At 49.0% G+C, this 54512-nt stretch overlaps 4 protein-coding genes and 1 long non-coding RNA gene across 15 annotated transcripts; 4 read left to right on the forward strand and 1 right to left on the reverse strand.

Annotated features, from left to right (window-relative positions):
* The first annotated feature begins 2694 nt into the window (after positions 1-2694).
* TREM1 (triggering receptor expressed on myeloid cells 1) lies at positions 2695-9225 on the forward strand. Its single transcript, XM_006202178.4, has 4 exons — positions 2695-2824; positions 4737-5093; positions 6359-6557; positions 8845-9225. The coding sequence occupies exons 1-4, from the start codon at positions 2776-2778 to the stop codon at positions 8948-8950; spliced, it is 711 nt and encodes a 236-aa protein (XP_006202240.1). The 5' UTR covers positions 2695-2775; the 3' UTR covers positions 8951-9225.
* A 7573-nt stretch (positions 9226-16798) lies between these two features.
* Positions 16799-34753, reverse strand: LOC116284738 (uncharacterized). Of its 4 annotated transcripts, none has more exons than XR_012062153.1 (6): positions 34603-34753; positions 32991-33111; positions 31977-32085; positions 30223-30335; positions 25917-26032; positions 16799-17077 (listed from the first exon to the last, which is right to left on the reverse strand). It is a non-coding gene; the product is annotated as an uncharacterized lncRNA (long non-coding RNA). The 4 variants fall into 4 exon arrangements; XR_012062155.1 differs by lacking the exon at positions 34603-34753 and adding an exon at positions 33594-33712; XR_012062152.1 differs by lacking the exon at positions 34603-34753 and having other exon boundaries at positions 32991-33712.
* TREML2 (triggering receptor expressed on myeloid cells like 2) lies at positions 25059-30761 on the forward strand. Its single transcript, XM_006202179.4, has 5 exons — positions 25059-25125; positions 27083-27403; positions 28778-29180; positions 30252-30358; positions 30661-30761. Exons 1-5 carry the CDS (start codon positions 25074-25076, stop codon positions 30753-30755), a joined length of 978 nt encoding a protein of 325 aa, XP_006202241.1. The 5' UTR covers positions 25059-25073; the 3' UTR covers positions 30756-30761.
* TREM2 (triggering receptor expressed on myeloid cells 2) lies at positions 34014-43471 on the forward strand. 7 transcript variants are annotated; one of them, XM_072945045.1, is made up of 10 exons: positions 34015-34320; positions 35299-35395; positions 35645-35969; positions 36212-36354; positions 38232-38881; positions 39839-39903; positions 40384-40734; positions 42108-42198; positions 42905-43101; positions 43184-43471. In XM_072945045.1, the coding sequence occupies exons 7-10, from the start codon at positions 40422-40424 to the stop codon at positions 43198-43200; spliced, it is 618 nt and encodes a 205-aa protein (XP_072801146.1). In that variant the 5' UTR covers positions 34015-34320; positions 35299-35395; positions 35645-35969; positions 36212-36354; positions 38232-38881; positions 39839-39903; positions 40384-40421; the 3' UTR covers positions 43201-43471. The 7 variants fall into 7 exon arrangements, with proteins under 7 accessions (XP_015092943.2, XP_072801146.1, XP_006202084.2 ...); XM_006202022.4 differs by lacking the exon at positions 39839-39903 and having other exon boundaries at positions 34018-34320; positions 38232-38293; positions 38730-38881; XM_015237457.3 differs by lacking the exon at positions 39839-39903 and having other exon boundaries at positions 34014-34320; positions 42908-43101.
* Positions 43472-45374: 1903 nt separating this feature from the next.
* On the forward strand, positions 45375-51002 carry TREML1 (triggering receptor expressed on myeloid cells like 1). 2 transcript variants are annotated; one of them, XM_006202023.4, is made up of 6 exons: positions 45375-46510; positions 46704-47036; positions 49013-49130; positions 49510-49598; positions 50110-50153; positions 50513-51002. In XM_006202023.4, exons 1-6 carry the CDS (start codon positions 46468-46470, stop codon positions 50807-50809), a joined length of 924 nt encoding a protein of 307 aa, XP_006202085.1. In that variant the 5' UTR covers positions 45375-46467; the 3' UTR covers positions 50810-51002. The 2 variants fall into 2 exon arrangements, with proteins under 2 accessions (XP_006202085.1, XP_072800791.1); XM_072944690.1 differs by lacking the exon at positions 45375-46510 and having other exon boundaries at positions 46578-47036.
* Positions 51003-54512: the final 3510 nt, after the last annotated feature.

The following is a 54512-nucleotide window of genomic DNA, read 5'->3' on the forward strand; positions in this document are numbered from 1 at the left end:
CGCAGGCGCCTTCCTGTGATGTTCAAGTCTAGCTAGAAAGCCTTCTCCGGCTATTTAATTAAAAGCTCCCCAAAGAGAAACAGAGGACTGAGAACCAGAGGAAAGAAACAGAAAACCAGGAGTGGGATGGCAGATCGAAATGCTAAACTATCAATAATCACCTTAGATATAAATCATCTCAACACCGCTGCCCAAAAGACAGAGACAGAGTGAAGAAAACACCACAGTCCAAGTAAATGCTGCTCACGAAACTCACTTCATAGCTCGGAATTAGGGAAGTGGAAAGAAAAGGGGTGGGGAAAGTTACCTCATAGAAACATGAATTTTTTTAAAAGCAGGAGTGGCCATATTAATTTTTGATTCAAGTAGACTTCAGAGCAAACACAATAGAGAGACAAAGAGTGACATTATAATAATGACAAAAGCATCAGTCCACCCAGAAGACTTAGTGCTCCTATATAAACACGCAACAAACAACAGAGCCTCAAAGGACGCGGAGCAAAAACTAATGAAAAAAAAAGTTCCTCTTATGAAAGAAAAATACCATATGAGATCGCTCCTATGTGGAATCTAAAATAAAAAAAAAAACACAAGCAAACAAAACATAAATACAAAAAGAAACAGGCTCATAGACATAGAATACAAACTTGTGGTTGCCAAGGGGGCGGTGGGGGGGAAGGGACAGATTGGGATTTCAAAATGTAGAATAGGTAAACAAGATTATACTGTAATAGGGAAAGAGCTTACGGTAGCTCACAGAGAAAAAAAGTGACAATGAATATATATATGTTCATGTATAACTGAAAAATTGTGCTCTACACTGGAATTTGACACAACATTGTAAAATGATTATAAATCAATAAAAAAAGTTTAAAAAATTCCTCTTAAGTCTTCCAGGAATTTGACCCTTAACACAAAGGAGGCAAAGACACAAAAGATTAGCATGTGCTGCACTAATCATTTAGGTGTGGAAGACAGACGTGATAAGAAGAGGGCTTTGTTGAGTGATTTGTGCTAATCTGACTCATCCTTCTAAAAATCATGTAGGTTCCTCTCTGAGTCAGAAAATTTCAAAACCTCTCTGTCTGCTTTTCCTCCCTGTGGGCCAAACGAATAAAACAAACAGTGGGCCTGGCAGATTTCAGTCCAAGCACGGTTGGAAGCCTGGTTTCGGATATTATTTGTAGAACAAAGGATAGAAGAAACTTTAGTAAAATCTTAACTACATGTTCTCTGCAGGGTGTAAGAGTGGGATTTAAATTTCTTCATTATTAACTATATTTTATAAATTGCTGCATTCAACAGTTTTAAGTTAAAACTGTAGGTTAACTTTAGAAGTTTTTTGGTTTTGTTTTTATTTTTTTTCTTAATTTGTAGGCACGATAACACCTTCCCCTCTTTCCCTAAGGGAGACACTGGGGATTGAACCTAGGACCTTGTACACGCCAAGCATGGTCTGCCCCTGAGCTATACCTCAACTCCCATGATAGCACCTTGAACAGTAATCAGCTTGGGTATAAAATTCCAGAGTCAGAAGTTTTTCCCACACGTCATCCCACTGTCTCTCACTGTTTGTTACTCAGAGAAGAAATCTGAGTTTTGTCCAATTCAACTCTTTTGAAGGAATCAAGTTTTTTCTTTTCTTTTTCTTTTTTTTTCCCTGTTTGTTTAGCAGCAGGAATTTTTATTTAAAGTAAAATTTTTTCACTGGGAAATTCCAACTCTTGGTTTCACTGCATGAATTTTTCCTTGCCCATGTTGAATTCTCTCCACCTCCAATTTCAGATTTCTTTTCAGGTCTGGAAAGTGCTATTTTTTAAATATACATTTTTACCCATGTTTATGACCCACCGTTCCACGCTACACTTCAGCATCCCTCAGCCGTAGATTAGTTGTAGGTAGGTTTCTATTACTTGCCCTCCAGTAGACTTCTAAGCGCTTTAAAATGCCCTTGTTCATTTCACATTTGGGAGTATCTCTGAAGTGAACCTTCTGTTACTGACTTGACTTTTCACACTCATATGTGCTTTTTAATTGCTTCTAGCATGGAACCTGTTAGATTTGTCTCTTCCCCCCTTACTGTCTTGTTCTACATCATCCTGTGTCCTTTCTTTCATAGTCTGTTCTTGTTCAGTGGTGACAATGTCCTCTCAAATCATTTCCGGGGCTTCCTGCCCTTCTGTGAGCTCCCGGCCATGTCTGTGACAGGACACAGGGTGTGGGCCGTGCTGGTGGTGAAGAGGGGCTGGGTCTCGGGTCAGAAGAAGCCCAGGGAAGCAGGCTGGGGTGAGGAGGGACAGAGAGGTGGGGCAGAGAGACGTGCGTGTTGGGTAATTCCCATAGGGACCACACCGAGCTCTCACAAGAACCCTAGGAGCATGGTATTTTTATCCCAACCTGGCCCTCTGTCATCGCCTCTGGAGAGCCAGGCGGGCTTCTCCTCCCTGGATCATATTAACACCTTATTTTGTTTACACAAAAGTATCTCACTAAAATGTTGTGAGGTTGGTTGAAAAGCTAACTGTCATTGTCTCCAGAGAGCAGGAAGCTGGGGTTTGGAGCAGCTGCGTGGAGACGTGAGCCCTGTCTTGGTTTCCTGTGTCGTCTCTGACGTCCAGAGCCAAGACAACCAGTGATGAAACACAGCATCAGGCTCGGCACCTCCCAGCAATGGCCCAACATCCTGTTGTGCAACTTTCTGGAGCCTCTAGGTTAGAGTGTCCCCTGTAGCAGTCCCAGGAGCCCCAGGGTGGTTGGCGTGAGTGCCCATGAAGGATGAGGAAGACCAGGCTCCGGGGGCTCCTCTGGGTGCTCTTCGTCGCAGGTAAGACAGTGAGGCCTCTGCCCAGGACCTGGAGCTGGAGTGGGGTCCCATCCCAAGGGAGGTTTCCATTTTCTTCTGAAGCTCTGGGGGATGTGGTCACCCAAGACAGAGCCACCCAGAAGAGATGCCAGACTGGGCAGAATTAAGAGAACTCCCAGGGCTTGAGAACAGAACTAAAAAGGGGGAAGGGAAGGAAACAAGATGTCTGTGCCTTTGATGTTGTCAGGGACTTGCAGAACCTGGGGCTGGGGGGTGGGAATAAGGAGAGAGTAAATCTCAACTTGACATAACCTAAGAGGATTTTATGAGTTTGAAGGATTTTTTCCCTCTCATATTCCATCATGGTGCTTTGGACGCTGACAGTCTATTAAACCCCAAAGACATAGCTCATTCAACAAATATTTCCCAGGGGCCAACCTTGGGCCAGGAAATATGCTGTTGCCGAGGACACAGAAGTGAACAGAAGAAAAGTGCCCATTTTCATGGAGGCCGTGACCCAAGGCTCCCCTGTCTGCTGCCCTTGAGGGCCTGTTGCTCAGGCTCTGCGGAACTGCCCCGGCTCCAAGCCATGACTTCTCCTACTGCGCAGCTCACACCTTCCCCCAAAATGGATGCTGCTGGTGCTTTACTTGCTCCTGCTCCCAATCCTTAGGGATACATTGGGAAAATAAGCAGAGAAAGGGAAAATGTCAACAGTGAGTTAAGAGAAAGGTTTGCCTTGGAAAAACATGGAAAGGTCCAGGGAGAGGGTGTTTTCTGGGAACCTACTGCTTTGAGCAAGGTCACGGACAATCGCCTGGCATAGCCCACACACCAATGTCACTCTGGGTTTTCTTGGACTTGGGGTGATGATCCAGATGGGCACATGGGGGTTTGGCTCTCATGGACCCATGCACTTCCTTGTGTCCTATTCATGTTTTTCCAAAGGAGAACTGGGAGAAGGTGGAAGGTTGAAGACTGAGAGAAAACGAGCGGTTTGGGGTTGTTTTTCACTATGTCTTCTGGAGGTAAACTAGAGGGTAACCTGTGCCACCGGGAACAGATTGTTAGGCACTTCCTCACACTTGGGCTGTCCCACCAGACAGCTGCCTTGGACAAGCTAGCTCAGAGGCTCAGAGCTGACCCTAGGGTCAGACTACCCAGGTTTGAGTCTTGACTCCCACTTTCTACTGTGGGACCTTGGGCAGATCACTGGATAACCTCTGGGTTATTAAATAACCTTTCTGTGCCCCAATTTCCTTATCTCTACACTAGGAATAATAACAGTATCAACCTTCTAAGTTGTAATGATTAAATGAGATAGGATTTTTAAACACTTAGCAATAAAAGGTATTTGTTGCTCTTTTTTTATTAGCATATGATAAGGAATCCCTTCCTTGCAATGGTGCAAAATATGATGCATAGAAGGCACTTCTGCCTTCATCTCTCACTGTCTCCTTTCATAAGAGACAGGCAGGTTTGTAAGCAATCGCAGTCTCCTTCAACTCCTACTGTCTTATGCATCCGCGCAGCTGTAACAAAACTCCGCAGACTGGGTGGCTTATGAATGACAGAAATTTACTTCTTCCAGTTTTGGAGGCTGCATGTTCAAGGTCAGGGTACCCTTATCTCAAAAACAATCATTTATAAAAGTTGATATGCACAAACCATATGCTGTCTAGCTGTTGTGGTTAAAAAAAAATAACAACCCCAAACCAAAAAACAAACAAACAAAAAACTACCCACAGTGCAAGGATCTGGGGTCCAGTGCTGGCTTGCAGGGAAAGTTGCATCTTCTCTGGAGACCTTGAGGATCTTGTCTGAAAAATGGGTGATTGAACAAGAAGAAGAGGTAGCTCTCTCTTCTCTCTTTTTTTCCAAAGAGAGGAAAGCTATTCCTCATAGAGCAATAACTCTGATTCTCTGCATACAGAAATCCAAGCTGCAACCGTACCAGACGAGGAAGAGTTTACCCTGGCAGAGGGCCAGACCCTGGAAGTGAGCTGTCCTGTCACCTTGCACACATATTCCAACAGCCGGAAGGCCTGGCAAAGGGTGAAAGATAAAGGGGAGGTCCAGATGCTGGCACTCACACAGAGGGTCTCGGGGGAATTCAGTGAAGTCCAGAATGGGCGTTACTTCCTAAAAGACATCCCCTCTGAGGGCATACTGCATGTCCGAATGACCGACCTTCGAGTGGAGGACTCAGGACTGTATCGATGTGTGATCTACCTAAATTCCGAGAACTCCATCATGTTATTCCACCCTATCCGCCTGGTGGTGACCAAGAGTGAGTGACCTGGGGGCTTGGGGGTAGAGGGTAGGGAGAACCAGGCCAGGTAGGGGTGGAGCAGTGGTGGTGATACCGACAGGGCTGTGGCTCAGGACTTCTAGAAGCCTGTGCTCTTCCAGAAGCTCCTTGTCCCTCATTGGAGGTCCTTGAGAGTCATTTGGTCCAACAGTAAGAAGTGGCTTCTTTGTATGGGATTCCTCTTGGGGAGCAGAGCCTACTGTGTTGTGCTGTTGTAGGAAGTGGGGTACAGTGAAAGGTGAGAGGTAGACTTGGGACAATTTAGTGTCCCAAGTCATTTCCTTGGGAAGCCTCTGGGATTCACTCTCCCTGCCCCCAAGGAGGCATTTGCTGGCCTCCTGTGTGCATCCAAAGCAGTGCCCCTCAGACCCCGCTGTGGGCAAGAACAACCTGGGATCTTACTTCAAATGCAGACTCCGATGGAGCAGGTCTAGCGTGGGACCTAGATTCTGTGTTTCTGATCTGTTCACAGGTGATGCAGATGCTGTGGGTCCATGGCTCCGTTTTGGGTAGCAGAGCTCCAGAGCTCACTTTGTATCCCTTTCATGGACAACACTAACTCCCTGGGTTAAGTAGTGGCCAGTTTTCTTATCTGTCTCCCCCTGCTCATCCCTGAGAATCTTGAGGGAAAGGCCTGTGCCTTGCTCGGCTCTGTATCCCTAGCAATTAATGAGGTGCCTGGCACATAGTAGGGCCTCCCTAGATGTTGACTGGATGAATTAAGGAAGGCAGAGTAGAGGCAGGCAGGTTCAGGTTCCTAGCACCTGTGGAATTCAATGCCTAAGGAAGACAAGATACTTATGCAGTATATTAATAAAAGGTAACCTGTAAAGCAATATGCCACAGGTACCGGTGACTGCAAGGCAGAGAGAAAGCAGTAAGGTACAGTAATCAGGGAATTATTCTGGAAGGAGGAGGGGCATATGGGTTAGAGTAGATAAAGAATAGCAGGCAAGTGCATTTCCAGTGACACAAAAAGCCTGGAAATTCTTGTCTGCTTCCCTCTTTCCCTCCCTCTCTCCCTCCTTCCCACCCTTCTTCCTTTCTTCCCTCTCTCCTCTCTCTCCCTTCCTTGTTTCCTTTTTCCTGTCTTTGGCCCAGGTGGACACCACATTATTTCTTTCAAATTGGCGAAAGAAAACCTTGCTTCATGAATGGCCATGTTCATTTCCCTCCTCAGTCCCATTTACCCTACTGCTCAACCTCCATCCTTCCATCACTCCATCCAGTGTGCCTTCTTACAGATCCCTCTGGCACTCCTGCCTCAGATGACAGAACTACCCAGATCGTGACTCCGACTCCCACCCGTCCTCCTTTCATCACCAAGGCCTGGAGTAAGCTCCCCACCAGCCCCACGGCCGTGACCCGTCTCCCCTCGTCAACTGCCAGCCTCTCCTCTCCTGGCCTCGGAGTCACCCCCACAAATGTGACAGATGTCCCCAGGTACGGTTTCAGGTCTCCGGGCCCCTGGTTTGGACACCCAAAAGGATAAAGAATATGGGGAGTGAGGGAGGGGGGAGGGCAGGGGTGAACTGGAGTCACCTCCATCTGGTGGACCTTCCCAGGGGAGGAAGGAGGTAGTGCTGGAGTGAGGAGGACACTCTTGGAGGCCCTGATGAGGCTGTGACTCTCCCCAGTTCCCCTCTGTGTTTGCTCTTGCCGGCCGGTGGAGGCGGGAGAGGAAGATGGCATCTTGGTTGAATTCCAAGGGCCCTCGGCCGACCCCTAACGGTTTTCTGGAAAAAGGGATCCTGGATTTTAATGCCAGCCAGACTGAAAGTGGAATTTGGGGCGAGTTAGAAACCCTTTCAGGCTGCAGTTTCCTTGTCTGTGCAGTAGGAGGGGCTAGAAAAACCAGAGCTGGGAATGATAATGTAGCCCAACAGCTCTCAGCAGCTGCTGCACGTTAGGGTTCCCTGGTGTGTCAGCTTCTGCTTTGTTTGGTTTGTTCTTAATACTGATACACGTGCCCTACTACCGGCCAACAGAATGAGAGTTTCGGGAGGCGGGGCCGGTCTCAGTATGTTTTATTACTTTATAAGATCTTCGGATTTCTTAATGTGCAAGCAAAGCTAAGAACCACTAACTCTGCATGCATACTCCTCTATATAGCTCATTATTAAATGTTGATTTATCTTAGAATGTGTTTATCATTAAATACTGAATTAACAGAAAAAGAAATATTCTTCCATATCCTTGCGAATCTAACAAGTCTTTTTCTTCTGTCCTCTCTTTTAGTCTTTCTGTATGTTTATACATATTTTAACATGGCAGTAATTCTAAGTGTACACATTTGCATTGTTTTTCTATGCTAAAACTATTCTTCAGTGTTACCACCTAGTCTTTGTAATTCTGACTTCAACAAATGCATACTTTTCTATCGCATAATCATTTGTCTGTTTTTAGACATTGAGATTATGTTCATTTTTGGACAGTACTGATAAATCTGAGATGGACATATTTTTTCAGATGTCTTTTTTTTCTTTTAAATGGTTCATTTTGATGGGGGGTAGGTAGCTAACGTTTGTTTGTTTGTTGAATGGAATTACTGGGGATCGAACCCAGGATCTTGTGCATGCTAAGCACACGCCCTACCACTGAGCTACACCCTCTCCGCCGAACAGTTTATTCAAAAGAAATTCCCTGAAGAGAATTTGAACACTTACATTGCTCTGTGTACATACTGCCACATGGTCTCTCAAAGATGGGAAACCGTTTGCAGTGGGATTTGTAATACTTAAGGAGGGGACAGTGTCACTGTGGGCCTGCCTACCAGGATTTACTACTTTAAAAATATTCCTGCTGAAACAGATGTGAGCTGGGAACTGCTTTACTCTCTCTATTACAGTGGACTCAGAGCTCTGTAAGGGTAGAGGCAGTGCCCTTGCCCCCTTATGCTGTGCCTAAGTGCCTGGCACACAGTAGGTGCTCCTTAAATCTTTATGGACTAACTAAATAAAACAAACGATCTGGTGAAAGTCAGCTTGTTTCTTTTTCCCACTACTTTTATTTTTCCGCATGTAAACCAAGAGTCCATCATCTTTGCCCACATTCCTAGTAAAGGCTGCACTCCCTTCACCTGGCTGCTTCATCTGTTAACTAACATGAACTAGTCTATGAGTCAGAGACCCATTGGGAAAGCAAAGCAGAAGCCACTGAGCTGTCTGGAAAAGAGGTAATTGAGTGGAGGGCGCAGTTCATCCGAGCGACAGAAGAGCTGAGATGCCAATTTGGGGATGGAGGACGAGGCATCTCCAAGGAAGCCACTGTCACCCTGTCTTACTGTGGTGTCTTCTGACACAGGCTGTGGGTAAAATCTTGTGCAGATGTTTTAGGACGTGATCGCAGGCAAAACCGTTGGGGAAGTGGGACCGGGGAGGGAAGGAAACCCAGCAAAGGATGTGGTAACCAAAGCGAGTCCCCCAGGGAGCAGTCCGACTCAGTCCTGTGGGGGGTTCTGGGGACCACAGGCGTCTTCTGTATCAGGGGCTGGGGAGCTGGAGTACTTCTTTCTCCCCGATGCCTCTTCTAGACCTGCACCCCATGCTCTTTATGGAGAAGATTTCTAATCAGTATTTTTAGGCGATGGGACAAACTAAGTGCACAGGGCCAGTTAGTACAGGGAAATGAAGGACGAGAGCAGAGGAGTTAAGGGGCGTGAAGGACTTTTGCAAACAGGTGTGTGGAGCACCCAAGCTGGCAGCAGCACTGAGTCTCCTCTCTCTCCCAGGGTCTCCAGGATCAGCATTGTCATTCCCGTGGTGTGTGGACTCCTGAGTAAGAGCCTGGTCTTCATTGTTCTGTTTGCTGTCACGCAGAGGTCATTTGCGCCCTAGGCCCAGGACTCCACGAGAATGACCTGGGACCTGATCCACATCCATCTAGCAGTTGTGCCCGAAGAGGAGTATGTGTGTGGGGTGAGGGGGCGGTGCACCATGTCATGCGTTGAATCTGTAACACAGGTGATTTCTAAGGCTTGGGATCCTACCTTCTTGGCACTGCTAACTCCCCTCATTTCACCGATAACCTTGAGTGTGTGCTTGGCCCCCTCCGAGGAGAAGAGATAGCCACAAATATGTCCACTCCTCCAGCGGCTCAGGGTTTGCATTCAATAAAGACACTTCCGGATGCTATGCACTGTCGCTGTCTTGTGCGGGGTCGTGAGGCACAGAGGGCGCAGCTGCTAACTCTGCCCAGGTCCTCGCTCTAGACCACAACATTTTGGCCCGAGTTCCCACCACAGAAGCATCCTGTTCTCCTGGCTGCCAGGACCGTCCTCTTCTCTAGAATCAGACGTTCAGGTTTCTCCCCTTCGTTTGTGGCCCTTTCCGACACTCCCAGAACAGAGTGTTGAAAATCATGGAACCAGGAGAAGATAAGATGCTACGGTGAGAATCCATATTTGGGAAAGAGGAACGGAGATAACCAGAACGTTGTGTCTTGGGAAAATACTGGGAGGATGAGCTAGGATCCAAGGCGTAGGACTGACAGAGAGCATCATTTATCTACCGTGTGCATTTATCGTGTGCATCACTGGGGTGCGTCTTGTCACTGGGTCCTTAGGACAACCCCATGAAGGCAGAGAAGTGTGCGACTGGGAGTAAGTCACCTCTACTGGCAGGAACAAACACTGGAGCTCCTTTACTGAAGACCAAGTCCCTCAAAGCCCTACAGAACAGATAGCAAGGAGTTCGCCTCTATGTAAATGCCTCTTTGTTGTATCACACGAGGGGCAAGGACGGTGGGTGCCCAGGTCTCACCAGTCAGGCTCCTGGAGGCTGTCCCCTTTGTGCACTGCTAGTTCTGTGCACTGCCTTCCTCCTCCTCTCTCTCTGCCCCTACGACTCCCCTTTCGCTCCCAAGCTCACCCATGAAATAGGTGTCCAAGGCCCACCGACAGATTTAAATCAGTGGTTTCTGAGTTTCTACCTCTTTTGGCTCTAAAGGGGAAGGGGCCCCATTAGTGGGAAGAGATGATGGCCAAGGCCAATTTCATCCTAAATTCTCCAAGAGCAAACACACTCTACCACCCACAATCCATCTTGTGATAGGAAAACATGTTTCTACAATCGGCATGCCCTTCTTCAACTCCTGTGGAACAAGTGCCCTGAGTGCTGAGGTACAGCCCTCCCCTCCCTGAGTCCACTGCCATCATCCAAGGACTTCCCTGTCAACCTGAGGACCTCTCGGCTCAGCCCTCCGGGAGGATGGCGCTGACCCCTGAGACATTGTGTCTGATTGCCCAGCTGAGTCCATTAGAAGGTAGTGAAGGGAATTCATGTCATCCCGGCACCCTGGGGAGAGACTTCTGAGAAGCACTGATCCAGAAGCTGTTCATCTCAGTGCATCTTCTTCCTGCCCAGGAGAACCCAGCCGCGTGGAGGTAGTAAATGCACTGCGTGCAGCGTTTGCTTTCTGAGGTTGCTCGTTGGGGACCTGCACTTTAGCGCTTCCAAAGCTGCCCCTGTTTGTGACGTTGACCCAAAAGGGCAGGGCAAGGGAGGGACCGCAGTTGAATGGGCAGTGTTTCCCAAACTGTAGTCCTCAGACCAGCCGCATCAGATTCTCTGGGGCGTTTGTTTAAAATGCAGATGCCTGGGGCCCCTCCAGATCTACTTAATCATAGCCTGCAGCTGTCTCTTGGTGGTTCTCAAGCTTGTTTGGGAGACAAGATTCCAAGAAGCCATTATGCTCCTTTCCAAACACCACGACACATTGCTATATTCATCCTGAGTTAACCAGCTGCGTGATTTGGTGGGCTTGTGTGCTAAATTTAATTACAGATGAAGTAACACAAGTCCAATGTATTAAGCTTGCCTGAGGGCTTAGATACAGTAAAGCGGAAGACAGACGGTTGTGCTGGATGCTCTCCCGTTTGCACCTGCAGGCCCACTCTCCATCCTTCTCCTCCCTGATCTGTAGCTGGGAACCTGACCAACGTGGGCTAAGTCAGCAGGCTCCCTTGCCCACCAGCTCCTGGGGGTTAGCCGGTGGGCAGCATGAAAGAAGAGCGGGGATGGGAAGAGAATGAGATCAGAGATTTTATCCTCCGGGCTCCCTCACTGGGGCGGCACGAGGGGCTGCATTCCTCTACTCAAGGCCCCTCTAAGCCCCTCACCAAAGTGCTGCTATCTCCAAGTTCAGGCAGCCGTTCCAGTCCCTTGCTCCATGCGGCCTACAGGCGGTAATGCCTCACCGCTGTCTCCAGGGCCTGCAGCATGCCTTCCTGGTTCCCCCAGTTCCACTTGTGCTTTCATTAAACGCTTCTCAGTTACCTGTTCCAGTGAGCCGCCTGTTTCTTGCTGGGACCTTTCCCTATACAACAGTGTCATGTGGTTAGTTACCCAGGACTTGGAATTAAACAGCGCCCAGGTTTGAATCCCAGCTCTGCAACATCCTTGAAATATGTCCGATCTTGAGTAAATTCAGTTAATTCCGCTAGACCTCAGCCGAGAGAGATTCCTCATTGCCTTAAAGGGCAGAATAGTCAGCACCAGTCATGATTCTTGATGCTACCAATTGAATCCAGTTCTGGCATCTTAACTGCAGAGGAATTTAGAAGACTATCAGTAGCTCACAGAGCTGATGGCAGTGCTGAAGGACCAGGTTTAGAAAACAGCAGACACCAAGTTACAGCTTGAGACGTCCAGTGATGGAGCCGTGGTCACTGCCCCTGCCCACTGGAAGCCTCCAAGTACTTTGTCACCATACTATTCCTGGACTCTCAGGACTTAAACTGCCTCTGGGGAATTCATCTCTAACTGGCCCTTCATCTCGTACCGCACCCTTAGGATCCAGAATCAGGGGCAGAATCATGCATTTGGCCAAGCTTAGGTCAAGTCACTGGCCCGTACCATAGATGCTCGGGAGAAGGGGCAGGAGAAATTCTGCCTCCGTGCTCAGTAGAAGGGGAAGTAGAACTCTGTGTCCTCAGGACACCTGCACATTGGGGCACATGCCCCAGATGGAAAAGGTACTGGGTACCAGAGAGCCAAAGGATGATGAATATCCATTACCCAATCCCCAAACTGATAGAATTAAATGAGATAACCCAAGTAAAGCATCTGGCGCACAGTAGGACTTCAATCCGTGGCAGTCACTCCTGGTACTATTCTAACCGTGGTCTCCAGGCTCAGGCCCGGACTGGGAGCTCGGGGAAGCACAGCCCTCACGCACAGGCAGCACCCCTGAGGAATGCTTCAGGGCCCACCTGATTCACACAGAGCTTTCACAGGCGTTGCCTGTTTGGCCCACTTGCCTCAGAATCACCTAGGCTGCTTGTTAAAGTGCAGAATCTTTGGGGGTGGAGCCCAGGCAGGTGTACGCTTGCCAGGCTTCCTGAGTGATTCAGCCACACGCTCATCCTCGAGAACTGTGGTGTGGAGGAAGATGAGAGATGGCGGGCCATCAGGAAGGTTTACCCCGGGCCTCGGAGGGCACGTCAGATCTGCGGGACACAGTGTCAGGCAGGCAGGGAGAACGGCAGGAGGGGTTGCGGGAGGTAGTGGTCAGTGGCCAGTGACGAGAATGTCTTGGTGACCCAAGGAACTGAGTGGAGCAGGGGTGGGACATCGGGTGGCTGGGTGTAGGCTTGCTCCGGTGGAGAATGGGGAGCTTCCGAGCGTTGCCCAATGGGGCTGTGACTTGACGAAATCAGGAAGGAAGATGTCACAAGGGCAGTGATCTCCCTTTTCTCTTCCTTCTTTTTCTGCATTTTCCTGAGCTGCTCCCTCTCGCCACATTTCCCTCAGGGTTTCTCAATTGCCAAGTGACAACCACGCCTCTCAGGGAAGACGGAAAACATCCAAGTGGGGCAACATCCTGTAGCCAGTGGAAGAAGTGCTGGAGTGGCTGGCACCTGTGGGTCCAGGGAACAGGATGGAGCGGAGGAGAGGGGCTCTGGGGGTGGTCATGGTGTGTTTGTGTGTGTGTGTGTGTGTGTGTGTGCACGAGTGGGCAATATACACACATGGAACTGGGGCTGACGTGGACAGATCATTTTCAGTTCCTGCCCTTTTCAGTTCTCACTCCTCAGGTGAGGCAGCCTCCCGAGGGGTCCCCAGGACAGGACACACCCAGGGAAGTAGCAGACTCGCCTTTCTAACCGGGTCTAACATCTGCCTGGTTCACTCGCTGAGTATGAATTAAATAAAATCTTTAAGATCACTCCTCCCAGCAGAATTTGAGGATTCGTTCATTCCCACATTCTCATGGAAACTGAGTCTTATCCAACTTTCCCATTCCTGCCAATCTGATGAGTACAAAGCAACATCTCAGTGTTTTAAAATCAATATTTCTCTGGTAACTAATGAGGCCAAACCTCTCCTCATGGGCTTACTAGGTATCTGGATCTTTACTGCACTGTATCGCCTACTTCTGTCCATTTTCCTGCTGGCTTTCCTTTCTCCTGCTGGCTGACTTTTAATAACCCCTTGGTTCGCTTAGATGTTAATCTATGGTCAGTTTTAGACATTTCTCTCAGTCTCTCATCTGTTACTTGTCAAGCGCACACAAGACAAAGGCAAGGCCAAGGCCTGACTGATTCTCCCAAGAAAGATACAATCAGCCGCTTTCAGATTTAGACAGTTTGTTACTTACATAGGCAGCGATGGGCAGATCAACCAAAGGTGCTGGCTTCCGTGGTCCTCGTCCCACACGCCGGAACAGCAGGGGCCAGACAACTGCGCCGGGAGTTGTGCAACACCCCCAGCTGAGGACCCGGTCCCGACCGCTGCTCAGTGGTCGTAGAGACTGCAGCTCCGTCCTGAGATCTGGCCCAACACGAGAGGTGGTGAGAAACCGTCTCCCGGGGAAGATGGGGAGGTGAGTGGGAGGTGCTCGCACAGGCCTCTCAGTCTCTGTCATTCCAGGAAAATCAAAGGGCTTTCTTGCCATGACTCAGATTAGCTGTAGTTCAAGCCTTCACCTGTGTGGCTTCTGTGCACGCAAGATGGCCAGGCTGTCCTTGTGGCACTTTTGTCCCCAGTATCCTTTGTTTGAAAAATAAGTTTATGTCATGAACTGAAACCATCTCTAACCACCATCCGTCTTGACCCTGAGAACTGAAACCACAGGTCACTGTCTGTATTAACATGGTGTTGCTAGTGCCCCATCCTTGTTGGTGTCACTTTATTTTCCTGGAGTTTTCTTGCCCCGGCAAATGATTAGATGGTTCATTATAAAAACTTCCTGGAAGACTCACTATCTCTTCAAAGGAAAGTATCAAGGGATAGTTTGCACCCTAAGATTCTTCGAATCCCTGCCTCAGAATCCTGCTGTTTCTACCAATCCTGGACTATTGTGTTGTAATCCTTCTTCAGTCTTACTCCAGCCCCTTCTTTGAAAGACTTGCCTTGAACCAAACCTCACAGTACGTTGTGACCTTGCCTCCCTCAAAGGCACACAGCTCTGTCGGAGTGGCATCCTCCCTGACCACCACGAGCAATAAACTCAGGTTGTGTGGGCGATGCTCGGGAAGCCAGTGTTCAGCAATGTCATTAAGTCCATCCATTTCCCCTTCATGACTTAAGGTTTTGGGATGTTTTTCCCAATCTGAAGCATAATAATAATCTAAATATTGTCTTTCAGACAATGTATGGAGATATTCTCACACATTACTTTCTGTTAGCCTGACAGTTTTTAAAAATATTTTATTTATCTATTTTGGGTTTTTTTTTTTTGGAAGGGGAGGTAATGAGGTATATTTATTTATTTTAATGGAAGTCCTGGGGACTAAACCCAGGAATATACCTTCCTACCTAGCTTTACAGTGTTGACACACACAGGGCACAACCAAGAAATCCAGCCCTTAGGAGGGGGCAGGGTCTTGTTAAAATCCACCTCCATCTAGACCTGTGCTAGTTCTCTAGCCTTTGAACACACGTGCCTATCTGCACGTGAAGTTAATTAAAAGCAGATGAAAAATAAGAATCTGTTTCCTCGGTTGCACTTGCCACAGAGCTGAACAACCCTACGTGGCGAGTGGCTATTGTGTTGGACAGAAAGATACAGAACATCTCCATCATCATGGGAAATTCTGTGGGACAGCACTGCTTTCTATATTTCTGTTTCAACATAACTATCCGGCTAACAGAGCTTTCAGTTCCTTGTTATAAATTTAGCTTCTTATTAATACAGATTAAAACTTTCTATAGCACATGGCACTTTCACACCTGAGCAGTTTGATTTATAGTTTCCATTTAACAAAAGCAGATTTTCCTCTTAAAGAGAGAATCACACATCTGATTTTTTATTTTCCTTTCTCAAAGAAAGTGTTTATATTATGTTGGTGCCTCAGTCCTTTTGGCCTATTCCTCCCAAGTCTCCTCCAAAGTCTCCCTGTCCCTGCATGTCTACTTGGATGGATGACAGGGACACACTGCCAAAGGCCAGGGTGCACTGCAGGCTGCTCAGTGGTGGGCAAAGCGCTGGGTGTGTGTTGGAGAACAGGGTTCAAATGCCCAGCTCGGCTGTGACATCTGTCTGTGGCGTCTGGAAACATGGGCAAGTCACTGGCCTGCTTGGCATCTCAGCCTCCACGAGGAAAAAGGCAGGAGGCTGGAGATGTGCTGCGTGGTCCCCTCCCCATCTGATCAAGCGTGTGCGTGACGCTGATGCAAGGTTGAGCAAAGCAGGGCTCACACAGTTCAGTGAGAGAGGCTGGCTTGGCCCTGAGGGGTCTCACAGGCTGTCTGGAGAGGATGGAAGAATGTCCACAACAGGGTAGTGACAGAACACAGCCCAGGAGCAGGGCCCAGGATGCTCCAGGGGGCTCACGCTGGCTGCAGGCTGGAGTCCTCTGCACCAGCTTCTTGCGAGAGGGCCCCCTTGTGATCCCACACAAGTGAGGCTAGTTGGGGAGCAGCCCTGGGAGGCATTTTCATTCCAGGGGCTGGGGAAGGGGACAAGCCCCAGCACAGTCACACTGGGGGATAGAGACAGGGTGGGCACAGATTATGGGGGCTTAACGCAGGCCCACACCTCTAACTGAGCCAAGAAGTCCAGTTAATGCAGGGCAGCTGAGTGCTCTCATGAGACCCGTGGTGAGGACAGGCGGTCCAGGGCAGGAAGCGGCTGTAGACCCCTCCCCACCCTCCCCTCTTCTCCAGGCTGCCTCCGGCTGCCTAGTGACAGTGTGGGCTTCAGGCCTCCCCTACATTTCCTCAGAAACTCCAGCTTCCCACTCCTCTCTCCTGTTGTCCCCCTTCTCCCTGGGGCTCCCGAGGGCCCGGATCCACAGCAGGACGAGGACAGGGAGATTTCTGCTCATTTTAGGGAGGTGTGAACATCACGCTACCTGAACAGGACGCTGGGAGAACACACTCAGGGAGAGCTGGGTTATGACCATCTGGGAAAAGCAGCCCTGTGAACCAGCGCCCGCCGGGATGAATACAGGACCCGCGTGCGGCGCAGCGAGCCCACCTGACAGACTGGTCACTTAAACGACTGCTGTCGGCATTGTTTACATCTAACCAAACTGTTTAAAAAAATATTTTCTTTGTTTGCTATCAAGTACTTACAGATTTTGTACAAATGGTCTCTCAACTTTTTAAGTGAATTTTTATTTGTTTTATAGTAGTTTTAGATTTCAGAAGAGTGAGGCCATCACAGAGAGCTCCCACATCCCCCACGCCCAGTTTCCCTTATTGACGTCCCTTACGTGAGTATGGCACAGTTGGCGTAACTACTGAACCAGTAATGATATATTATAATTGGCTGAAGTCACACTTCATTCAGGGTTCCTTAGCTCTCACCTGATGTCTTTTTTCTGTTCCAGGATCCCATCCAGGACATCTCATTACATTTAGTCTTCGTGTCTCCTTGAGCTCTTCTCAGCTATGACCATTTCTCAGAATTTCCTCTTTTTCTTTTTTTGGTGGCTTTGACAGTTTTGAGGAATACTGGTCAGGTATTTTGTAGAGTCTTTCATGGGAGCGCTGTCTGATGTTTTTTCCTCATGGAGTCTGGGGGAAGAAGACCACAGAGGTCAAGTTCCATGCTCATCACACAATGTCGGGGGTACATGCTATCAGCATGATTATCACTGTCGATTTCCGGTGATTCTGAGGTGGTGATTGTCAGATTTGTCCACCGCAAAGTTCCCCTTCCCCGCTGTTTTCATACTGTCCTCTTTGGAAGGACAGCACTAGGGATGGCCCACACTGAGTGGGTGAGCTTCCCCTTCTTGAGGGCAGAGTATCTACATGAATTATTTGGGATTCTTCTGCAGGGGAGATTTGCCTATTCTTCCCCATTTATTTATTTATTCAATCATTTCTTTGTATTCGTGCAGACGCCTGGACATTTACTTTCTACTGTAGGTTATAATCCAACACCACTTTATTTTGTTGCTCAGATTATTCCAATGTTGGCCATATTTTCCCTCACATTGTTTTCCATACACATTGTTAAAACGAAAGGCTTTTTCGTCTTTTCACCCACTCATGTATTCCTCCAAGCAATGCTGGTTGAGCTCCACTAGGGAGAGAGGACTGGAGATTCGGAGATGACGATGCTGAGAGCCCTTCCTGCTCTCTCCTCCCACAGATCCACTCCCTCTCACCTTCCTTTCCCATAATCCCCACTCAGCTGTCTTTCTGCCACCCCTCCCCAGCCCCCACCTTTCCCAGGGACCATTCTTACAATTCCTGGAATTAAAACTCTGCTCCCCAGCCCCCTAGGGCTAAGGGACTGCCTCTGGGTCCACTACTTCCTCTCACAGCTTTGGAGCCAGACCTCATTCTGTCTTCTAGGCCTCTGGACCATCATTGCTTTCTCTTCTCTTTAGCCCTGACCACTTCTCCCATGTGGACCTCCACTCGGCTTCTACAAGTGCAGGTGAGTCTGGGGTTTCAGCGCAGGGAGGGAGGAAGCAGGGCCAGACAGCTTGAGTGACTGCAGATTCAGGGAGGGAGGCACCAGGGAGGCCTGCTTCTGGGGGCTGAGTCCTTGGGGCCTGGGCTGGAGGGAAGCTACATTCAGGGCTTGCTGGGTTTAAGACCCAGGGAGAAAAACATGTACTATCTGATGTGATAACAAAGGCAGCCATGGATAGGGTAGGCAACCCAAGAGGCAAGTCTGTCCTGGAAGACCCAGGACCCGTGTGTCCCGCCCTGCCCCTCCACACCCCCCAACCCAGGGAGAAACTCCTCCTCTTTGGGCCTGGACTTCAGCTGGTTATAAAATCCCAGGCCTCAGTCCCCTTTGGCTTGAGGGACCCTTAAGGCTCTGTCCCCTCTTTACTTCCCCTCAAGGATTTTTGGGGGCCAATCCCATTCTCTATTCTGGTCTCCTGGGCAGCCCCTGTTGCCTTTGTGTCTTCCTCAGTTATGAGCACTTCTCCAGAGGGGATCTCTGGCCCGTCTCCCATCAATGGTTCTGAGCACAGGTAGGTCAGGGTCTCACCAGGAGGGAGGGGCCTGGGAAGGATGGCTGGGTAGCTTATGCAGCCTCGGAATCAGGAAGACAGGACCCAAGGATTCTTTCCAAGGTGACTGAAGCACAGGGTGCTGCAGAGGAGCCCCCAGGGCTCAGACACAGATTTGGGGAGAGAGGAGAGGGGAGGAGGATAAGGTCATTCACTTTGGAGGAACTGGGGAAAAGACGGTGAGACAGGGGTTTCTGGGTTGAGACCAGAGGGAACCAAAACAAGGTGGGAGTTGGAGGCTGTGCTGCGAGGGTTGAACTCTGGGTGTGGAGAGCGGGACCACAGCCTGGGGCAGATGGTGGCCGGAGACATAGCAAGAAACAGGTGAGAGGAAATTGTGATTTCAGCTCTTGACTCTTGCAGTCAAGGGCCTTGCGTCATCATCGCGTCCCTTCAGCACAGAAACAGGCTGCAACACCCCAGGTCACAGGTGCTCAAGGGGACCATGAGGCACGGCAAAAGCAGTGGAGTATGGATGAATATAGATGGCCAGCGGCCAGTAGGCATTCGTCTCCTAACCCCTTCCTCCTCCAAACTCCAAGGCGGGTGGATTACAACGTAAGGAACATCCCCCAAAGAGTTTAAAGCGGAAACCCTGACCAGTTTAAAGGTGAAACGGCAGCCAATGACGGGACCCAAGAGGGAGCCCCTCATGCTGTGAGGCTTAGCCCTTCCACTTTTAAAAGTCCACAGGCAGCAGGATTTGGGCTTTATTCTTTCCCATTACCTATCATCAGACTGTATAGGATGACCCCAGGGGAATCTGAATTCAGAAGCCAAAATAACTTGGCATTTTAGGAGAACTACTATCTTAAAAGAATGACAACACACCAAGCAACAGAAATCCTCTGAAGCAGAACTGAGGGAACTGACAGCACAATACAGTTAGTTGCCCCTTGGTGTCTTGGGGCTTTGGTTCCAGAACCCCCATGGATACCAAAATCCGTGGGTGCTCCAGTTCCTTGTATGAAATGGTGTAGTATTTGCATGTAACCTAAGCATATCCTCCCGTACACCTCAAATCAACTCTAGATTACTTATAATACCTGCTATGATGTAAGTGTTATATAAATAGTTGAATTTAAGGTAAAAAAAATTAAAAGACAAGTATAGATAATATATATTTGTGAAAGGCATAATTGATAAGAAGAAACCATCATAAACATACGTGAACCTAAGTATGTGGCCATAAAATACATCAAGTAACATTATCAGAAATGCAAGGAGAAGTAAATAATTAACACTTGTAATTGGAAAGTCAGATCCCTCTCAAAAGACTATAGATCAATTAAATAAAAAATAGAGAGAAAAATCCAAGTTCTAAATGAGATAAATTCCAAACATCATACATATTTACATAATATTTTCAAATATGTTACATATTATTTTATGATAAATACAATATGAAATATTATAAAATATTAAACTGTAAGAAGCTGTATTTTAAAATAAATAATATTTACAAACATATAAGGTATATTTACATGTTTTAAGTGTTTTCAACTGTATAAATGTATTATGAATATTTGATAAAACATATGTATAAATATATATAAAGTATACATATGCACACACATATATAAAACACTGTACATGAATAGAAAAAGATAATATACTAATATACATTCTTTCAAACATGCAGAGAATATTTACAAAAGCAAATCTCGCATGAGGAAATAAAAGAAGCTTTTTAATTAATAAGATGTGGACTATATTCTCCATACATAATGCAATAAAATTAAGAATGCATAGAAGCAAAGCTAAAAAAAAGTTTTGAAATGAAATAATAGTTATTAATATATTATTACATAAGTCTATTATATATTATACAAATATATTACTAGATTATTATATAAATATTTAAGTATATAATAAAATATATTATGATAATATAAACACTACATATCGAATTTATGGGGCATAGCTAATATTTAGAGGGTAGATTAATAGTATTAAATACATTTGTCAGACACATAAAAGGTTAAAAGCAAATGATCTAAGTAGGCTCAGGAAGACAGAAAGTGAGCAGAGAGCGTACATAAAGAAATATAAAGGATAAAAAATGTTAAAAAAAAAGAAATATAAAGGAAAAAAATCATAATAGTGATGGCCTGAAATTAATTAAATGAATTACAAACATGGGGATTAAGAAAAGTCATAATTCATTCTTTCAAAAGTTTAATAAGATAGACCTGCTTCTGTCAAGATTGATGAAGATAAAAGAAGATATAGTCAATTGAAAGAAAAGAATAAAATAACCTATAAATAAATAAATCCTAAACAAATTCTTTTTGATAATCCAAGAGTGCATAAAATTCCCTAAAAAAATCTTAAAATACCCAAATCACCACAAGAAGAAGTAGATTGGAATAGATTAATAAATGTTAAAGAAATTGAAATGTTAGATAAAGATCTATCCTCATAAAAATTTCAAGGCTTAGGTGGTTTTATGGGTATTTCCAATATTTAAAGAAATATTTGATTCATATTTTATACAAGATGATGCAGAAAACAGAAAACCAGCAAAAGCTACCCAGCTTGTTTTAAGAGGCTGGTGTCATCTTATTCTCAAAACCAGCTAAGGATAATACAAGAGAATTAAATGATAGGTTTATTTCTCAGATGAACATAGAGTTAAAACCCAAAATAAATATTAGCTAACTGAATTCAACAGTATACCAAAAAAAAAAAGACAAAGAATATTACAATCATGTGGGGTTTATCCCAGGACCAGGATTGTCAACTTCAGAAAATCTGTCATTGTAAATTAACCAAATTAATAAACTACAGGGGAAAAGTTAACTGATACAGAAAAAACATTTGAAACAGTTCAACACATTTATTATTACAAGGAAAACCTCTTAATAAAATAGAAATAGGAAGAAATGACTTGGTAAAGACTGCATACTAATGACTACAGTAAACCTAGTGGAGAAAGTATAAATTCAAATTAAGTATTTCCAAAGCTACCACTAATGCTTAATACAGTATTAGAGATCCTGGCCTTTATAAGATGCTATAAGAAAAGCAAAACAGGTAAGAGGAAAGAAGATTTGACTGGAAGAGTGAAAACTGTCACAATTTACACATGATGGGATCATCTGCCTAGAAAAAAATAAGCAGAAAATCTATAAACGGTTAGATCTCACAGGAGCATTTCGCAAGGCTGCCAAGTACAATATCAACTGGCAAACATCAGCAGTACCTCTGTACACTAGGAATAATCACTTAGCAAAGCTAATCAAAATAAGACACTATACATAATAAAAACAAAGTCTATAAGGTATCCAGGAGGAATTAATTTAACCAAGGTCTCTCTGGAGAAAACTTTAGAATACCAATTAGTGAAATACATAAACAGAAATAATTTATGATCTTGGATGAGACTATAATATTATAAAAATGTCAATTTTCCCCCAGTTAAAATTTCTAAATGTAATCCCAAACACAATTTGAGTTTAACTTTTTAAAGCCCTTGATAAACTTACTCTGAAATAATATGGAAACACCAAGGTGCATGAATAGCTATGTCAACCATGAGAAAGTAAAAATAAAAAGGGAAGATAAGTCCTACCAAATACACTACTAAGTAATACAACTGATGGCAGTGGGGGGAAGCAAGAATTGATCAGTGAATCACAGGACAGGCTAAAGAGTTCCAGGAGATCTGTGTGTAGATAGGAATGTATCTTATGATAAGGTAGAACCATGAACCAAGGGGGCAAAGGCCCATCATTTGTTGGACATCCTTGGGAAAGCTGGCAGAGCATTAAAAAAAAATCAACAACAAAAAACCTGGATCCCTCCCTAACACTATATCCAAAGATGAACTCCAGATGGATTCAAGATATATATGCAAAAAATAAAATTATTAAGTTAATAGGAAGAAAACCTGCAGATGAATATCTGTGTTGCCTAAGGATGAGGGAGGACTTCTTGTACAAAGCTTCAAGAGAACAAACCATGTGGCAAGAAATCATTAATTGGATTACATCAAGATGGAGGAATTTTACTCCATGAATAAAACTATGGGAAAAGTTATCAAGCAGATGACAGACTGGGGGAAATTAACTCAAAATGTCTAAACCTAACACAGCAATATGATCTATAATATACAAAGAGTTAATGGTAGTCAACAAAAAAGGCAGGAATCTCAGTAGAAAATGGGTAAAGCAATAAGAAAGGCAGTTTATAGAAGAGGAAATCCAAAAGGCATACAAGCGAAGTTCTCACTTGTTAGTGATCAAAGAAATGTCAATTAAAAAACTTTATAACTGTTCAACTGGCAAAATGAGGATGCTGTAAAGTGCTCAGTATCGTTAGGGATGTGGCACATAGGTACCCTGGATGAGAGCGTAGGCGGTCACAGTCGTTCCTCCTTCCCTGACAGCCCCACAGATATGAAGAGGAGCCTCTCAAAAGCCAGAGCCAAAAGCATCTTAGGGGCTATCCAAGACATCATAGCATGTGGCCCAGAGATCACGTGGGGCTGGTCTAGCCACTTAGGAGCAGAGACAGGGCAAAGACTCAGGCTCCTCCTGACTGCTGGGTCCTGAGAACCCTCCCCAGGCCCTTCTGTGTGGCTCTCACACCTGGTCTGGCCTCAGCAGCCTCCTGCTGATGGTCCAGTCTGATGGCCTCGCCCTTTGTGACCTGTTTGGGTCTTTATATCCTTATCAGGTAGCTCTCACAGCAACTGCACTTTTCACAAGGCCTCACTCAGAGCCAGGAATGCTGTGGGGGTTTAGTAGAAGCATTGATTCCAGGCACCTGAAATCCCAAGAAATAAATGAGATTCCCCCAGACCTAAAGCCATTTATTCTTCTGGTGGAGGGAAGAGGAGAAGGAAGATACCACATGTGTTGGGAGGAGAGACAGCCTCTGCACTCAGGGGTCTGAGAAGAAGTATTAAACCGGGGGCGAATATTACAAATGAAGGGTGAATAAGGAAAGCAGACTGTGTCTCGTGGGGGCTGAGAGGTCTGAAGCGACAACTGTATCTCATTCCTATACCTCGAATGCCCAGCACCACACATAGCACATAAGACTGTAAGAACAAAGGAATGAATGAATGAATGAATGAACAAAGTCAGGAGACTGAACGTTTGGGGTCAGCAAAGATAAGACTTCCTTGTCTTGGTTCAGGACCTGGGGGTTCGGCTCAGCGTAAGTCTGCGGCCATACAAACTTGAGGATGTTTTGCTATGAGTCCCATCTGAGGAGAAGAAAGTTGGCACAGGTGACTAGAGGGGGCACAGATAGTCACGGGCGCCCACCTGGGTCCTCACAACCTGAAGGAGCCCAAGATACCGCTCCTGGATGCCAGAAGCCTGACCTTCTGATTCTCAGCCCTGGAGACCAAGTGAAGGGTGGGGTCTTGGGCCTGATGCTGGGTCACTTTAGCTGGAGCCTGACGGCTGTCTAGGAGAGATAGGGTTGGCTGAGAGGAAGCTGAGTGGGCATGCGTGTGCTGGCTGGGGGCCAGAGCCGGAGGAGGGGGAGGGGGAGGGAGAGGAGGCGTGGTTTCTGGAGACAAGGTGGGGGAGGGGAAGCATTGGGTTTGCACTAGGAAGACTGCAGGAGGGAGCAGGAGTCTGGAGAGAGCTGGTGGGTGATTAGAGGTGACGGTAGGAGAGGCAGAGAGGGATGAAGATAAGAAGACATGTAAGTATTGAAACAAAGAGGCAGCTTCTGTTTGTGTTTGGGTGTGCGTGAGTGTGGAGTCTGAGTGTGCATGTGTCTGTGTGTGTGCACGCCCCCACATGGGAGAGCATAGGTGCTCCTCCCTGAACCCAAACTTTATGCTCTGAGTCTCACAATTTGCATCTTTTTTCCTCCGTCACTTTAACCGTGACAAAAATAAGCTCTGTTTGAGCATGGAGGGGGTTATTCACAAGTGTGAGTATGAGGGACTGATCTGACCAGCCAGGAGCCTGGGAGAGAGAGGCAGGGGCCAGAATGAATGCTTGCATGCACAAATGAATGAACGAATACATGAATGGGAGTTTAGATAAAGCTCCTTGTGAATGTGTGTTTGTTTTTCACATGTAGGGCCCAAGGTGCGCCGCCTCAGCCCCATAGCCTTACCCCTGGGTCTCTGAGCCCAGAGGATTCCAGGGAAGTCGGTACCTGACAGGGTTCTAGAAACCTCACACCAGCCCCCTAGATGAATAACTGACTTCAGACGAGGAGGCACCCCTATTGGACCAGATTCCGGGACGGAATCGGAAGTGGGTGAGGAGTCTTCTGAACCTGAGAGCCCTCCCTGAGCCGGGAGGCCCCAAACTGGGTGGGGTGGCCACACCTGCCTGAAGTTTCGAGGAAGAGGGCGTGAACTGCACCAGCGCCGCCCTCTCCCCCTGTGGTCTGCTGATGGCAGTGAGTCCCACAACTTCCTCATTTTCCTAAATGGGCAGCTTCAGTTTTAGAAGCCTAGGTCATCCCGGGCTGACCCAAGTGGCAGATCCAGCATAGGCCTAGGGCCCAAGCCTGGGATTCCTGCCCCCGCTGGGTGGTCCTCACTGCTTGGAGCCATGGCTCCCATCTTCCTGCTGCTGCTGCTGTGGCTCCAGGGCCCCATCTCAGGTGAGAGGGTGGGTGGGTGGTCTAGGGGGGAGGGGATGGCCTGTTCCTGGACCCCCTTCTTGCTTTTCCTTGCCCAGCAATCCTGTGGCGTTGGAGGAGGAGGAGGTCTGGCTGACCAGTAGCTCCTTACCAGAGACCAGTGAGAAGTTTCCATCCTAGTGCCTGGCCCCAGGCAAAGCTAACCCAGGCCTCACAAAGTGAGATAAAGCTCTGGACCCTCCCTGCACCAGCCCCTTTATCTGGCTGGCTTCCTCAGGACCTAGACCGGGGCCACTCCATTCCCTCATACCACAAGCCCTCCTCCCTCAGCTTAAGCCCTGTTTGGTTAACTTTACCCTGTTATGGGAAATATTACCTAATGTACGTGCGCTTTGAACTTGCTTTTTCTTGGAATGCTGATGCCACAACCCCTGTGCCTATCCTCTGTCCTGCGGAGGAAGCAACCCCTGAAGGTCTCTCTCCCACCCCACAGCTCCTCAATGCTCCCTGATGGGGTCTCACCCAATCCTGTTTCCCTCGCTGCCATGGCAACTGAGTTACCACTTTCTGTTCAGTTCTGGGCACTGCCTTGTGAGAGGGGTGGATGGTGGGCACAAAGGAATACCGTGCCCTGGAGACCCTTTCCAAGATTGCCCCACTCATGCACCAACCCTAGAGAGGCCCATCTCTGCCAGGGCTGGAGAGTGTCTCCTGGAGATCTCCCAAACCTGCCGCCTGCCAAATAAGCGAGTTGGATTATTCTATTTAACTTGCGTGGGACAAAGTGATAAGCAGAGAGGGTGTTACCTTACCCTGAGCCTCAACTTTGGTGGCAACGGGGTTGGAAACTGAGGTGGATGTCTTGGGTGCCGGGCCCTTGGCTTTCACAGCTCTGGGTCCCACTGGAAAAGTCTGGGACAACCTGCATCTGGGAAAAGAAGGCACGCGCTGAGCGTGTACTACATTTAAGGCACTGTGCTGGGGCGCAGTTCTCACAGCCACCTAGTACAGGTTAGAAACAGAGACATTAAGAGGTTAGTCAGTAGCAGAACCAGAGTTTAATTCATGTTTATCTAGACTCCAAAATGTGTGCTCTCTCCTCTGTCCCACTGGGGAGAAACGTGTGTGTGTATTTGGAGGAGGCTCTGAGGGTATTAGAGGAGCAAGCGCTGAGCTTAAGGTGGGTGGAGCGGTGGAGGGACCCTGCTGCGGCTTCCTCTTTCTCCCTGCCCCCGGTTCATGACCCCCAGCCCTCGTTCTGCTCTCTCTCCGTCCGACCGTGGATTATGTAGCTCACGGACCACATCTTATTCCTGGGCATTGAGGACAACATATTTTAGATAAATAGTGAATAGCTGTAAAATTCTTTGGTTTACACTCCTTTGGGAGTTTATAGGCATGTTTGGGCATACTGAATCTATGAGGGGTTTGTAACTAGAATATTTAAAAATGAAAAATCACCTAGAATGAACTCAGACAGCTTGCTATTTAAAAGATGATGATAGTGAACCTGTTTGTGAAATAAATAACTACACTCAATTTTTTCAAAGATTGGATTTTCTTATCTACCTAAATTGACTGTGCTCTGGAATTTCATAACAATGACTGTGCCTGTATCTGTGCCTGTATCTGTGCCTGTCTCACTGAAGACAGGACTGACTCTTTCCCACAAGACCCTGAAGATGAGACTTATTCTCCCATAAGACTAGAAAACGCCACAAAGAAAAGGGCCGTGTCTGCTGGAGCTCCCTGAGTGTCAAGGGCTGAGTTTCCTCCATTAGACTAAGGGCTCCCTGTGGGCTATGCTTGTGTCTCCCCCATCAGACAGGGGAGAGCTCCCTCAGAGTCAGGCTGTGTTTCTCCTTCAAACTTTGAGTTCCATGACAGCAGAGCAATATCTACCTCATCTCCCTTCACCACGAGTTTTGAATTTCAAGATGCTTCCTTCCTGTTTTCTCAACCAGTTGTGTCTCCCCAGGTGACCCTGTTGGGAGTGTGTACTCCAAAGTGCAGCACTTTGAAGGGGAGACTCTGTCCGTGCAGTGCTCCTACAAGAACCGCAAAAACCACGTAGAGGGCAAGGTTTGGTGCAAAATCAGGAGGAGGAAGTGTGAGACTGGGTTCACCCGCATCTGGGTGCAGGGGCCACGCTACTTGCTGCAGGACGATACCCAGGCCAAGGTGGTCAACATCACCATGGCGGCCCTGAGGCGCCAGGACTCGGGCCGGTACTGGTGCATGCGCAACAGCTCCGGCATCCTCTACCCTCTGATGGGCTTCCTGCTGGAAGTGTCTCCAGGTGAGCAGGTCCCCTGGGGCACTGGGATGCTGGAGGGTGTCTTCCCCACCCTGCACTCCACCGACATCAAATGTGATGAGAATAATCATCCATCAATGGGCATGACGTATAGTGGAGTTTTCAGTTCTTTAACGGACACTTTCATGGGCATTCTTGTCACCATCTTCCAGATGAAGAAAATGAGCTCCAAAAAGTCCTCTGCGGCTCTGACCTTGTCCAGGGTCACAGCGCTAGTCAGTGGCCGGGATAAGATTTGAACTCAGGACGCTCTGTGCTTTGTGTTATTCAGCCATCTGTTCAATATATATTCACTGAGCCCTGATTCTGTGCCAGGCACTCTTCTAGGCTCTGAGGATACAGTGGGGAGCAAAACCAGACACGTTCCTGCCCTACGGGACATGACAGGCAATAGCACATCATCAGACAAACAACCTCAGATAGCAGCAGATGTTCTTAAGAAGATAAAACAATGTGATGAACTAGAAAGTAACTCAGGGGTGGGGGGAGCTACTAAAATACTGGGGATCAGAGAAGCCCTCAGCCTGATTAAAAACTCAAGTTTTCCAGCAATATATGCTCTTCCACTCCCCCTTGAAGACCAGGCTTTATGGCCCCAGGCACCTGAAGTGGGGAAGTCGGGGACTGCTGCTGTCCAACCCCCTCCTTCATCGCGGGCCCTCAGGAGCACATCCTTGGCGTGCACAGCAGTGGGATACAGCAGCAGCCCTCCCTCCGCTTCCATCTCTCTCCATTTTCCTGTTCCCTGGTGAGGGAGACTCAGCGTTGCCCCCTAGACTGAGACCTCACAGCCTCTTCCACCAAACACCAGCCTTCCTCTAGAGAACGGGATGGTACAGCCCTGAATTGATGGGTGAGGGTGGCAGGACTGGTCTGAGTGTCTCTTAATAAGCCCCCAGGGAAGACATCGGACCCCGCTGCTGGTGGTGTTCTTTGGAATCTGGCCCTGGATGCTTCCTTGTCCTCATCTCCGGATCCCAGTCGCCAATCATGGAGCAACTGGGAAAGTTCGTGTTCAACATCAAAGTAGAGCAATCTCTGACTTACAGGAAAGAGAAGAGTCCAGGAGGAGATGAGAGAGATAGGCGTAAGGAGGGGAGTGTCCTCTGGGCCCAGGTCGCCTGATAGGGGACACTAGAAAATTTGTGAAAGACTCTTCTTTCTTTCCTGTGCCTACTTCCTCCTCCCTGAACCTCACCCTCTGAACAAACACACACCTGGTTCCCCAGCAGAGTAGAATCCTAGGACCAAGGTCAAGGATGGGAGACGGGGACTGGCCCCACCCAAGCACCCCGACAAGTGTGTGGGTGGCCAGGATCTACTCAGTCTCACATTCCTCCCTCTCTGATCCCTCAGCATCCACAACCAAGAGAGACACTCCTCTTCCGGAGGTGGCCAGCATCCTGAAGAGTGGCATTGTCGTTACAACAGGCCCTGCCCCCGCTGTGGGCCCTCAGGCCCCTTTCACCACCAGTCCGATGCTCTTCGCACCTGGGCTCCTCACCTTGGCCAGACCCTTGCCCTCTCCGGCCTCAGGGACCATCAGACTGACCTCCGTGGCAGGTTACAGCTTCACCGACGCCAGCCCCTCCACTGAAGGGTCCAGGAGGACCATGGGGCCCCAGACAGTGACTGCATTTCCCAGCAATGCCAGAGCCTCCTCTGCTGGCCCAGCTTCCACCCCGACCAAGGCTGGCCACCTGTGCACCAGATCGCCTACCACCAGCAGATCTCTCCTCAACCAATTATCCCCTAGCAGGTACCCCCGGGTGAGGGGGGCCTGGGTCGAATGCCATTTTACCAGACATAGCAACAGTCCCTGGGACTAAACAGACCTCAAGGTGCAAATGTTACAGCAGAGCAGCCCCTGTCGCCCCCCCAGAAAATCAGTCTGGCCTGTTGCTGAGTGGGAAACTGGATGCTGGGGTGGATGCGTGACAGAAAGGATGGCAGCAGGAAATGAGGGCAGGGGATGGGTCAGCATAAAGGTCTGTGGATGAGGAGGAGAGGGTAGGGACGGACAAGGGGACCAGCTCAGGGCATAGGAAGTGGGAAATGGGGGGCACTTGGATTTGGGTTCCCCCAGATGCAGACCCTGAAATGAGGATTCACGTCATATTTGGGACACTGAAAAGAGTGTGGGGAACTGAGACAGGGGAGGCAGCAGACAGACTCCTTACTCAAGCTGCCACCACTGTGGGGAGCAAGAGCTCAGTCCCACTGGGGAAACTTTGGGGTCCAGTGTCAAGCAGCCACCTGGAGGCTGGGGTGGGAGCTGGGGTATTTACACACCACTCCTGTTGGTTACTAGTAGAGAGCTGCCTGCCCTGTATGGCACAGAGGGAGCAAGTGACAAGAGAAAGTCCTCAGGCCAAAAAAAATTTTTAATGGAGGTGCTGAGGACTGTCATATGTGGAAGTGATACAGCTAGGGGACACAGGCAGTCATCCACATCATCTGTTACAGAGGACAAAGGTGAGGACAAAAGTCAGTCACTGTGAGGAGAGGAAGAATCTTGGTCTCTTCCATCACAAATGGGGGTCTCTTAGAATCCTTGTCCTCGGCAGATTTGAGGGAATAATAGAGGAGAAGTACTAAAGTGGAGAGATGGGTCTCTCTGCTGGGGTTGGAGGTGCTTCGTCTTCTGACCTCTAAGCACCTCACTTCTTTCACCCACAGCTGGGGCCCTGAAGAAGAGAGGCCATCACTCTCCACCGAGGCTGGCAGGTTTCCCCTGGTCCCACTCCTCTTGTGGGGCGTGCAGAAAGACGTGGGCCAGGGTGGGGCGCCCTGATGCTCACCTCCTCCTTGCTCTGTCTGTTCTCCTCAGGCACCAGGATTCTTATCTCATTGTGTTTGTTGGGGTGCTGGCCTTGCTCCCAGTGCCTGTGATGCTGATCGTGGTCTATGGGCTCTGGAAGAAGAGACACATGGGAAGTGAGTAAAGCCCACCCCCCTGGCATTCCGAGGACAGAGCACTGGGGGTCTGACGCCTCTTCCAAAGTGCCTGACTGCCCTTGATCCCCAGGGGGTGTGTCCTCCCCCGTCCAGTCAGGAGGGCTGTGTGGCACCCAGGCAAAGGAGGAGGGTGGGCAGGTAGGGACAGCACAGCATAACCCTCTGGGGCTGACCTGGCAGGAAGCGGAGGGCAGAAGGCCGAAGGTGATGGGCTGGCTCAGGAGCATAGGGTGGTGAGCAGGAGGACCTCGCCCTCTTTATCTCTCTCCCCATCCTTGCAGGCTACAGCATGTGCCATGATCCTGCCAGACCCTGGAGGGACCCATCTACAAGTCTGGAGCCTCCGTGGAAGGCTGCTTGGTCTGAAGCCACTTAACTGGGGTCAGGGGGAGTTTCTCCCAGAGGGGTTCTGGGAGGCCAGCGGAGGAGTGAAGATGGGGATCTGTCTGGATTGGAGCCAGGATGGGGTGAGGACTGTGCAACACTGGACTCAGGCCTTCACAGAACTAGAGACTGCACTGCACCTGCTCAGTTCCCCTGGGCTGCTAGGAACCTGGCGGGAGGGTGAAGGGAGAGAAGGAGGCTGAGCAGAGGGTACCAGGCAGGAAGTCCCAGGGAAGGCACCGAGGGAATTCTGCCCAGAGCCACAGACCCCTGGGCCCCAGCTGGATGGCAGAGAAGCCCTGATGGTGCTGTTTGCAGACAGAGAACCTCAGACCCCGTTGGCCTTGGAATACTTTACTAGCAAGCTGACACGGGGAGGGCTGCCCTCTTCCCGCCCAGGCCCTGCCCTCAGTTTCCCTCTGCTCTCCTCAAGCTTCCCCATGCCCTCGGGGGAAGAAAAACTCCTAGAAGCAGCCCATGTTCCAAGCGCCCCATCCTGGAGGAGAGGAAGGGACGGTGACTAAGAGCTGGGGGTCCACAGAGGCGTTGGGGACCCCAGAGCTGTCCAAGCCCCCCACCCCGGGCCATGTGTTCTCTACAGGGCCTCTGGATGTGCCTGTCTGACAGCACTGCTTGTCCCTCGTCTTGGGAGCCAGCAGACCCCATATTCCCACTGCTGCTGCCTGCTGGCGCCCCCTCCAGGGAAAGCGGAGACCTGCCAGCTGAGCCCTCCAGCTGCAGGACCAGCCTGTCCCCAGACTGGTGTCCCCAGACTGGCATGCAGAGGCTGACCAGGGCTATCTCCCCCAGTTTCCACACTGGGGCTCTGGTTCTGGGCTCCTGGAGTGGATGGAGGGCCCTCCAGAGACCACTGGAGGGGAGACCATGGCTTAAAAAAGGGGGGATCACCTCCCTGTGGGGGCTTATTGTCCCCTGGGAAGAGAGGACCCCCCTGTGATACAGCAAAGACAGCTCAGAGCCGAGCACAGCCTGGAAGACTGCCGGGGCAGGGAGGACAGAGTCAAGGAGCCTGGGCGAGGAGGCCCATTGCCAGAGGAATCTGCCCCTCCTCACAGCTCTCGGCTCAGACTCTGCCTCTTCTGCAGTGAAGGCTGAAGAAAATGGACTGATTTCTCCCCTGGAAAGAGGGGTCTACCAGCCTGGAACCACTGGAATGAGAGCCTGGGGGTAGCCGTGGCCACTCAACTCTTACCTCTGAGTCAGAGCCCTACCAGATGGGAGAGCAAACATCATGGTCAGGAGAGTGACACAGTCAGGGCCTTGATAGGCAGCGAGGCGGCTGGGGCCACTCCAGGGTGGAACTAGGGAGAGAGGAAGGGGCAGGGGGCAATCCTGGGGGGCAGCAGGGAGGCGGCACTTTTTCCCTATATCCAGGAGGGGGCACTAGAGGGCAGACTGAGGAACTGACAGGCCTGGTGCCAGGACACACATACACACAAACGCACACATACACAAGATAATAACCATCCTCCCTATCAGGAGGGTGTGGCCATCACCCGATGTGTAAACAGGAGGTGGTTTATTCTCCACTCAAACCACACGCTGCCCCAGGTGACAGCAGGATGTCGGTGGGAGAGCACTGCAGAGGCTCAGGACTGGGACCCAGTGTTGCCACCTGTCCCTGTGGGGCCCTGTGCAAGTTACTAACCCTATCGGGCCTCATTTTTCCTCTCTTGTGAAAGGGGACCCTAATTCCTACTCAGGACTGTTTTCAAGATAAAATGAAGTAACACAAACCTTACACAAACGAGTAAATGCCTCGTAATGCCTGGCCCTCGCGTTCTTTTTCCAGGTCTAATGCTTGTCACAGTCTATTTTTAAGACTGTCAGACCCTATTTCTCTATTTTGTCCTCGTTTGAAAGGGGCCAGGGAGGGTGGAGGGGAACATGATTAGGCCCCAGGAGATGGGTGCTGAACTCGGAGGCCTTTGTCCTCTAATGTTACAAAGGGTAGCTGTTAGGGGCACCGACTATCCCTGTTTGCCCAGGATGATGGGGCTTCTGGGGCCAGGCAGACCTCTCACCCATGGAGCCTGTCCCCACGTGAACCCGTGGTAAGGAGGGACACAGAGCCCTAAGAAGGAGGTGCAGACCCCATGCCCCAGCTCCCCAGCTCTTATGGGCTTGGGCGGCCTCTTTGGACCTCCGGGCCCCCAGGACATTTTCCCCACACCCCAGCTTCTCAATTCCTCCTTCCTGCTCTTACCCTTATCCCCAGCAGATCCACGGCAGGCAGGTGCAGGGCAGGGGTGGATATCAGACAGGCCAGGGCTGTTACTGCCTTTGGTGGATGAGATGAGGAGGCTTTCTGAGCAATGGGCTGCTTCCTGTCGCGGCCGTGGGAATGAGCAAAAAAGAAACCCCAGCACTCACAGGACATTTGCTCTGTGAACCTGGCCGGCGGATCTAACCGCACAGGACACACGCGCTCTCACTGTGAGGTCAGTAGGCCAGCCTGAGGCTCATGGTCCCAAATGGCTGCAAATGTGCTTCTCATTCTGCATCAGACTGGGTGGGCGGACACTGCGCTGTGCTGCCCAGCTCCTACTTCAGGCTGATAGGCTTCTTGCCCAGGTGCTGGGAGTAGTGAGGGCAGAAGGTGACCTCGCCCCAGGCCTTCCCCTCCCAGGGCAGCCACCCGCCTTTCCCACTGAGTGGTGCAGGAGTTTGAAGCCCTGGCACTCCCTGCCTCCGCGGCGAGTCCTGAAGGGTCTCCTGCCCATCCTGCTTCCTTCTCTTCCCCAGCCTGGTCCCGAGCATTTTAAACCTCCTGTACCAACCACCACCTCAGAATCTGCTCCTTACAAACCTAATGTGCCCCACTGCAGGTTTACAGGGTCATCTCTGAGATGGGAAGCCTCATGAAAAGATCAGCAGGACCCCCAGGCAAGGCCATTACTCTCCTGCCAGCACCAGTCAGTTCCCTGGTCCAGCGGCATTATTTCGCTTTTTAAACTCTGAAAGGGCTTACTTCTAGGAAAGTGGAAATTACCCCTAAGATTCTATTGGTTCCCTGAGCTAACTCCTGATTGGTCCATTTGTAGTGCTTCATGTGCATGGAGCTCACTCCTGATTGGTCCATTTCAATTGCTCCTGATTGGTCCATTTCTGCAAAGCTTGTTCCTAATTATTCACATTTGTTATACCTTATTTGCATATGATGTCACAAAATGTTGTGAAGTCTAGACTGTAGCTTATAAAAGGCTGTGTAATCCTACAGATGGAGTCCAGAACTTGGAATGTTAACTCCTCTAGGCCCACTGTTCTAATAAGCCTGAGTTCTCCAGCCCTCCGAGTGCTGCTTGGTCTCTTGCCTGGATCTAGGTTGCTGTCACAACTGAGCTGTAACACACTTTGCTGCAACATTTCCTTTATCTATTAACCATAAACAATTGTTGTTCTGTGACGATTGTTTTTCTGTAGCTCATCTAATGTTAATTATTTTTTAAAATGTTCCTGATTAGTGTGGCCTTTGAGCAATTACTGTAGAGTGACTCTGGCAGACTGGGAGCTGGGACACAGGGATGATCTGAGGGGTAGGAGATCCTCTTTCTCCTCGTCTCTTCCTCCCCCTCCTTCTGCACCCATCTTCCCCTCTGCCAACACCACCCCCACCCCTCCAATGTTCCTGTCCCCAGCTTTGTTCTCCCCTACCCTTGCCAGAGACCCTCCCTGGGCCTCCTTTCCTGGAAAAACTCTCCATCTCCCTTCTCCTCTTCTCTCAGTCCTTATGGAACTTTCTAATTCCCAGGCAGGCCTGGGTGGGAAGTCTCTGACTGCTGGGGATCTCAGAAGGGTCCCCTAACTGTGTTACTCACTTTCTGCTTCCATGCTTCTTTGGTGAGGAGAAGAAAATGGTAGGAGAGAAGGGAGAAAGAGGAAGAAACAGGTTCTTAGTTTGTTATGGAGTCCAAGCTCCAACTTCTCCCTGCATGATGGGCCTGTAAATAGAGATGAGTTGTTGGGGCAAGTGATAGCGACTTTCTTCAGAAAGCCAGCAGGCAGACAAGACAGTAGACTAGTGTCCCAAAGAACAAGGGGTGTGGTTGGTTGTTGCAAACTTCTTGGTGTCAGAATCCTTTGTTCTTGCAGCTGTCAGGTCAGGTCATAATGTTCCTGCAAACCTTCAACAAGGCAAATGTTATTCTCTGTTTTGCAACTTTTTATCTGTGTATGAATGGGAAAATGTTGTATCTTTAAAGGTCAGAGCCTTGAGAATAGGCTGTCCTGTACATTTCAGGCTATAGGCAGCATTCCTAATTTGTAGCAAAAGCAATAGAATACACAGGTTAAAGGAAAAGAAACAGATCCAACATGGAGTCAGATTAGTTCTTCCCTATTGCAGTTTCACCATCATTTCCTCCTGGGCTTTCACAGCTCTTCCGACCCCTGTGGGAGGGAGACAGGCTGACGGGAAAGAAGCTGGGCACGAGAGCGCCAGAGTTCCCGGAGGTTTCCGAGGCGGGCTTTGGTGGTGGGGCTGAATCCCCGCCGCTCGGGCTCTCTTTCCTCAGGGGTTTCCCTCCCCCAACCCCAGCTCAAGATGAGGATCCATGGCCTGGGAGGCCACAGACCTGCTGCCACCTGTCCTGCTGGTGCTTCTGGCCTCAGGTGAGGGGCAGGGGAGGAGGACAGAGAGAATGGGGAAAGAGGAGGGGGAGATGCCTAGGTGAGGTAGGTGTGAAAGGGGCTGTGGGGTGGGGACGGCAGGGGACAGGGTGGTGCTATGGCCAGAGGCTGGCTCTGGGGTGCATTCTGAGTGTAGACATGAAGACGGTGGCTCCCTGAGTGGGGAGGCTCCCATCTCACAGCCCTGCATTGGCAGCTGGGAGGCTCCCTGACCTGAGGGTTTATTCTCAGGCTCCTGAGAATAGAAGCCAGAGCTGCTATGTAAACTGGAGGACAAGACAATCTCCGTGAGATGCTGGTACCTGCCCCCCGCCCCGGCACGGCTTCAAGATGAAAACCCAGTGCAGGGAAACATCAGCACACGGTTGAGTTATATTAGTCAACATCCCAGGCTCTGGACAAGCCCAACAAGCCCTGGGAGCCTCGAATCTCCAGCCAGGATGACCTCAGCCCAGGCCCCTTCATCGTGGCTAAACTCAGGGCAAAGGACTTGGTGTGGAATCCAGGAGTCTTCCAGGATCTCTGGTCTCAGACCATCCGTCTGGTATATCTCAGGGTGAGTTTCTTTCCTTCTTTTGTGTGTTTCTCAGACATCCTGAATCACAAGATGTCAGAGCTGGAATGAACACTAAAAATTACCTCCTTCAACCCTCTCATAGCTGAAAACTGGGGCCCTTCCCCAAGGTCACTGGCTGGTTAGGGGTGAACCAGCACCAGAATTCAGACCTGCAGGCTTTCAGGGGGTTCTTCCTTCCCTGTCACACACATTTCTCTGAACATTTTTGTTGCTACCCACAGGACTCCTCCATAGATCTGTAATGATCACAGGGGCTTCTTCAGGCTTGAGCAAGACTGGCTTATGGGTCCATTCCCAGGCATCCCTACTCCTGACCCTGACCCCCAACATTCTCTCAGAGGGCTGTGCTGGAGATGGGTCACAGGTAACCAAGTCGGGGGGTGTCAAGAAACGTGGATAGATAGGAGTCAGCCAGATAGCAAGGCAGACATGAGGCCCAGGTGGGAAGGGGCGGGGAGCTGCTGAGAAGCATACCACATGTAAAAATTAACTTGAAATGGCTTATAGACCAAAACTATAAACCTTCTAACAGAAAACATAGGAGAAAATCTTTGTGACTTTGATACAGGCACATTTTTCTTAGTAGAATACAAAAAGCACAAATCATAAGTGAAAACTCAATAATTTGGACTTTATCAACATTAAAATCATCTACCCTTTGAAGACACTTAAGGAAATGATTTTTAAAAAGCTACAGACTGGAAAAATATTTGTAAATCACATATCTGATGAAGGAATTGTATCTGGAGTATATAAAGAATTCTCACAACTTAATAATAATAAACAATGAAAAATGGACAAAAGATTTGAACTAATGCTTCACCAAGTAAGATGTACAAATGGCAAATAAATAATGAAAGATATTCCACATCACTCGTCATTAGGAAAATACAACTCGAAACCGTAAGATATTACTGTAAACCTATTGAAATTGTTTAAAAAGAAACTTGACAACATCAAGTCTTGACAAGGATGCAAAAATGTTCCAGCCACATTGCAGAACTGTGGGGCAGGCAGCTTTTATAAAGTTGAACATATACTTATCACATGACCTAGCACTCCCACTGCTCAGATTTTATCTGAGGGAAGTGAAGATACATGTCCACACAAAATAAATGTACACGAATCCTTCTAGTGGCTTTATTCATAGTTTCCCCAAACTTGAAACAACTCAAACGTTCATCAGCTGGTGAATAGATAAACTACCTGTGGTTCAGCCATTCAATGAAATACTATTCAGCAATTAAAAAGGGATGAATTACTGAGAAGCACAACTTCATGCGTGCTACATGAATTATATGATAAGTGAAAGAAGCCAGACTCATAGGGTACATACTGTATGGTTCCATGTAATTCTAGAAAGGGCAGGAAGCTATAGGCACTGAAGTCAGATCAGTAGTTACCAGGGCCTGGATTACAGAGGAAGGGATTGGCTAAAAGGGGAGCCAGGGAACCTTTTGGGGCTGATAGAAATGTGGGCTGTTGGCTCTCTTAGTGAAGGGCTGTTTTACGTTCACCATTAACTCCCCATCTCTAGCCAGATTCCTTGTCCATTTGGACAGACATGCACAGTAAATATGGGTAAATAAATGAATAAAAGAACAAATCAATGAGTGCTTTCAGGAAACCAAAGTAGACTTTGATTATCTGTAGGCACCTATGGACCCCTCCAGCCTCTCCTGCTGCTTCCCCCAGCGCAACTCCATTTCCTGCCCAAGGGAGTTGCTTCGCCTCCCTGCCCCCATCCACGGCTCACCTGGCCATTTCACACCTCTGTGCCTCCTTACATCCAGGCCCCTGCGCCAAGATGACCCTTCACAGGATCTGCACGTGTGGAAGAAACACACCCTAGCCCTAGAACTCCAGGAAATGTCATGTCCTGTCTTGCTCATAGGATGGTCGGGGGTTCAAGGTGTGCGTGCGCCAAGGATAATGCCTGTGTGAGCATGTGCACACAGGTGCCCGACTGTGCAAAGGAGTCTAAATGTGAGCAGCAAATTGGAGAGAAAATTCTCCCTCTCCTGGATAGATAGGAGTCAGCCAGATAGTGAGGCAGACATGAGGCCCTCTCAATTTCATGGCCAATTTTCCCTCTCCCATGATAACCAGGGTAACAGTACTAGTTAATTTTGTTGAGTGCTTACTACGTGTCAGGTCCTGGTCTAAAGAACTTTGCCTGTAGAAATCCACATTATCCTCCCAATTACTCTCTACACTATTATTATTATTCCTGTTTCACAGATACAGGAACTGAGACACAGAAAGATTATGGACAGTGTTTGCAGTGGTTGCACACACAGGCGGTGAGGACGGAGGGACCTGAAGCCAAGGGCCATGATCTTCACTGCTGCCACTACAGGGATGCTGACCCGGAGGGAAGGGCTAGAAGGGCCTGGGTGAGGGTCCTGGCCTTCAAGAGGAGCAGCTGTTCTCCATTCCTTGCAAGGCTGGAACCAGAGAATGGCAGGCGCTACAAGTGGAGAAGGGTCTGAACATGGCAGTGAGGGCAGTGATCCCTGGTCTGGGCTCTGCAGCCTCGGACCTGACCAGCCCCAGCCGTGTGAGGTCACCCTGGCTGGTGTGGGCAGGACGGCGGGCTGTCCTCTCGGCGGTCTAGGATCCTCAGCGTCGTGCTGCTAGGCTGCAGTGGTGGCTCCTCCCCTCCGCTCCTCCCTCACCCAACTCCCCTCACTGAATCATAAAGCCAGATCCCAGTCCTGATGATTGCTCAACCCCCAGGAGCCAGTTCTTGTGAGCAGCGCCTGACGAGCCCGACCCTCTCTATAGTTTAAGGCAAAGATCTTGCGCCAAGCACTCTGCGGCTGGCTGTCCTTCACAAGAGCAGGGTGACATGGAGGCTCTCCTGCTGCTCATCCTGCTCTCTGTCACAGGTAGGATCCTCTCTTTCTGCTGACTTCGTTCTCTCCCCTTCCTTGAGTGTAGGGCAGGGTGGGTGGGTGGGGAGCGCTGAGCCACACGGAAGGCGGCTGAAACCCTCGGCACGTTCTGCACCCCTCTCCTCCCACTGTGTCCCTTATTCCCCAGGCTCTCCCTCCCTGCCTGGTATCAGAACCCACTGTCAGACTCTTCCCACATGTGAAGGTACCAGAGGCTGGTGGACTCAGCCACCTGGAAAGGGAAGGAGTTCTGATGGTGGCATCTCAGGCACTAGCTAGTAGTTGGGGGAAGTTTTGAGAGGCACAGGTAAGAGCCCCTAAAATTATGAACCACTAAACATAAAACTAGCCCCATTGGAGTGACAGGGTGGGAGGGAGAAAAGAGCCAGTACTGGGAATCTGCATCTTTGGGGTGCCCCTCCCATGCTCTGAAGGTCCTCTCGTCCTCAGCCCTGGATGGGAGGTGAAGGGGCTGAAGGTTCTGTGATTGAACGGGTGGGGATTGACACCCCACATTTTTGTACATTAGGGCCTTGTCTCACTGGGGGAAGGGTGGCCCTTGCTCCCCCAGAACAACTGGCACACCTGGGTGAGAGGAAGGACTTTCCGAACAGAGCTAGAGCTTCTTAGCTGGAGGTGGAGCGGGGCACGGGGGTGGCAGTGTGTGGGCCTGCCCAGCAGCAGAGGGCTGGATGGGGTGGTAAGCAGGGGGCACCACTTGCTAGGTCGCTCTGTTTCCAAAAGGCAGGCTACCAGCTCCCCAATCCTGTCCTACACGTTTCTGTCACCATGTGCTTGAAGATGTGGTGGAAGAGAGGGGAGGTTGAGGCAGAGGGCTCCGGATGAGTCTCCTGCAGCCCCTGCCCTGGCAGTAGACTGGTGTTCTAAGCCCATCTCCCCAACCCCAAGGAGGGTCCCTAAAATAGCAATCTCATGTCTCCTCCAAAATAGCTCTGAGACGAGTCCCTCCTGAAAGGGGAACAAAGCCACAGAAATAGAGAAGCTGGAAGCTTAAGGTCAGAAAGAGGAGAATGTGGGGCTGGCACCAGCGTGGGCAGCTGCAGGGGAAGCAAACGTGGTGGGGGCAGGGAGGGGTACCCAGCCCCCGTGGAACTTGCCCCAGACCTGAGAGGGCCACTGGCCTTACTCTCTTGAGATGGAGGGGAAGAGGAGAGGGCTTGGTCCCATGTGACAGGGAGAAGTGTGGACTAGAACTAGAGGGAACTTCAAGACCAAGTGTCTCTGGAAATAGGCCCAGAGAAGGTCGGTTACTTCTCCAAAGATGTCCAGCAAGTCCAATGGTGATAAAGCCAGACCCAGGACCCAGGTTTCCTGGTTTACAGTTTCCTGTAAACACATACCTGGGCTGTGCCACCTTCTCCCAACTTGTGTAGGAACCTGAGTCCCTTAAGGGCAGAATTTCTGTCTCTTTGGTTCATTGCAAATGGTAGGTGTTCAATTAACATTTGGTAAGTGAATGAATGTCTTTTCCCCAGAACTGTCCCGAGCCCAAAACACTACGGTATTCCAGGGCATGGCAGGCCGGTCCCTGCGTGTCTTCTGTCCCTACAACTCCTTGAAGCACTGGGGGAGACGCAAAGCCTGGTGCCGCCAGCTGGGTGAAGAGGGTCTGTGCCAGCAGGTGGTCAGTACCCACCCCTCGTGGCTGCTGTCCTTCCTGAAGAGGTGGAATGGCAGCACGGCCATCACGGATGATGCCCTGGGTGGCACACTCACCATTACACTGCGGAATCTTCAAGCCCATGATGCTGGCCTCTACCAGTGCCAGAGCCTCCGCGGTAGCGAGGCTGACACCCTCAGGAAGGTCCTGGTGGAGGTGCTGGCTGGTGAGTGGGCAGCTGACTGCACCCTGACTTGCTCTTGGGGTGGGGTTCATGTCTTTGGTGTCTGTGCACAGGACCACCCTGAGGGCTTTCCAGGACCCTGGGAATTCCCACAGTGTGGATCTTGTCCTCCTGACTCAGGACCACTGTGGATGGTTGTGCAGGTTGCTGACTGCACAAGGGACGCCTCTCTTTAGTCTGTGCTCCCTGGCGGAGGGCTGCATCACTTGCAGGAAGGGTACAGGTCTCTAATTTGTCCAAAGCACCATATGAGCTAGCTGTGGTCCTGCTTCCCCCAAGCAGCTTTATCCATTTGGCATTCTGTTAGGATGTGAGCATTGCAGGTGGTCCTCAAGGAGTAGGAGGACATTCATTTATTTCCTCACCCAACCACCCAATGGACCTAACAACACAGATTAAGCACCAGCCTGATACAGAAAAACAACCGTAGAAAGGCACACTGCTGTGACCCCAGACAACATGTGTCTCTGGGCCTCCATTTCCCCATCTTTAAATTGCGGTGATGGTGTCTGTGCTGCAGACCCCACAGGGCTCCCATAGGGCACAAAATACTTGACAGAGTTAAAAGCGCTTGGGGTCAGTGACAGCCTTCGCCCCAGCCCCCTGCTGCTAACTGCTTGGGATCCTCATTTCAGGCTTGACTAGATGAGATGGGGCAGTGGGGGTGGGGGTCCTCCCCATCCCTGAGCTTGCACAGGGGATGCCCTCCAGGAAAGCCCTCTGCCTGTGTCTCCAGAATGTGATTGTGTCCCAAAGAAGAGCAAATCTGGGGTTACATATCCACTTTCTGACTCTCTCCTTTTCCCTTATCATGGAAATGGAGGCTGAAAGTAACATTTGTCTCAGGTGGGGAGGGTAGGGGAGACCACGTGTCCTAGACCCCAAACCCCATCTCCACCACTTTTCTAAGTGGGAAAGGGGAGTAGGGGACAAGGAGACACAAATTTTCAGCTCTACAGGGTCTAAGGCTCAGCCAACTCTCAGGAGTGTGGCAGGAAAGTAATAATAATAATAATAATAAAAGCACTAATCCTAAGCTGGTGTAGACGGCTTGACAGTTCACACAGGCCTTTCAAAGACATACATTATTCCATTTGGTCTTCCCAAAGACCCAGCGTGATGGGAGGGTGGGAGCTGCAGTGGGCAGCTATACAGGATGCTCTCACCGAATCCTGCAACACTATTATTAAGGAGGTGTTCCTAATTGCCCCACTTTACAGGTTAGGAAAATGAGACTCAGAAAGGTTAACAGCTTGATCTGTGTAGGGCCAGAGCCCAGGGGGCCTCACCCTGCCCAGAGAGGTTTTATTCATTGTGGCAGATGGCCTCAAGCTCACAGGCTCTGTCTCCCGCAGACCCCCTTGATTACCAGGACCCTGGAGATCTCTGGATCCCCGAGGAGTCTGAGAACTTCGAGGGTACCCAGGTGGAGCATAGCATCTCCAGGTATAGTGACAAGTCTTTCCTAAGGTCCCTGGGCAGTCTTCTACCCTGCAGAGCACAGGCATGGGGTGGTGGGTTAGGGGTCCCAGGAGTACAAATTCCAAGGTGATCAGAAAGTGAAAGGGTCTACTTATGATCTTGTCTAAACACCCCTTCAAACAGCCAGTGTGCCGGCTGGTAAAATGCCGCAGCACCTCCCTGACAGCCCATGAATAGCTGCTGCTACAAGACTCCTGAACGGTCCACCTCCCACCCCTCCCCGGCAGCCCTCAGACATCCCCACAATTTAGCAACAATGAAAGTTTTAGTATTTCAGTACAAAACTGGGAATCCCAGCTCCCTGCTTCCCTGGTGGGACCAGAATCAGTTCTGACTGGTTCTTGATTATGTACTGGTGTTTAAACAATGTTAGTATAACCATGGAACACACATGTGCGAACGCTCACACACACATGTACCACACCATCCAATCCGTAAGGCAGGAAACTGCCTTACAAGGGAAGTGACTGTTTAAAAGCACTAAGCTGGCAGATCCCTGCCTGGAACTCAGGCCTCCCGCCTGCAGGCTCCCCGAGCCCCACACAGCCTCACCCGGGGGTGCGCTGGGTTGGGAGGCGATCTGAGTCCCCGGAGCTCCTGGCGTCTCCCCGTTCCTTCTCTGAGCGCAGATTCCAGTCTGCCTCCTACAGGCCCTCTTTGTTTCTCCAAGGAGCCTTTCAGACGAGGAGAGCCCCTTCCCACCCACTTCCATCCTTTTCCTTCTGGCCTGCATCTTTCTCAGCAAGCTTCTAGCAGCCAGCGCCCTCTGGGCTGCAGCCTGGCATGGGCAGAAACGGAGGCGGTGGCTGCAGACCAGCGGGCTGGACTGTGGCCATGACTCCGGTTACCAGCTCCAAACCTTGACAGGTGAGCTTAGAGAGCACAGTGGTGGCTGGGGGGCAGCGAGGTGGGGCTGAGAGGGGCCAAATGAGTACTTTGTCTCTTGCAGGGCTGAGAGACACATGACAGAAGAGGACCCACATTGGAGGAGAGGCCTGGGAAAGGTCTGCATGGACCACCCCAGCCTGTACACTCACTCCCTTGGCCATTAAGTCTCCTGATTCTGCTTTGGCAAAAGGCCGCTCTGCTTGTGCCCTGCTTCCCTGGCCCTTGGAAGCAAGGATTGGTGTTTTGTGTGTGTGTGTGTGTGTGCGCGCACACGCACGTGTGCATGCATAGGAAGTGGGAAGGACATCTACCAACTTCTGCACATCGGATATTAAACACTCTCACAAATCCAAGACTTCATGTTTAACTGATGGTTTAGGGCATCACGAAGGTCTTCTCTGTTGCTACAGGGCTAGGAGAGTGAATTCGGATGAGGAAAAGATAAAAGATCTGGCTCCTTGGGGTCTAGGGTCTTAGGAAACCGTGTTCCTCCAGTCCCACAGGCTCTAAACTGGCCAATCTTTTTATTCTTCTCTCTCCCTTCCAGAGACCTAACTGCCAATTCCGGCCTCCTCCTACGGAATTTCTCGAGCATCCAGGCTTTCTCTCTTTTCCTGTTCCTGTCCATCCTTCCCTAGGATTACTGCTAGCCTTCCTTCCCAGGCCTCGCCCCTCCCTCTGTACCCTCTCCCCAATTCCCAGCTGACTCATCCTCTGGTCCCCCTAGAGGCTTGCTCTCATCCTGTTACTTCCCCTCCGGAGAAATGACAAGGGCTTGGGTGGTGGAAAGCAGTGTACTAGAGCCGGGGACTGCTGGTCCAAGCCCCTCATTGTACAGATGGCAAACAGGCTCAAAGGCAAAGGATTTATTCAAAGTCCCCAGTAGAGCCTGGAAATTCAGATTTCACTTGGCATTCAAGCTATCCTTCTCTGTAGCTCAATCATTTATTCATGTATTTATTCTACAAATAATTTCTGTGCCAGGTTCTAGTCTAGGCATTGGAGACAACAGTGAAAAAAAAATAGTCTAGACATTGGAGACACAACAGTGAAAAAACTGTATCTGCCCACACAGAGCCACGTTCTAATGGAAAGAGAGCAGACAAATAGAATAAAGAAGTCAGTCAGATGGTTAGGAGCTGCTGAGTGCAGAAGGCAGATGTTGCAATTCTAAAGGGTAGTCAGAAGGTACCCCTTGAGAAACACTTGGAGGAGGTGAGGAAGTGAGTCACAGAGATGTGAGGAGCAGAGGGAACAGCCGGAGTGGCTCAGGGAACCTTGGTTCTTTCAACACACACATGCCTCCTGGGTGAAGAGTGTGGAGGAAACTGGACAGAGACTTCCTGGAGGGTGGGCTGCCCCAAGAGGAGGACGCGAGCTGGCCACGTCCTCAGGCTCTCTGTCCCGGGCCTCAGAGAGCTGGAGGCCCAGGAGTCCCTCTGGCCATGGCCACACGTGGCTGTGTTGCCTCCTAACCTGGGTGTGGACACCCGGGCCTTTGGGGTTTTGAATCATTAGGAAGGAGCCCCTTGGTCCAGCCACACGTCTGTTCGTGACTCCCCGAGTGCGGCCCTGCCCCACCCTGCCTTATCCACTCCCTGTTGAGGCTGTTCTGCTGGCCTCTGCTCCCAGCTCGGGTCTGTTTCCTTGGCCTCCCTGACTCAGTGGCACGTGAAACTTCCCCATCGGGCCCAGGGGAAGTTGTCTCCTTCCTGCAGACCCGAGGCACAGTCTAGGAGCCAAGACTGAGCAGAGCCCAAACTGAGCTCACTCTACCTCCCTCCCTCCCTCTGGCCCTGTCCAGGCATCAGGTGTGATGAGATAGAAGGGGAGGCTCCCGGGGGGCGGCCCTGGCCGTGGAGTGCCACTGGAACGTTCCTCCTCCTGGGAAGCTCCTCCTTTTCTTCTTCCTGGTCTGCCATGTCTGAGACACCCACCCTAGGATTCAGATCACCATTGGGATCTGCCTCCTCGGACTCTGGCGTGCACGCTGAACTGAAGGGGTTTTCCAGTTTCCAGTTTGCCTCCTACTAAGAACCATTCAGCAAGTTCCTTAACTCCTCTGAGCCTCAGGGTCCTTGCGTGAAAAAACAAAACATTCAACACCAAACCAAACCATGAGAGTCATGAGAGAAGAACCCCAAATTATGAGACTTGGAGCTTATATAGAGCATCTGGCACATTGGCCCATCTTTTCTCTCTCTCTCTCTCTCTCTCTCGACTTTTACTCTGGAACCTGACCTGATCTTCTCTAAGGAAGGAGGGGAAGGAAGGAAGGAAATCTCTCTGGAGCTGATACACTGTCTCTAACTCCCATGGCGTGTTGGCTCTTCAGTGGCCCTGAAACGAAGCTTGGTCAGTGCCCTTTCCTGGGAAGGCCCAGGCCAGGCAGAAACATGAAAACATTCATGGAGAACTGTCTCCCATCAGAGAGGAGAGTGTGTTCATGAAACAAAAATAATATGCTATAAATAAGAAATCCTTGGAGAATTAGAAAATTTGTAAATTAAAAACACTAAGGGATAAAAATTTGAAGGACCACAATGAAGGGATGGAAGAGAAAGATGAGGCTATCTTCTAGGAATCAGACCAAAATGGACAAAAAGCTGGAAAATAAGAGAGAAAAGCCATGAAAATGAGATGAATACATGAATACATGTTCAATATCCAACTAATTAAGGAGTTCCAGGAAATCAGAGGGGAAAAAAGGAAGATGAAGAAGCAATGATCAATGCAGCAAAGCCACTCCCAGAACTGGAGCATGCAGTTCACAGTGAGAGTGTCTAGGGAGCTCCCAGCACAGTGGATGAAGACACGCCAGCCCAGGTGCCACCGTCGAGGTGGGGCCTCCTGAGGTGAGGTTGTGATGCAGGGACCAGAAGGGCTCGGGTGGAGCTCTCACACAGAAATTAAAATCAGGATGGCCCTGGGCCGTGGGAAGGACACTTTCCTCCCCTCCTTCACAGCTCTGCCTCATCAGATTCTGTATTTGGAATACCCTGAAGATCATCTTCCCTCTCTCTCTAATACTCTCTGGTTGCCATGATTCTCCTCCCCCTTCATTCCTTAGGGGGAGCCCCAGGACCCCAAGCTTCTGCATTTGCTTGGGCCTTTTCACCCGCTCTTGCCCACACCTCCTCTCAGAGTCAGTTCCTGAGCACTGAGCCAACCAGGACTAAGAAGAGCTCCTTATCCCCACCCATGGAGCGGCCCACCATGCCTGCCTCCCATCCCACGGTCAGGGAGAGCCCCACGTGACTGTCTGAGGCAAAAGTTTCCTGCCCTCAGGGGAATGCTGTGTCAGTGCCCAGGCAAGCTCCAGAGCTGACATCTCCCTGCCCAGCCATGGGCTCCAACCTGCTCCTGCTGCTGCTCCTGGGACTAGCAGGTAATGTTCAGAAGGAGTTGCACTCTGGGCCCCATATAACCCGCTCGATGCCCAGGAATCACTGGCATTACCATGGCAACTACCATTATGTGTAGGCCTAGAAGGATCTCTAGATCCCTGTGCCCTGTGCAGTGGGTGGGCCAGGAGGTGCCCCCAGCTCCTGCCCAACATTCCGGTGACTTTCCTTCCCTAGGCCAGGGTTTGGCTGGCAGCCTCCCTGAGTTGCTGCAGGTGCCTGTAGGGAGCTCCATCCAGGTGCAGTGCCACTACCGACTCCAAGACATCAAGGCTCGAAAGGTGTGGTGTCGCTTCCTGCGGGAGGGGTGCCAGCCCTTGGTGTCATCAGCCGTGGATCGCAGAGCCCCAGCCAGCAGCCGCGTATTTCTCACTGACCTGGGTGGCGGCCTGCTCCAGGTGGAGATGATTTCCCTGCGGGAGGAGGATGCTGGGGAGTATGGCTGCCTGGTGGAGGGAAACTCAGGGCCCCAGACTGTGCACAGAGTCACTCTGAACGTGCACGCTGCAGGTGAGTTATCCTAGCCTGGCCACCCCTCCGACCTGCCCTCTTGTCCCTACCTACTGCTCTGGGGTCCTTGTGGGGTGGGGGCCCTTGTCAGGGAGGAACCGGGAGGGGGATCTCCTTTGGACAGCTCTGCAGGGAACGGAAACCAAACCAGTGAGATGCCTGAGATAAAGCAGCCAAGCAGTTCCTTTCCCCTCCCGCACAGTGGGTTTCCCCACAGGAAGGCACATCCTCCTTCCCCACCCATGGCCTTGGCTTTCTACATATTTGATGCTATTTTTTCCCTTAGAAATGTTTTAAACAAAGTTTTAATTCAGGTGTATGAACTGGAATTAGTTTTTTGAAAATATCTGCCAGGTTTTTATTACTGTAATAATGAGTTTGATGGCTTAAAAATTACTGATTTACATCTTATTTAGTTTTACAAGTCTTCCCTGAGCATCTAATACGTGCCTCACCTACAGGCAGGGTACACTAGGTGCCTGAGTTCCTTCCACTCACTCAGTTTTAAAAACAGAAAAAGTGTCCTTAATAGTTAAGTCAACATTCTCAGCCCTGTTTTTAGTATAGAAAGTTTTGTTTTCACAGATTTCATTTTCACAGCCTGTAAGTTTCTCATGTCTAAACATTTATTGAAAGAATATTTTAAAGTATTAAAAAATGTTTCCAGAAAAATAGGATATTATAAAAAAAATGTTGTCTGTAAAATGATCAGCTACCTGATGAAACAGAGACTGCTCCTGCCTTCTGCTCCTATTTTCTACCTTTTCAGGGCTTCTTTTCTCAAGTAATTTGTGCCAAGTGTCCCAAGTAATGAAATTAAGACAGGCATTTTTCCTTCTCTTGGTTTTTTACTCCATCTGTGAATTATGAGGATGGACTAAGCTGTCATTAGAATCCCTCTTGAATCCACAATTATTATTTATATTTTAATCATACTCTTGTTAACCCTAGTCATCCTTTGTCCGCCTCCCTCCTTGACACTCTAAGGTCTAGTAAGTCAAGGTTAAAACTCCCTAATGGCAAATTGTGACAAGACATGCACTGGGAAGAGGCGGCAGGGAGACAGGTACCTGCAGTGGGGCGGGTGTTGGGGACCCCAGTAGCCATAGGGGATGGATGTTCAGGCAGGCGGGCAGAGCACAGTATCCAGGGAGGAGGTGGGTGGTTTAAAAAGCACCAGGAGAGCAGGACACATGCAGCAAGATTGGGGCCACATCATCTCCAGTTCCTGGTTTAATATGGGGTGGAAAGTGGGAATGGTGAATCCCTAAGAACAAGGCAAGACCCTCGTCTCAGAGGGTCTAGAAGGACTGCCCAGGTTCCCAAGGCAGATCCTCAGGCACAGAGAGACCAACCTTGAGTGCTGCGGATGGGAGTGGAGCATGTTGCAGGGATGACAGAAACCTTGTGACAAAACCGAGTCTCAGGGTCCAAGCAAGGCTCTCAGCAAGGGTCAGCATCATTGTGTCACATCAGAGCTGACCCCAAGTCCCTCAGATCCTGAAGGAAGAGCTTGGGATGGGGCTAAACCAGCCTGCACGGGCTGTCGCACGGTTGCAGGTATGTGGAGAAGTCGAGCAGGTTGTGCTGAGGTCCCTCGGGAGACCAACTGATGAGAGCCAGGAGCAAGGTTTCCACTGAGGATGAGAGTGGAGAAACCTACTCTGGGGTGGGGTTGGGGGGATGGACACAGAGGGGCACAGGGAAACAGGTGAAGAAGAATGTAGGAAGAAAGGTTGGGAGCCAGGGGCAGAGGGGAAAGTGGGCATATTCACAACCAGGTATAGACACAAAGAGGGCCATTCCTTGATCTCCAGAATGAGAGGCCCCTAAGGACTATCCCAAACCCCCCTTCTTTGTGTTTCTTGGGACCTATCCTTCCTCAGCTCCACTCCCCCAGTCCCTCAGGTCTCACCAGGCCCTTGAATCCTGCCCACCATGGGCATGTGCTCATTAAATACTTCCTTCTGACTCAGCTCCTGGCCTGGAAAAGGAGGGAGAGAAGACCCATCATGTTGGGAGTCTGGCTGACAGCTCCTCTTCAAACCCTGTGGGCAGTGCCAACCCTCTGGATCCCAGCCAGGATGAGAAGAGGTACTGACAAGAACTGTATTTGGGTGTCTGGGAAAGGGTGGTGGTGAAGATACGGCATGTTCAGAGCCTCAGGCTAAATCAGAGGTAAACCTTATGATTCTTTCCACCCCCGGGGAACTTCTGAACAGGCAGGCAGGCAGGCAGGCAGGCAGACAGACATACCTCTCTCTACCCCACTTCAGCGCTGACTCCTTCATCCCAGTGGATCCCCACCAGGATACCCTGATAATGCATCTCTCTTCTGCCTTGCTTGAGTCTGCCTTTCTCATTCCCTTCCAGCGAAAAGAACTCTATCCTTTTGCCACTTTTTCAGGATTCCTGGCAAGCAGCCCCTCACTAGGTTCAGGGCTAAGCTCACCTATCCCTTTGTGTCCCTCAGCAGACCCTTGATTTGGGGTGCTGTGCTCCTGGTGGGCCTGCTGGTGATGGCAGCGGCGGTGCTGTTAGCTGTAATGGCCAAAAAGAAAGGTATGTGGCTGTCTACCTGCCTATCCCAGGATGGCCTCCTCGTCCTGTGTCAGCCAGGCTTGCATTTGAGGCTGGGAATCTAGGTCCGCTCCTCCTGTAGGCAGGCTTTGGTAACAGCCCCCGGCCTAGACTTCCCATGGCTGAGGGGTGGAAGAGAGAAAGGATTCAGTGGGAGGTAGCCCAGGGAGAGAGAGGAATTGGAGATGGTGAGACAGTGGGATGGGGGACAGGTGACTGGAGGAGGTGAGGGATTTCAGGAGATGGGCTGAGTGCTGAGGCAGGTTGAACGGTGCTGTGGAAGCAGTAAGTAGGTAGGGAGATTTAGGGCTGGCTGGGGCAGGGGGCTGGGGCAACGAAGGGGGAAATCTTTGCTGGTGGGAGTGGGGAAGGTGAGTATAGACTAGGACAGAGGTTTCAGAGGTTTCTGAAGGGAGTGCGGTGGCGGGGGCGGTGGGGTGGACACTGAGCCAGCCCAAGAAGCAGACTGTGCTTCTGTCTTCTGTCCTGACAGGGAACAGGCTTGGACAATTTCAGAGCAATGGAGTCCCAGGCACAGTAAGAGACCTCTGCAGGCCCCCAGCCAAATTCTCCAGACCCTCCATCTGCCTTGCTCACTGAGAAGTCCCAGGATAATGAGGTGGAGAAAAGACTGGGACCCAGTCGAGGTCCAAACTCTCTTCCTAAATGCTGTAAACCTGGCAACCATGGTCTCCCACCTTCCCATCTTGCTATCCACCTACCCCGATTTGGGGAGAAACTTGGGGCTTGAAAATCTTCAAAGTGAAGCCCTCCTGCCCACTGACATGCTCAGGGTTGAGGAGACAGATCCAGTGTAGTCCTGGGCTTCCCACCAAAGGGAACTGGGGCAGAGGGAGGCATTTTCTCTTTGCTTGATTTGCCTGTTTTTGTTACAGGCACCCTCCTCGGCGGTCCACCACATCAGTGACTCTGGACCAGCTGCTGATCTGCCATTGGATGTACCATACGTTAGGCTCGACTCGCCACCTTCCTTCGACAATACGACCTACAGCAACCTTCCTCTTGATCCTCTGCCAGGAAAACCCCCAACCCCAGTCCAATCCTCTTTGCCCCCTCTGCCTCCTAAGGCTGTGACATATGCCACAGTCGTCTTCCCTGGAGGGGACAAAAGTGGAGGAGCCTCCTGTGAGCCAGCCCAAGATCCACCTAATAGCCAGACTCCACCCAGCTAAGCTGTTCATCTTCCTGTAAACTCAGAGATCATCTCTACGGTTCTGAGTAGCCATCCATGCAGCCCATGCCCTCAATCCCTAGGGTGTCAGAGCAACTAGGGACTTCAGGATCTGATCTAATGTCTTGACTTTTCTGACCTGGAAAGTGATACTTAGATACGATTGAGGTGTCTTGGGAAGCCCCCATGCTAGTTCCTCTGCCTTTAAACCACTGTGATAAATAAACTCTAAGTGATAATATATGAGCTCTTGATGCTTGAGAGGGAAAGAGAGGGCCCAAGTTTGACTTCACATGGTCTGTGAACTCCAAAGACTGGTCCAGAGTTTGTGTGTGTGATCTCCTGCCTGTCCTGCCAGTGGGAAGGTGGTTTCACTCCCTGGGCAGAATACTGCAATGCAGTTTGATTTAAGGGGCATCAAGAAGGCTTCTTCAAAAGCATTTCCTGCCTTTATCATGATAACTTCTGAAAGTATAGATTCATTTTCTTCAGTCTAGAAATCTCTTCTGCTTTCTGCTCTGTACCTTGTAAACAAGTGACATCTTATGGCGTGACAACATATAGTGGAAGAAAGGGGATAATAATTAGTTAAAGGAGATTCAGGACAGATAGAGTATGAGAGATGGGGTTAAAAAGAAACAGGAGTGAGGAAAAAACTAATATAGATATCAAGCCTATTCCTTGGTAGGACAAAGGATTTTCAAGCACCAGGAGAAAAAAGACCCTTGCAGACATCAGTTTTACCAGAGCTGGCTCTTTATCAGCTGGGGGGCCATCTGGTAGCTCTGTTCCTTTTGGCCTTAACTCTGAGCTTGGGAAGAGCCCAGTGGAGAAAGGGCATGAGGGTGAGAGGAGGAGGAATAAATGGTAAGGGTGTGGCCATGGTTAAGAGTAAATGAGAGCTAGTCCAGGCTGGGGATCAGAGAGCCTTCAAGGTTCCTGCCAGGATTTCTTCTCAAACTGTTTAGTTTGAAAATATTTGCCCCTATTGAGATGAGAGACTTAAATGCAGAGGAATGAGGTACTCAGGAACCCAGTCTTTTTTATAATCATGGAGAGTTAGGCAAAAAGAGGTTTTCACCATCTAGAGGGGCCCTAAGCCTGGTTTAGGCAACTGAGGAGAAGGGACAGGGAGGGGCTATGTAAGCCTATTTTCAGGGAGCTCTGGCAGGATGTTCTGAGCTTCCCTTGATAAGAGTCTCAGCCTGTGACAGAACCTAAATTTACTCTGTCCCTTGTGGAGGCAGCAGCTGCCCATCAATCAACTAAGACTTCATTTTCCTGCCTAAGATGACTGGGGACTTGCCTGGTGGGAAAGCAAGGTAGAGCTGGAGGCGGGGACAGGAGAATGCGGGGGAAGGGCAGAATAAAGTATAAAAGAACCCTTTGGGAGAAACTTACCCTGGTCTGAGTGTGAACTTTTTAGAACCTGACAGGAGTAGTATATTTTATAATACAAAGGAAAATACCAAGATAATCAATTGGCTGGTAAAGAAGAGGGAAGGAGGAAGGGGAAATATATTAATTCCACCATTGTACATGGTAAGAAGTCTATGAATAACAACTAGAGTCACAGTTATAAAAGTAACTTCTAAGATGAAACTACTAACCTAAATTTTATTATAAGAAACACAAAAACAAAGCAAAGAAAATGCAAGTGACATGGTGAGATGGGTGCTTCATATCAAAACTTTTGGGATTCAGTTAAAGAAGTTCTCAGAGGAAAATTCACACCCTCAACAAGAATTAAGCATCTTCCTCAAACAGCTAGTTAATTTTAAATGAGAAAAATGACATAACTAATACATAAATAAAAGAGCATATTCTTTGAAATAAAACGAAATAAAAGAGAGAAAGTGTTAGATAACTTACTCAAGAAGGAAGATGAAATAAGAAATGACAAGGGGGAAATAGTCACAGATATAAAGACAATGAAAAAAATAACAAGAGTATTTTGTGCTACTGTTGGTGGTGAAGTGGGAATGATGGTAAAGGGGCCTGAAAGAATTTCTGGGGGTGATTAAAATGTTCTCTATCATCATTGTGGTAGTAGTTACATGGGTGTATACATTTGTGAAAAAGGTGTACTTTATTGTATTTTAAGTTATATTTTGATAAAGTTGATTGAAAAAAAAAACCTTGAAAGGCCACTGGGGAATAGTTAAAAAGTATTATACAAAACTCAGAAGTCATAAAAGAATTCATAGATACATTAAAACTGACACATTAAGATAAATTAAGACTGATACCTTTCCCTCCATGACAAAAACACCATAAACAAAAGAAAAAACACAAAATTAGGAAAAATTCTGCAACTCATACAAAGGCAGATAACTCATTTCCCTAACCTCTACAGATCACTAAAAAACACTTAATCGAATATGGTCATAGGACATATACATGTGGCTTACACAAAAAAAGAAATATAAATATAATAAATACCTTTACCTTCAGCTAAGGGAAATACAAATTAAAAGTACACTGAGAGTGAGAGTGATTTTAAAAGAAAATGGTTAAAGAACTCTGAAAATTCTCTCTTCCATAAAAGAAACAAGAAAACTGGTAAAAATAGAATCAATTTTTTTTAGAACTCTGGACATTAACCAATGGCTTGTATCAATCCAAGGAGTGTTTACTCAAGAAAAATGACTTTCCCTTACCCATATCTGATTTAAAAGACAACTTCCTAAAGCAATAATTATACATCTGTGTTGGTGGACGTATCATTTAAAATGCAACTTTTATGACAATAACAATATGAAGAAGGGGGAAGAAATGGGGCTATACAGAATCAAAGTTTTTATATATGACTGAAATTAACTTGGTATCAATCTGAACTAGATTGTTTTAAATTAAAATGTTAACTGTAATCCCTATAGCAAGAAAATAAAAATTATACAGTAAAAGAAATAACAAGGGAATTAAATTTAAATTAAAATTATCTAATATAACAAAAGACAATGGAGGAATAGAGGAGGAAAAGACATAAGACAAGCAGAAAACATAAAAGGGCAGACATAAATCATATCTTATCAGTAATTATACTGAATGTAATAAACATTCTGATGAAAAGGCAGAGACTGGCAAAATGGATTAAAAAAACACATGACCCAACCATATGCTTGCCTCAGGATACAAACTTTAGATTGGAAAACACAAGTCAGTTGAAAGTGAAAGAACAGAAAACATGTATCACGCAAACTAGCTACAGAGTGCTGGAATGGCTATACTAATATCAGTCCAAATGGACCGTAAGAGAAAAATTGTTACTAGTGACAAAGAAAGGACATTTTATAATAATAGGAGTCAACCAATTAAGGAGATACAACAATTATAAAAATGTGTGGTACCTAACAACAGAGTTTTAAAATATATGAAGCAAAAAATGACAGAACTGAAGGGAGATAAACAAATAGTAATAGTTGTAGATTTCAATATCCATTTCAACATCCAGATGACAGAACAAGTATGTAGAAGATCAACAAGGAAAGAACAGACATGAACACTACAACCCAACCAGATCTCACTCCACCCAACAACCGTAGACTGTACACTCTGTTCAGGCATACTTGCCACATTCTGCAGGACAGACCGTATGTTTGACCATAACCAAGTCTTAATAAATTTAAAAGAATGGAAATCATACAAAGTATGTTTTCTGACCATAATGGAATGAAATTAGAAGTCAATAACAGAAGCAAATT

The sequence above is a fragment of the Vicugna pacos genome, chromosome 20, assembly GCF_048564905.1.
Source record: "Vicugna pacos chromosome 20, VicPac4, whole genome shotgun sequence".
In the NCBI taxonomy this organism is placed as follows: Eukaryota; Metazoa; Chordata; class Mammalia; order Artiodactyla; family Camelidae; genus Vicugna; species Vicugna pacos.

What these genes read in the sequence shown, in the direction of transcription:
- TREM1 (XM_006202178.4), top strand. Translation starts at nt 2,776, where the DNA reads ATGAGGAAGACCAGGCTCCGGGGGCTCCTCTGGGTGCTCTTCGTCGCA. An exon ending in CTGGGTGCTCTTCGTCGCAG is followed by an intron (nt 2,825 to 4,736) that starts GTAAGACAGTGA and finishes CTCTGCATACAG; the next exon opens with AAATCCAAGCTGCAACCGTA. An exon ending in AATGTGACAGATGTCCCCAG is followed by an intron (nt 6,558 to 8,844) that starts GTACGGTTTCAG and finishes TCTCTCTCCCAG; the next exon opens with GGTCTCCAGGATCAGCATTG.
- TREML2 (XM_006202179.4), top strand. Translation starts at nt 25,074, where the DNA reads ATGGCTCCCATCTTCCTGCTGCTGCTGCTGTGGCTCCAGGGCCCCATC. An exon ending in GCTCCAGGGCCCCATCTCAG is followed by an intron (nt 25,126 to 27,082) that starts GTGAGAGGGTGG and finishes GTGTCTCCCCAG; the next exon opens with GTGACCCTGTTGGGAGTGTG. An exon ending in CCTGCTGGAAGTGTCTCCAG is followed by an intron (nt 27,404 to 28,777) that starts GTGAGCAGGTCC and finishes CTGATCCCTCAG; the next exon opens with CATCCACAACCAAGAGAGAC.
- TREM2 (XM_006202022.4), top strand. Translation starts at nt 38,842, where the DNA reads ATGGAGGCTCTCCTGCTGCTCATCCTGCTCTCTGTCACAG. An exon ending in CCTGGTGGAGGTGCTGGCTG is followed by an intron (nt 40,735 to 42,107) that starts GTGAGTGGGCAG and finishes TGTCTCCCGCAG; the next exon opens with ACCCCCTTGATTACCAGGAC. An exon ending in GTGGAGCATAGCATCTCCAG is followed by an intron (nt 42,199 to 42,904) that starts GTATAGTGACAA and finishes TGTTTCTCCAAG; the next exon opens with GAGCCTTTCAGACGAGGAGA.
- TREML1 (XM_072944690.1), top strand. Translation starts at nt 46,583, where the DNA reads ATGGCAACTACCATTATGTGTAGGCCTAGAAGGATCTCTAGATCCCTG. An exon ending in CCCAGCCAGGATGAGAAGAG is followed by an intron (nt 49,131 to 49,509) that starts GTACTGACAAGA and finishes TGTGTCCCTCAG; the next exon opens with CAGACCCTTGATTTGGGGTG. An exon ending in TGTAATGGCCAAAAAGAAAG is followed by an intron (nt 49,599 to 50,109) that starts GTATGTGGCTGT and finishes CTGTCCTGACAG; the next exon opens with GGAACAGGCTTGGACAATTT.